Genomic DNA, 60,948 nt, shown 5'->3' with positions numbered 1-60,948 from the left:
GTGCCCCCAACAATTCCACTGTACTCTCCAAAAGCTATGGACTATTGACTTAAAAAAAGATATATATGGCCAGATGTTTTCTCTTCATGGTATTTTTTAACCCCAAAATCATGCTGTATACACCATTCTGGAACTTCCTGTCTTTCCCTTTAATGATCTCTTTCAGCTGCCTCTAGGTTATCAAGGGTATCCAGTACACGTGGATCCACCTCCTATTTAATACCTGCACATTTAAGTTGTTTTCTATTTTTACTACCAGAAACCTTGCTTCAAGAACATCATTGAACATACCTTTGTGTATACTTATGCGAGTATATCTGATGAATAAATTCCTCTGAGTGGAATGTTGTCTTTAAAATGATCATAGATGCTGCTGAATTGTCCTCCGAGAGGCTGTCCTGGCCACTGTCAGTAGATCTGAGTGCCTGTTTCTGTGTCCTTGCTGGCACTTGGTACTATCAGACTTTTCATCTTGGCCAAGCTCTAGGTGCAAAATGGTTCCCCAGCTGAATTTGTATTTCTTTAATTATGATGGAGGTTGTGCATCTTTTCAAATACTATTGGCCATTTGTATGTGTGTGTTGTCTCTGACCTGTTTGCTCTCTTTCTCTATAGAAATGATTGTTCACCTCTATATTGATTGATTTAAATATTTTAATTGTGCAAAATTTCAAACATACAACAGCAGAGAGGACCATACAGTGAGTCCACGAGCCCACCTCAATGTTGACCAGTCTGGTTTCCTTCATAGCCCCACCTACTACTCCCTATATCCACTCACTTGTTTATTTTGAAGCAAATCCTTGACGTCATGTCATTTCATTCATGACTATTTCTGTATGTGTCTCCAAAAGATAAGGACTCAACAAGAATAACAATACCATTATCACACCTAAAGAACCAATTATTCCAAATATATATTTTATATATTATATATTCCAAATAGGTTATTTCAAATATCGTTAGTGTTGAGTTTTCCCCGATTACAGTATGTTAGTTTGAACTAGGATCCAAATGAGGTCCATTCATTGCAAATGATTGAAAAGTCACTTGTCATTCTTTTTAAATAGCTTTATTAAGATACAATTCACATATCAGACAGTTCACCCATTTAAGGTATACAGTTAAAAAAATATATACAATTAAACTTTTTTATCATTGTCACAGGATTGTGCAACCATCGCTACAATCTAATTTTAGAACATTTTTGTCCCTTCTGAAAGGAACCCCGTACCCATTAGTCACTTCCCATTCCCCTCCAACCATCCCTCCACCCTCAGGCCCTTGTAACCACTAATCTACTTTTGGTCCATATTCTGGACATTTCATACAAATGGAATCCTATTCTGGACATTTCATACAAATGGAATCATACAATATGTGGTGTTTTTTTACTGCCTTCTTTTACTTGGCGTGCATTTTTAAAATTTATCCCTGTGGTAGCATGCATCAGTACTTCATTTCTTTTTACTGCTGAGTAATAGTCCATTGTATGGATATACCATATTTTATTTATCTGTTTATCACTTTATGAAACTTGCGTTGTTTCTACTTTGGGGCTATTATGAATAATGCTGCCATAAGTATTTGTGTATACATCCTAAGTCTCTTTTAACCTATAGGATTCTCTCTCTTTTTTTATTTTTTCTTTGTAATTTATTCAGTTAGGAAGCTGGTTTATTTGTTACAGAGTTTCCACAGTGTGGATGTCTCTGATCTTATCCCTGTTGTGTCATTTAACATTTTTCTGTGCCCTTCTATTTCTTCTGAATTAACATTTAGATCTAAAGTCTCAATCAGGTGCAGGTTTAAATTTTGTTGGTGGGAATACTTGGTGGAGTGTTGTGTGCTTTTACTAGGAGGATGATAATGTGTGGGGTGTCTTTTTTGTGATGGTAGCAGACATTAATATCATTGTTTAGCTCTATTAATTCAATAGCGGTTTGGAACTTGGTGCCTATTTTTCAAGAAATTAATAGATTTTTTTTTCATTACAGTTTCAAATTCATTTTTGCTGGTATATCGGAAAGTGATTTCTGTATGTATATGTGTGATGTGTGTGTGTGTATTATATTTCAACTAGATACCTTATTAAATTTTCTTATAAGCCTTTTTGGTTTTAGAACTCTCTAGCCTGATTATGCATGCCATGTGCCAGTTCCACAGTACTTTTGACAGACCCCCACTCTTGCTTTCTCCTTGCCACAGTGCATTGGCTAGGACTTCAGAACACTGAGCAGTGGCAGCAGCGTAAGATGCCCCCTGCCCTTGCTCTTGGTCTCATTACAGGAATCCTTCCAGAGATGTGCATACTTGCCCAGACATAGATGTGCACTTAACTTCTCTCTGGTTTTATAATTGAGGGGCAGAAAGCAATGGAGAAGATCCATACCTCCCTTTGGTTGTGATGCCATGGGCTCTGCATTCAGCACCCACAGAAGAGCCCTTAGCTATGCAGAACTCCAGCCAGACTAAACTTAAAAGAACGTGACTAGTTGGTCTTTTCCAAATAAAGTGCTGGCTAAGCTAAAGTTGGGTGTGGAAGCTGCAAGCCAAGGATGCAGGGTGACCTGACCAGAGGCCCCAAGATGCTACCAGCATCACTGTCAGAGCATTTGTTTGCCTAAAGCTTACAGCAGTTGGAGCCGTTGGCACAGAGCCCAGGGCTGAGTTTATTTCCTCCAAAGGCATGTACTAGCATCTGGGGCTCACTCTGGGTGATGAAGATACCCAGGCTCTGCCCTGGAAGAGTGGGGCTGGTTGGTATGAACATTTTAAGGATGTAATTTTTTAAAGATGAGGAAGAGGGCTTTCCCCCTCCCTCTGTGAAGCAGAACAACAGGGCAGTTCCCAGTAGTAGAAATCAGCCTCCACAGAGAGGTCATGTGGGTTGGCAGCAGGACTGAGAAATGGTAGGTAGGGTGGCTTTCTCCTTGGGCTGTGTTCCCCCAGTTCTAAGCTGCTGCTTTTTTTCCCAGAAAGGGACCAGGAGGGATCCTCAATTTCAGAACACTGAAATCCAGAACCCCTGAGGAGTTAGGGGAGAATAACAAAAGCCCTCCCAAAGGTAGTTAGCTGCAGTCACTGGTAGGCACAAGCTGCCCCTATTGGAGTCAATGTCCTTTTTCCTGTTTGCTAAGCACCACATTTGTGGATGGACCCACAGGTCAGCCCACCCTGCCTGCAGGTTCTTAACAGAAGTGGTGGGAGAATTTTTTCAAATGTCTTCTGCCCTTTTTGGTCTATCAAAAAAGGAAGCCAGAGAAGAACTGTACAGTAATACTATCGATAGTCTCAAAGTATCTCCCAACAAGCTCCCTGGGTTAAGGTGGTATCTATGTTTCTCCATTATAAAGTTACAGTTTTTCCCTTTGCAACATCTGCTCAGCCTCGGTTCCTCACAGCATTAGGAAAGCTTACCCAAGCACCTTCCAGCACCCAGTTCACTTGCCTCTGTTGAGTGAGCACTATGAGCAGGCAATCAGGCAGATTGGCATGTGGCATGTGGGCATCAGGGTACTTAGGATCTTCAAGGGCAGTGCCCTCTGCTCCCACTTCATGGGATTGCCACCAATAGGGTGAACAAAAGAGCCCCATAGCAGCAGCAAATCCCATTGTAAGAACATGGCATGCAATTCTCTGGGAGGAGGGAGAGGTGGGACAGGCTGGGCTACTGGAGGAATTCCCATGGGTCTCCCCATCCCCCACACCAGCCTGAGCTGAGTAAATTGCAAGCCAGGAGCATTTGGATATCTGGAGAGACCTAGAGGGATAGTCAGCGGGGCACACAAATTAAACAATGAGAGGCAGGCATGGAGTTAGGATGAACGTGCAACCAAAAATATAGCCAGTCCAGCTGGAAGCATGACAGGTGGGCTACAGCCTCAGCCATTCTGTTCATAAGCCATAAGATTTTGAACCAGATAGAAAGATCCCCAAATAGGCAGACACACAGACCCCTGGCTAGACAGACTTCTGGATGGACAAAATCCCAGGGAGACAAATAAGACTCCAGAGGGACAGACAGCCAGATAAATGGACAGATTCTTGAACAAATGGGAAGATACCCAGCCAGACATCCAGAAAGACCTGTGGTCAGACACATGGACACCTTCCTGGCATCAGCCAATTAGGTGATCCCAGGCAACCAAAAGACAAAATCCCTCAAGGACAGACAGACATTACCCCAGCAAAGAGATACCCCACCTACCCAGTCAATTAGCCAGGCAGACCTCAGCTTGACAGGCTTAGCTCCTGCCACAGACCCCAGCCTATGAGAAAGCCAAGCCCTTAGCAAGATAAACATCAACCCGAAAAGCCAGGTGGACAGATAGGTACATCCCCCCACTGGACAAACAGACCCTCAGTCACTGGTCAGAAGATCCCCAGCTAGCCAGACCCCAGCTTCTGGGTCAGCCTTCCTGCCTCCCAGTCACCACCATAGATGACATGGATGGCCCAATGACCCTTCAGTGTTGCATCTGCTCCCCAGGTACCACCAGTTTCCAGTGACCTTTGACCTCCAATGACATCCACTAACACCAGGGTCCACAAAGACATTTCATGATCCCACAGTGACTCTTCCTCATTTACTCTGGTATCCACTAGTCCCTAATGACTGCCATTAGTATCCATGAGTACTCAGACTAAAGAGTGTCCATGACTCCTCCATTGAACATCCATATCTTCTCAAAGTTCCCTGAGACTTCTGTATCCCACCTCCCCAAGTCTCCAAAAACCCATGACCATCCACAAAATCTCAGTGATTTCATTGACATACACTATAGTGCACCGAGCAGGAGCCCTCAATGACCTTCCTTCTTTTGATCCCTCAGTTACTTAAACTACCACTCCAAATCCCAATAGCCCTTCAGCTACTTTCACAGTCTCTCACTGACCTCCAATGGCTGCCAATAACATCTGATGACAGTTGCCCATGAACATCCAAAGAACTCTCACTGACCTCCAATGAATTAACTATAAATGTCCATCCTCAGTGATCACTACTGACCATCTTTGAACTCTTAGAGATGAAACTAATAAACACTGAGTCCACGGTGACCCCACCCAACCCCTCAATAAACAAAACCAGTGATCATCCACTTTGACTTCTGTCACTTAAACCTGGGTCAGTAAACCAGGTTACACAGCCTCAGGCCACACACACAGAAATGTTTTGTGACATGAAAATTACATGAAATTAAAATTTCAATGTCCACAAATAGTTTTATTGGAATATAGCCACACTCATTTCTTTACATGTGGCCTATGGCTGCTTTCACACTGCCATGGTGGAGCTGAGTAGCTGGGACAGACACCAGAGACAGCAAAGCCAAAAACCAAAGTCTTTTGAAAAAAAAAAAAAAAAAAAGAGTTTGCCCATCCCTAACTCAAAAAACAACACTCTAATAATCCATAATTAATTAAATCCACAACCTGAACCAATGACCTTTTTGACCCCTCACTTAAAGTACACCTCACCCCATTGGTTAACCTTTTACACCTCAACGACCTCAAACTGGACTCCACAGACACCCCCTCCAGTGACACCCCCAGAAATTCCTCCCATGACTCCTGGAGCCCTGCTGGGTGAGGGGTGGGCTGGCCCATCTACCCAGGCAGGACCCCTAGGCTCCTCTCCGCTTTCTCCAGCCTCCCCTTGGTGACCCGGGGAACTGGGTCACCAAGTGGTTCTCTTGGCCTTTTCCTGCGCATTTTCTGAAGTTGAGGGTGTGGAGACAGCAAAAAGAGAAGCTCTTTGAAAGCCTTGAGAACATCTTTCCCCCTGGAACCCACTTTGACGGCCTCAGTTCTGTTTCCCTGCAGGTTTATGAGGGTTGAGATCCTTAAATTCAGAAAGGATCCTGGCGCCCCCAGCTCCTCCTAGCCCGACCCAGAAAAAGGAACCTCAGGAAATACAGAGATACAGAAACAGACGCTTCCATTCGGTCTTTCTCACAACGGGGGTGCCCGGGTGTCAGTGCCCCACCCCGCACCCCCCCGCGGCAACCTCAGCAACCTCCCGTGACCTCCCTCGGGCCCCGCCGCCGGAGCTCACAGTGAGGGACGCCCCCAACCCAGGCTCCTCGAGGCAGGACTTGCAGCTGGATCTCCGCGACCATCTCCACTCACAGCTGCCGCGCCGCCTCTCTGGCTCGGATCCCAGTCTATCTCTCAGGGAGACTGGACCTGGGAGGCCAGGCGAGAATGCAAGGCCATCTACCAACGCGGGCCCTTGGAGGAAGGGGCGCGGATCCTGGGAACAAGCAGGAGAAAGCATCCAGCGGATTGTGCGGACTCAGTCAACATGCCCGACGCGCATAAAAAGGGAAGCACCTGCGCTGGACTCAGTTCCCAGGCCCAGCGGGAGAGGACGTAGGGCTCCCGAGGCTGCCTGGGTCCCGGAGCCTGTGGGCGGTACCGGGGCGAGCTCCGAATGTCATTGGCCGAGGGGCGAGCCCTGCCGCCTGTTGCGCGCTTCCATTGGGTTGCAAGATAGGAGGCGGGGCCTCTGCAGCCCGCCTCCGCCTCCAGCTTTCTTGCTACTAGCTGAGCGGAGCGCAGCAGCTGGACTGGACCTCTCTGGCCCACGGCGTCATGAGCCACAACTTGGACGCTGCGCGGAGCTTCTTGGAGCAGTTGAAGGCGCGAGGCGGCCGGGAGAGGGCGATCCTTGCCGGCGAGTTCAGCGTGAGTGGGCGAGAGTGGACGGCCAAACCGCGCGCTCAGTCTCCTGGTCCTGGGCTGTCCGATGTCTGTCCTGTGCGCCCTGCCGCACTTTGCGCCCCCCACCCCCTTTCTCTATGCGTCCAAGGGTGTCTCCTCGCTTCAAGGTCTATTTTTCTCCCCCCCCCCCCCCCGGCACCTCTCTGTCGCTCTCTCCTCTGTCTCTGTCCTCATCCTCTGCCCACAGAACCCCAGAGGGCGAAGTCCACGGCCGGGTTGGGCGGTGCCGCACACGCCCTTGTGTCCCTGTGCCCTCATCCAGCTCCCGGAATAATCCTGCTACTGGGTGGGGCTGGAGACGCCGGCGCAGCAAGGGAAGGCAGGCGCGCACTTGCGCTTGACACCGGTCACCCGGGCCTCTCCAGGCACCCTGGTGATCACTTCTGTGATCATGTGGAAGAAGGGGCTAGGGGAAGAGGAACCAAGAAGCCCCACTTCGGGTGGGGGGGAAGTGGGGTGGTGGTGTGGATGTCGGACTCTAATAGGCGCTGTGACCTAGGGTATTTTACCCGGGTCCTCTGGCGTCAGTTTCTCCTTGGGTAAAACGCGACCTCTAATGACCTGAGGAACTGGTGTGGGTAAAAAAGCGCCTAGCACATCTTGAGTGCTCAGTTTGTAGGATCCTTTGTCACTAGTTATAAATATTCTAAACATTACAATGCCGTGATGCAAGCCATGCGTTAGGAATGCTAATGCAGCGTCGTAGGCATTGGTAGGTGTTACTTATTATCGTCTGATTTTGAATAGCTGATAATGATGGTCATACACTTCACGAATTATAATAATCTAATAGTAACAAAGTATCTGTAATATTTTGTTACATAAGTAATGTTATACATTATAATTCATATACATTGTATATTGTCACATATACATCATCATGTTTGTTATATTAAATACATATTCCATTACAATTATTGTTTACAATACAATGTAACACAGTTTGAGCGTTTAGGGGTAGATGCTGAGAGGTTTGAGTGCAACCCTCACTGTTCCAGTTCCTGGGTGGGACTTTTGGCAAGTCACTCAACCATGTGGTGCGTCAGCTTTCTTACCTACACCATGGGGACATTAATAATAGTACTAACTTTGGGGTGACCTTGTAATGATTCAGTGTCATTAGCACAGAGCCTGGCATAGACAAGGTGCTCTGAGTTGCTATTACTATTGTATCACTACAATTACCCAGGCACCATGCTATCTAAGAGTCTGCATTCACCTCTCACAGGCCATGTACCTTGTATCCCTACAAGTGCCTCTGTGCCCCAGAACTCTGACCTTGCTCCTCTCTTCCTCTCTCCTCCCTTTCCCGGGTCTGCTAATGGTGCCTTCCGCCAGGACATCCAGGCCCGCTCAGCCGCATGGAAGACTGACTGTATGTGCTCCACTGAGGCTGGCAGTCTGCCAGGGAATGTGAGGAAGAACCGCTACAAAGATGTGCTGCCCTGTAAGTCGGGGTCTTCCAGAGGGAGTCAGTGAGGCTCTGCACACATTCTCCATCCCATGGCAGTCCAGTCCATCCCCACTGTGCTCCCAGTGCACTCCCTCTCAGATCCTTGCAATGGCTGCATTTCTCCTGAGCAGCTCACAAGTGCACCCAGGTGGGATCCCTGCTGGGTGTGCAGTAAACCTGCTGGCTTTCATCCAGGAAGCCATCAGGGCTTTGATGCTCCTATCACCCCAAAGCACTTTTCTCACCTCTCCCACTGGCAGATGATCAGACACGAGTGATCCTCTCCCTGCTCCAGGAGGAGGGACATGGCGACTACATCAATGGCAACTTCATCCGGGTCAGGCTGGGAGTCAGGGAAGGGGTGGACTTGGAGGGGGTGACAGCAAGATCTCGGTGATGAACTTAGCCTTTACCAGGGCACAGACGGAAGCCAGGCCTACATCGCCACACAAGGACCCCTGCCTCACACCTTGCTAGACTTCTGGTGCCTGGTCTGGGAGTTTGGGGTCAAGGTCAGCCTTAGAGGACCATGAGGTGGGGCTAACATTCTGAGTCCTCCCTTGGCCTTGTTTCTCCAATTCCCTAACCCAAATCACTCCCCTCTTCCCTTACCCTTCTTGTGTAGGTGATCCTGATGGCATGTCGAGAAATGGAGAATGGGCAGGTAGGTGTCCTCAGCCCTCTAGAATACATTTCCTTGAGCAGGAAGGAGGCAGGAGAAATCTTGCTAGCACCTCCCTAATCCCAGGTCTGAAAGGCCCAATTCTTGAAGTGACTCCACTATTGCTCTAATTTTTTGTTGATCTTTTTCCTTTTATTCATGGTGCTCATCCCTGCAGTGTTCACAAACCCTTTACTGCAGGTCTTCCCAACCCAAGTCTGCATCATAGACTGTAAGGCCCTACACTGAGCTGTCCCTGGTACAGCTCTGATCTCTGTGTTTTTCTGTCTCTCTTTTATTCACTCCACTCTAGCCATTTTGGCCTTTGCTGTTCCTCAGATGTGCCAGGGATGGCACTGTCTCAGGGCCTGTGCCTTGGCTGTTTCCTTTGCCCGGAACATTCTTCTTGGCTTGCTCTACTACCACCTTCAGATCTTTGTTCAAATGCTACTTTCTCCATGACACCTTCCTGGATCTTACACCATTTAAAACTCCCAAGCACTCCCACTCTCCTTCCTGTGTCCTATTTTCCTTCACAGTTCTTACCATTTCTAGCATACAAGGTAATCTACACATTGTTTATTCTCCATCTCCTTGATTAGAAGATAAGTCCAGGAGTGCAGGGATCTCTGTTTTGCCTGTTAGCATAAATTAGTTACTCAAAAAATGCATGTCAGCTTTGAAGGCACATGGTTTCTACATTCTGGCCTATTCAATAGACAGGGTTGGGAAGTGGGGTAAGTACTGCCCAGGGATGAATGGCTGATCATGGAATCTGTACAACCTGTAGTGATGCCCCTTTTTCATTCCTGATTTTGGTAATTTGTGGTCTATCTCTCCCATGTCAGTCTGGCTAGAGTAAAGATGAGCAAACTTTACCTATTGTACTAGGTCTGTCTTGCTGCCTTTTCTTGTAAATAAAATGTTTTAAAATACAGCCACACTCATATGTTTAGATATTGTATATACCCACTTTCATGCTACAATGGCAGAATTCAGTAGTTGCAAGTTGGGTGGATTGAATGGCTCACAAAGTGTAAAATACTTATTATCTGGCCCTATTTTATAGAAAATGTTAGCCATCTCTGGGCTAGAGGTTTGTCAATTGTTGTTGTTGCTGTTGCTGTTGTTGTTGTTTTTTAAAGAACCAGCTTTGCGTTTTATTTTTCTCTATTTTTTCTCTTATATTTCTGTATTTTTTTTCATTTCTTATTTCATTAATAACTTTTCATCTTTTTCATTTCCTTCCTAATGTTATTTAGGTTTAACACTCCTATTTTTCTAGCTTCTGAAACTTAGTTCATTGATTTGAGATTTTTCTTTTTTCATATATAAGCATTTAATGTTATTCATTTTTCTCTAAGCACTGCTTTAGCTACATCTCACAAACTTGATAAATTGTATCTTCTTTTTCAATTAGTTCAAAATACTTTCTAATTACCCTTGTGATTTCTTCTTTGACTCATGGTATTTGACCATGGTTGTACTTAGTTTGCAAATATTTGAGGACTTTCCCATATATCTTCCTGTTATTAATTTTTAGTTAATTCCACTATGGTCAGAGAACAACTTTGTATGATTTTAATCCTTTTACATATACTGAGACTTGTTTTATGGCTATGAATATGGCCAATCTTGGTAAATAGTCTATGTACACTTGAAAAGAATGTGTATTCTGCTTTTGTTGAGTAGAGTGTTCTATAAATATCAGTCAAATTGTGTCTTTTTTGAAAGACACTTTAATATTTTTGTATCTTTACTGTATTTTATAAATCTTTACTAACTTATTTTCTCTAAATGTTCTATCAATTGCTGAGAGGAGTGATGAAATCTCCAAGTATTCTATAACTGCCAATTAGGACAAATATTATTCAAATCTTATTGTTCGTATGACTTTTTAGGGGGTCTACTTGCCCTATTATTTGCTGAAATAATGTTGAAATCTCTAATTTTAAAATTATCTGTCTTTTCAGTTCTGTCAGTTTCTGCTTCAGCTATTTTGAAACTCTGTAATTGAGTGCATATACAGTTAGGATTATGTCTTCCTGATTAATCAATCCCTTTTCCAATATGTAAGGTTCCTTTCTATCTCTGGTAATATTCCTTCTCTGAAGTGAACTGTGATATTAATATAGCCATTTAAATTGTGCTAGAGTGTACATATCTTTTTCCATTCTTTTACTTTTTATCTATGTTCATCTTTATTTTTAAAGTGTCTTGTAGGTGGCATATTGTAGGGGCTTACTTTTTAATTTAGTTTGACAATCTCTGCCTTTAATTGGAGTAAATCTACCATCTTTGTTTTCTGTTTGTTCCATCTGTTCTTTGCCCCTTTATTCTTTTCTGTCTTCTTCCAGATTGAGATTGATTGATTGATTGATTGATTGATTTAAGGGAGAGAGAGAGAGCACGAGTGGGGGAGAGAGGCAGAGGGAAAGGGAGAAGCAGACTCCCCACTGAGCAGGGGCCTGATGTGGGACTTGATCCCAGGACCCCAAGACCATGACCTGAGCCAAAGGCAGATGCTTAACTGACTGAGCCACCCAGGTGCCCCCAGATTGAGAATTTTTATGAATCCATTTCATAGTCATTATTTACTTATTAGTTATACCTCTTTGTATTATGTGCTTAGTGTGGCTTTAGGGTTTATCAGTTATATCTTTAATTTGTCACAGTCTACACTCAAATAATATTATACCATTTCATTTAAAATATAAGAACTATACTAGCATATTTCTAATTTCCCATTCCATGCTTTATGTTATTGTTGTCATAGATTTTAATTCTAAATATGAAATATACTCCACAATGCACTGTTATAATATTTTTGCTTTAGATTGTCTTTTTCTTATTTTTTAAAATTTTTAAGTCCAGTATAGTTAACATACAGTGTTCTATTAGTTTCAGTGTACAATATAGTAATTCAACAATTCTAAATATTACTCATTGACCATCATGATAAGTGTACTCTTAATCCCCTTCACCTATTTCACCCATTCCCCACCCCCACCTTCCCTCTGGTAGCCACCTATTTACTCCCTATAGTTAATAGTCTGTTTTTTGGTTTCTCTCTCTTTTTTTTCTTCATTTGTTTGTCTTGTTTCTTAAGTTCCACATATGAGTGAAATCATATGGTACTTGTCTTTATCTGACTGATTTATTTCACTTAGTATTATACCCTCTAGATCCATCCATGTTGTTGCAAATGGCAAGATTTCATTCTATATTCCATTGTGTGTATATATATATATACATATATGTTGCTATTGTATTCCTATTGATGGACACTTGGGCTGCTTCCATAATTTGGCTATTGTAAATAATTCAGCAATAAACACAGGGGTGCATATATCCTTCTGAATTAGTGTTTGAGTATTCTTTGGATAAATACCAAGTAGTGCAATTACTGGATCATAGGGTAGTTCCATTTTTAATTTTTTGAGGAACCTCCATACTGTTTTCCAGAGTGGCTGCACCAGTTTGCATTCCCACCAACAGTGCACAATCGTTCTTTTTTCTCCACAACCTTGCCAACCCTTGATGTTTCTTGTATTTTTGATTTTAGCCATTCTGACAGGTGTGAGGTGATATCTCATTGTGTTTTGATTTGCATTTCCCTGATGATGAGTGATGTTGAGTAAGTATCCTTTCATGTGTCTGTTGGCCATTTGGATGTCTTCTTTGGAGAAATGTCTGTTCATGTCTTTTGTCCTTTTTTTTTTAAAAGATTTTATTTATTTATTTGACAGAGAGAGACACAGCAAGAGGGGGAACACAAGCAGGGGGAGTGGGAGAGGGAGAAGCAGGCTTCCCACTGAGCAGGGAGCCCGATGTGGGACTCGATCCTAGGACCCTGGGATCATGACTTGAGCCAAAGGCAGACGCTTAACAGCTGAGCCACCCAGGCGCCCTCTTTTGTCCATTTTTTAATTGGATTATTTGGTGTTTGGCTGTTGAGTTGAATCAGTTCTTTATATATTTTGTATACTAACCCTTTATCAGATATGTCATTTGCAAACATCTCCCATTCAGTAGGTCGTTTTTTTTTTTTAGTTTTATTGTTTGTTTCCTTTGTATGCAAAAGCTTTGTATTTTGCCACAGCAATCAGATAAGAAAAAATACCATCCAGGGCGCCTGGGTGGCTCAGTCGTTAAGCGTCTGCCTTCAGCTCAGGTCATGATCTCAGGGTCCTGGGATCGAGTCCCGCATCAGGCTCCCTGCTCAGCGGGAAGCCTGCTTATCCCTCTCCCACTCCCCCTGCTTGTGTTCCCTCTCTCGCTGTGTCTCTCTCTGTCAAATAAATAAATAAAATCTTAAAAAAAAAAAAAAAAGAAAATACCATCCAGTGGTATTTTTTTTTCCCACAGCAATCAGATAGGAAAAGGAAATTGGTAAACAAGAAGTAAAACTTTCACTATTTGCAGATGACATGATGGTATATATAGAAAACCCTAAAGACTACCCCCCAAAATTATTAAAACTGATAAATGAATTAAATAAGGTCACAGTATACAAAATCAATGTACAGAAATCTGTTGCATTTCTATACACTAATAATGAAGCAGCAGAAAGAGAATTTAAGGAAACAATCCAATTTACAATTGCACCAAAGATAATAAAATACCTAGGAATAAACTTAACCAAGGAAGTGAAAAACCTATACACTGAAAACTATAAAACACTGATGAAAAAAATTGAAGATGACACAAATAAATGGAAAGCTATTCCATGCTCATGGATTGGAAGAAGAAATATTGTTAAAATGTCCATACTATCCAAAGCAATCTACAGATTTAATGCAATCCCTAAAATACCAACAGCATTTTTCACAGAACTAGAACAAACAATCCTAAAATTTGTATGGAACCACAAAAGATCCTGAATAGCCAAAACATTCTTGAAAAAGAAATATAAAGCTGGAGATATCACAATTCCAGATTTTAAGTTATACTACAAAGCTGGCACAGTATGATACTGGCACAAAAATAGACACATAGATCAATGGAATAGGATAGAAATCCCAGAAATAAACCCATTATTATATGGTCAGTTAATCTATTAATCTTCAACAAAAGAGGCAAAAATATGCCATGGGAAAAAGAGTCACTTCAATAAATAGTGCCTGGAAAACTGGATATCTACATGCAAAAAAAGAAAGAAAGAAAGAAAAGAAACTGGACCACTTTCTTACACCACACACAAAAATAAACTCATAATGCATTGAAGACCTAAATGTGAGACCCAAAACCATAAAAATCCTAGAAGAGAGTATAGGCAGTAATTTCTCTGGCATTGGTCATAGCAGCATCCTTCTTGATATGTCTCCTGAGGCAAAGGAAACAAAAGCAAAAATAAACTATTGGGACAGAATCAAAATAAACAATCTCTTTTAAAAAACAGCTTTATCAAGATGCAATTTATCCATTTAAAGTGTGCAATTCAATTGTTTTTAGTATATTCCAAAATTTAGTATATATTTAGTATATTTAGTTATGCAACCATCCCTGCAATAAATTTTACAACATTTTCATTACCCCACAAAGAAATCCTGTATCCATTGGCAGTCACTCCCCATTTCTCCATCCTAGGTAATCCCTACTCTATTTTTGGTCTCTTTAGGTTTGACTACTCTGGACTTTTCATGTAAACTGATTCATATGATATGTTGTCTTTGTGACTGGGTCCTTTCACTTAGCATGTTTTTAAAATTTATGCATATTATAGCATGTGTCAGTACTTAACTCCTTTTTATTGTTGAACAGTATTCCATTGAATGGATCTACCGCATTTATTTATTCATTTATCGGTTTATAGAATGTGAGTTGCTTCCACTTTTTGGCTATTATGAATAATGCTGCTATGAACATTTGTGTGCAAGTTTTTGTGTAGAAGTATGTTTTCAATTCTCTTGGGTACATACCTAGAAGTGGAATTGCTACATCATATGGTAACTCCATTCTTAATATTTTGAGGAACTGTCAAACTCTTCCACAGCTACATCATTTTACCTTCCAATCAGCAATGTATGAGGATTTGAATCCTTCACATCCTCACCAACACTTGTTGTTGTCTTTTTTTTCAACACTTGTTTTTTTTCAGCACTTGTTATTTGTCTGTCTTTTCCCCATTGAATAGTCTTGTTATCCTTGTTGAAAATCAATTGACTATAAATGTAAGGGTTTATTTCTGGACTCTCAATTCTATTCCATTGATTGGTAGGTCTATCTTTGTACCAGTACTATACATTTTTTATTATTGTAACTTTATAGTAAGTTTTGAAATCAGGAAATGTGAGTCCACCAAATTTCTTCTTTTTTTCAAGTTTGTTTCGACTTTTCTGGGTCACTTGCTGTGCAGAAAAGAGTAATATAGCAGGCTTATGATTAAAAAAAAAAAGACCTTCCTACTAGGTTGGATCTTGCCTGGAAATTGGATTTCTAATAAAAGTGGCTCACTATGCTTGAACTGTTTATATAAACAGTATGGTTTATTTGAACACCTGCCTTCCTTCTGGGAGTCTGAAGTTGTGGTACATACTAGTCAGAGGGTGCCCGTATAACACATGGAGTGCCCCAGTGAATTCCCTGGGCACTGACTGCCTAATGAGCTTTACTGTGGACATTTCACACATGCTGTCTCAAATCATTTCTGGGGAAATTAAGCACATTGTGTGCGACTTCACTTGGAGAAGACCCTTGGAAGCAGGACTCTTGTTTCCTTCATTTTGCCCTGTGCATCTTTTCCCTTTGATTTTTTTTCTGTATCATTTTATTGTAATAAATCATAGCCATGAGTACAACTGTATGCTGAGTCCTGTGAGTCCCCCTAGTGAATCATCAAACCTGAGGGTAGTCTTCAGTATCTATGACACACTCATTAATATTAACATATTAATGTTAAGATCACCTTGCCAATATCTTCAAAAAGCCTTCTGGGATTTTGATAAGGAATGCATTGAATCTATCAATTTGGGAGCTATTTCCATCTTAACCATATTGTCTTCCATTCCATGAACATGGATGTTTTTCCATTTATCTAGGTCTTCTTTAATTTCTCTTAGCAATGTTTTATAGTGTTTAATTTAGTCTTGCACTTTTGTTAAATTTATTCCTAGTTTATACTTCTTGATGTTATTGTAAATGGAGTGATTTTCTTAATTTCATTTTCAGTTTCCTTATTGCAAACCAAATAGTTTTCACTATATAGAAATACAATTGATTTTTGTTTGATATTATGTCCTGCAACCTTGCTGAACTCATTTATTAGCTTTAATAGTGTGGGGGGGGTGTGTGATTATGTGGAAAACTTAGGGTTTTCCATATATAATATGATGTCATCTGCAAATTGAGATAATTTTGCTGCTTCTTTTCTAATCCAATATTCCTCCTTCTGTCCCTCCCTATTTTCCTTTCTCCCTTCCTCCCTCCCTTTCTTCCATTTCTTTTTTCCTAACTGCACTGACTAGACCTTTCTGTACAAAGTTGAACAGAAGTGGCAAGTGCAACCTGATTTTAAGGGCAAAACATTCAGTCTTTCACCATAAGTCTAAGGACTGGTTGTGGGGTTTTTTTTGTAGATGTGTGTGTGTTGTTGTTGTTTTAATCAGGCTAAGGAGTTTCCTTCCATTTCTAGTTTCCCTTGTATTTTTATCATGAAAGGGTGTTGGATTTTATCCAAAAATTTTTTTCTGCATCTATTCAGATGATCATGTGTTTTTGTTTTATTTTCTATTAATATGGTATATGACATTGATTTTTTATATATATACAACCAATCTTGCATTCCTGAGATTAATCCAACTTGGTCATGGTGTATAACCCTTTGCTGGTATTTTGTTGAGGATTTTAATGTCTGTATTAATGAAACATTGGTTAATAGTGTTCTTTTCTTGTGATATATATGTTTAGTTTTCGTATCAGATTAATATTGGCTTCATACAGTATGTTGGGAAATGGTCCTTCAATTTAAAAAAAAATTGTGAAGGATTGCTATTAATTCTTCCTTGTTTGTTTGATAAAATTCACTAGACTGTCTTTTTTAAATGTTAAAAATGAGAAATATTTTTTATATTTAGCTACATATTTGCTTTTTCTTTACTCTTCATTCTTTTGTGTAGATCCATATTTCATCTAGTATCATGTTCCTTTTGTATGAACAGCTTACTTTAATATTTCTCACAGTATGGGTTTGTGATAAATTCTCCCAGCTTTTGTTTGTCCGAAAGTGTTTTTTTTAAATTTCAGCCTTTTTAGAATGTCACAACTTTGACTTCTGACTTGCAGTTTCTGACAAAATTCTGTCATTCTTATCTTTGTTCCTTAATATGTAATGTGTCTTTTTGTGTGTGATGTTTTTAAGTTTCCTCTCTCTCTCCCTCTCTCTCTCTCTCTGGCAATTTGATCATGATCTGCCTTTGTTTGGCTTTATGTTTACTCTCCTCATAGTTGACTTTCTTGGACTTGTGGGTTTGCGGTTTTATCAAATTTGGAAAATTTTCCAGCGATTATTTTTTCAAATATAGTTTCTGTTCTCCCCTCTCTCCTCTCCTTCTTCTGGACTCCAGATACACATACATTAGACCATTTGGTATATTTCTACAAATAACGGATTCTTTGTTCATTTTTTCCCCAGTAATTTTTGAGTTTTTTTTCATTTTAAATAGATTCTATTGCTATGTCTTCATGTTCACTGATCTTTTCTTCTGTGTCTAATCTGCTATTAGACAGTGACTTTTTAAATTTCACGTATTTTATTTTTCCTCTCTATAAGTTCCATTTTGGTATTTTCTCTATCTTTTGTTTCACTTTCATTATGTTCATGTTTTCTTTTTCATCTTCAAGTATATTTAAAATATTTAAAAAAAAACTGTTTAAAGGTCTACTTCTTTCTTCATCCTTATTGGATCTTCTATTCACTTATTTTTCTCCTGGTTATGGGTCATGTTTTCTTGTTTCTTTGTATGTCTAGTAAATTTTTATTGGATGCTTGACATTTTTAATTTTGCAGGTAACTGTTAGATTTTATTGTCTTCCTTTAAAGAGTGTTGGACTTTTTCTGGAAGGCAGTTAAGTTACTTTTGGATGTTTGATCATTTTAAGGTTTGTTTTAAAGCTTTTGTAGGGCAGGTCTAGAGTAGCCTTTATTCTAGAACTAATTTCATTCTACTTTTAACATGTGGTCCTTCTTCGTTCCCTATTGAATGCCCTTATAGTCAGTTGGGTCTCTCCACTCTGGCTGGAGGAATGTAAATTATTTCTATCCCATTATGAACATTATAGGAAATATTCATCTTATAGGTCCTTAGCTATTATTCTTTCGTAGGAAGTTATTCTTGCCTGGCTTCACAGAGTTTCATGATCCTCAGATTATTATTCAGCTAATAATACTCAAAGGAACCATATGCAGACTTCTGAAATTTTTAACTCTTTTTTGCATAGCTCTGTTCTTTCCAGGACTCCAGCTAATAATACTCAAGGGGACCATTTGCAGACTTCTGAAATTTTTAACTCTTGTTTGCATAGCTCTATTCTTTCCACGACTCTGCCCTTCAAATTCTAGCTGCTTTGGCCTCCCTGAGCCATGATCTCTGGCTCCTCAACTCAGTGGGATCATTGGACTCTCCATGTCCTGCAGTAAGCTGGGGCAGTCATAAGATTTGGTCCATGTTTCCCTTCGTTCAGTGATCACAATCCTGCAATACCTGTTGTCCAATGTCTGAAAATAGTGGCTCATATGTTCTGTCCAATTTTTTAGTTGCTTACAGTATGAGAATATTCTGGCCTGTCTTCCTCCTGCATGGTCAGAAGCACAAGTCTCCACTGTGTCTGTGTGTTTAATCTGATAAGGTTCTGACAGCTGGCCTGCATGATAGCTACAGCTATCTGTGCTTCCACCAGCAATGCCTGAGGTATTCTGTGGGGGTGTGGATGTATTGAGCTGGAACTCTAAAGCAGACTACTGCTCTTCACTCCCTGCCCTTTCTCCCTTGCCTTTTGCAGAAAAAATGTGAGCGTTACTGGGCCCAAGAACAGGAACCACTACAGATTGGACTTTTCTGCATCACCCTGGTGAGCTGGGGCAGAGGTGGGAATTGTGTTTTATGAAGTCTTGGATGTTGTGGGAGGTTTCATAGAAGATTCTCAGGGAAGCTTTCGGGCTGGGCCTGAAAGGATGAATAGTTTTCCCACAGTCCCCTCACACTGCAGGGAACCCTCTAGTATTAGCGTGCAATAGCCAGAACTCAATATATACATTGCTGTTGCATTTTAACTATGATCATGGTTATCTCTGTTATATAAATGTGCCTGGTTAGGTTCTTAAAATCCCTATTTCCCTTACCATTTCATAACTCAGGAAAATCTCTTACCTCAAGTCAAATATAGTTGGAACATAATAAGTACAATAAAACTCTTGTAGAATGAAAGAAATATTTTTTCTTTTTTCACTATAAATGAGCTTGTTGGGGTTTTTAATCATAGTTCTTTCTCCCCTCTATCAAATGTTTCCTTCAGGAAAGCCATGGGGGATATTTGAGCTGAATGAATTTTTAAAAATATGTTGACTTTGATTTTTAATCAGAAATGCTTTGTTTTCTGCAAATGTCTTTTGGCACCTGTGGTCTTTGCTCTCCTCTCTCTTCCCACCTGCCCCACATCCTCAGACAAGGGAGACATGGCTGAATGCAGACATCATGCTCAGGACCCTCCAGGTTACTTTTCAGAAGGTACTTAAAGGGAGGAAGAGGCTCCCATATGGGGAGAACTATTTTCTGTCTCTGTTTTCTCATTTGTAAAATGTGCATTAGCAATAGTACCTATCTCCTCAGTTATTATCTGTTGGATTTAAATGGAAGATGTTTAGAACTGGGCCTGACAAGCAGTAGGTGCTCAATAAATGCTTTTTTATTATTTGCCACTCGTTTCCTGTGTTTCAGGAATGTCGTTCTGTGTACCAGCTGCAATATATGTCCTGGCCAGACAGAGGAGTCCCCAGCAATCCTGAACATGTGCTCACCATGGTGGAGGAAGCCCGTCGCCTCCAGGGATCTGGCCCCAGCCCCCTCTGTGTCCACTGCAGGTTTAAGAAATGGGTTTTATGGCGGTCTGGTGAGACAGAGATGACTGGTGGGGGAGTGCAGAAGGCAGGGAGGGCCAGTGCAGGCCTTGAAGCCAGTGTCACAGTTTGAGTGCCTCTTTTGAAAAACCTGAAGCCACACTAGCTCATGCTGTATCAACTGAAATTTAGCATTTATTGAGTGCAGAGTGCCTGCTGGAAGAGTAGTAAACACAGAGTTGATACTCAACAAATGTAAGCAATTAAAAAGTTTTTTCTTCTAATTGTAATCTGGGGATTCTGAGAATCAAAAGGTGCTGCAGGGGATCCTCCATCAGGACCTTCACTCCCAAACCCAAACGCCCCACATAAAAGGGGTTGTGGGCAGGTCCTGACCAAGCTTATGCTTATTCTTGCTTGTCAGCGCAGGTTGTGGGCGAACAGGTGTCCTGTGCACTGTGGATTATGTGAGACAGTTGCTCCTGACCCAGGTATGAATAGGGCATATGTGTGCTTATGTGCAGTGCAGGTCCCATGCCCACCAGGTCCTGTTCATATGCCCTCTCTGCCCCAGATGATCCCACCTAACTCTTCAACGTGGTCCTGGAGATAAGAAAGCAGCGGCCTGCAGCTGTGCAGACAGAGGTGAGAGCCTCAGTCTCCTCAATCCAAGGACACATCCCTCCTCCTCTTGTTCTCCCTTTCTGAGGATTCCTCTTCCCCCACCAGGAGCAGTACAGGTTCCTATACCACACAGTGGCTCAGATGTTCTTCTCAGCACTCCAAAACACCAGCCCCGTTTACCAGAATTTCAAGGAGGTACCAACGCCCCCTTCCTACTCTCTTCCTGCCCACCATCAACACCCTCAGAGACCAGGACCCAGAGCAGAAGTCTTTGGCCACCATCACTGCAGCATCTAGCCCATGGACTCCTTCTGGGAGCAGAGACTGGCTATGATACCCACTTTTGTCCTCCTTGCTACCTTATCAGACTGTTCATCTTAAGCTTCCCCACTCCAGCCCTGGCAGAGTCCATGGTCACCTCCATCAGGAGTCTGGCCAGTTTCCTCCAAGTCTCATACCCTTTCCCTCCTGTCTTTCCCCAGAACTGTGCCCCAATCTACGACGATGCCCTCTCCTTCCAGACTTCCCAGACCCTTCCCACCACACCGCACCCACCTGGCGAGGTCCTCAGGTACCCAGCTCCATCTCCTCGTTCTTCCCTTTCCAATTTCTCATGCTCAGAGGCTAACCCTTTCCTCGCCCTTGAAACACCAGCCCTTCCTTGCTGTTCAGTTTACCAAATATTCACTGGCTCTTTGAACTGAGTCGGGGAATCTGCCCCAAGATGACACTTTGATCCCAGAGATCCCATTGCCTCTGCCTCTAAGGCTAGCCCCTATGTTATCCCTTTCTTTGCTTCCCTAGACATTAATTTAGCAAATATTTCTTGAGGCCGCCCACTTGTCAGGCCTCATGTCAGGTGCTGGGGACACAGAGTCAACCTTCCTTTGCAGCAGATTTCACCCCCACGGCCTTTAGACTAGCTCTCCATTTTGAGGCTATCCCTCCCTCTCCTTTAGATGCCACTTCCTCATTCTTTTATTCGGACATGTACACAGAAATGACCACCCCTCAGTACCAATATCCTGCCCCATTCACCTGCCAGGCTGTCCCCTTCCCTTCACCCACCTAACTTGCCAGGCATTCGAGACACAGAACCGAGATCCAGAGACCCCTCCCTCTCTCCCCTGAGACCTGCCCGCCCGCTTTCTCCGACCGGCGACCGGCGAGCAGCCTCTGGCGGGAAGGAAGCCGGCGGTTGACGAGCTAAGCGCACTCCCCACCCCCTCCCTCCCTTGGCTCAGTCGCTTCACTTCCTCCCCCGCCCGCCCCACCCGCAGAAGCATCTCGGTGCCGGGGCCCCCGGCCCTCACCATGGCCGACACGTACGCGGTGGTGCAGAAGCGCGGGGCGCCCACGGGCACCGGGGCGGGGGCGCGGGGGCGCGGCGCGGAGGAGGCGCCGCTCTACAGCCAAGTGATGTCGCGCGCCCTGCGGCCGCAGGCGCACGCGGAGGACGCGCGTGGGTTGCTGCCCGGCCGCGGTAAGTCCGGGCCGGGCGGGGGCGGGGCGGGCCTGGGCGCGAAGCGGGAGGGCCGGCACCCACCTGAGCCTTCTCCAGACCCAGTCTTGCTGGGGTCGGGAAGGCCCTGGAGGCCTCAAGGACCCCCCCCCATCTTCCCCCCCACAACTCCGCCCCCAAGTCCGGCCTGGTCAGGGCCTAAGCTGACGTACGTACGTGCTCTCCCGGCCACGCCTCTGGGACTGTTGCCCAACTCCGGTCACGGCCGGAAAAGGGTGCCAGGCCTATCCTTGAGCCCAAGGCTGGGTCCGTTTCTCTGGCGACGCTAGCTAGTCCAGGCGGATCCGTCCGTTTCCGCTACGCCCCCTCCCGCTGCCCTCACCGCCCTGGCCCCCAGCCTGCCAGCTCAGGCCCCGGGAGCCTGGAGGATGCACTTCTGCCCCGGGTGGGTTCCGGAGCTCCGTGGGGCTGCCTGAGTCAATCCTTGGGGGGTGGTTTTCTGCCCGCAGTTCCTGCTGACCAAAGCCCTGCAGGGCCTGACGCCTATGAGGATGTGGTGGATGGAGCTCAGAATGGTGGGCTAGGTGAGTCAAAGCCTGGGTTGCTGGGCCTCCGCAGCTTTGACCAGGATTTGGGGGTTTAGGGATGGTGGCATGGGGCTCACACACTCCGAGTCCTGCGGATGTGGCTGCAGTAAACAACCAGGGCCTGGAGGCTTGAGGATGACCTTCCACACATCTCTGCGCCTCAGCTTCTCCACGAAACACATGGTGCCCTTCTTCCAGGCTTCAACCTGCGCATTGGAAGGCCTAAAGGGCCCCGGGACCCCCCTGCTGAGTGGACCCACGTGTGAATCCTGCACCCTGCCTGCCTGTTGCCTCACATGGGCGCCTGGACTGCTGACGGCCATTCTCTGCTATGTGAAGTGTTGGAAATGGGAATGCTGGTCCTGGATCAAAATAAAAGTTTCTCAGGGTGGAAATGTAGGGGCTTTGCCCCAGTGATTATAGTATTCAAGGCTTGAGGCTGGGGGAGATAGTTGAGAGATAATGGCTGGTGAGACTGCAGTGAACAGATACAAGAATAAACATCAGGAATGGGCCCAACCCCAGGGGACTAGGCAGGTTCTCCCAGGTGTGAAGAAGAGGATGGGCAGATGGGCTTCTGGAGACTGCCGCCATCACCACATAATGGACTAGTTCATCTCAATATCTGAGCCTCCCTCACTTAGACACTCAGCTGGACACAGAAATGGGTAGGCCCTGAAAAAGACTGATAGACACTCCACCACCCCCCAACCACCATTCAGACAGATCCAAGCCAGGTAAACAACCCAGCAAACTGATTTCAAACAGGTAAAAAAGATCCCCACATGGGTACACAGACAGATGGGCCCCCAACCAGGACAAGTAGATAGCCATACACCTAGACAGCCAGACCTTCAGAGGGACGGTCCACAGCTGGATGGATGGACCTCCCATCAGATAAATCAACTAACAGCCTGACAGACCACCCCCCGCAAGAGAGACCATCAAAAAGACCCCTCTCCCAGCTAGGCAGCCAGCCAGACACCAGCCAGATGGACCCCTAGGTGGACGGACTCCCAGACAGACATAAACAAATCCCTAGCTGAACAGATACAGACATCCTCTGCTAGACAGACCCAGCCCCAAGTGGGTGGGCAGACTGACAGACCTAGTCAGACTCCTAACTAACTAGCCAGATGGACTCCCAGCCAGACAGAAAGACCCTTGATTGTACAGACACCTTCCCAGCAAGGCAGATAGGTGGGTAGTCCCCACCAGCTCACCAATTCCAAAGACCCACATTTTAGCGGACAAATTGATGCACCACCTGCTGGGAAGACTGCCAGGTGGATCCCCAGGAAGTCAGCAGGCCAGATAAGTAGACAAACCCTCAGGTAGATAAGCATCCTAAGCCAGACAGATCTCCCACTGTCCAAACCATCTACCAGCTTGGCATACCTTGCAAATCAGCAGATCCTTCAAACAGGCTAGATCCCTGCTCACCAGATCGACCCTCCAATCTCTCAGATAGGGCCTCGGAGGATGAACCCCTAGTCAGACACATGACAGATGACCCCAGCCAGACAGTGAGGCATTATGCTCAGAGATAAAAGAACTCCAAGCCAACTGGCCAACTAGATTCTGAGCTGGACAGACAGAATCCAAACCAGATGAACAGGTGGACCCCCATCTGGAGAGATGAATGGACCCCCAACAAGTCAGACCCTATTTAGACAGATCCCCAACTAGATAGACCCAAATCTGACAGGAAGACCCCCAACCAGACTAACTGAGCTGTTCACGTAGACCCCTGGCCAGACAAACCTTCAGTCTGAGCTGACAGCAGATGCACACAGATTGCTAGTTTGGCAGATAGATCTGCAGCTGGTAAGACAGACATCTAGCCTCACAGACAGACGGACTGACCTCAGACTGACAGATCAGTCTGTAGCCACACGGGCTGATAAATCTCCAAGTAGATAGCTGGAAAAGTGAACTCCAGACAGACTGAATGCCAGCTTGGTAAGACCCTCAGAAAGACCTCTGGCTAGACAGATGTGCAGACCCCCAGCCAGAAGGACTGCAGCCAGACAGATCCCCAACTAGACAGGCGCTCCATGAGCCAGACAAATCTCCAGCTAGACAGACAGAAAAGTGGACCACCCAGCCAGAAAACAAACAGTCCTCCATCAAGATGGATCTTCAAACCAGACAACCCCAAGTGGACAGTAATACAAGAGTAGATTTACTCTTGATCCTCCAAAACCCTGATCCTGCTCTGTGATCTTCTCTCCTGATGTGATTTCCTGACAATGTCTAGTTCATTCAGGTTCCTATCCATAACACAGAAAGCTGTCCTGTGTGATGAGCATGGACCAATGAGGCCTTCACCTGCCACCTGCCCAGCCAGGCCCACATCCCTCATATAGTTACTGTGAGAATTCAGTGAAAGAGAATATAAGATTTAGTTCAGGAGCTTATGCTTGGTAATTGTTAGACCATAATCAGGTCTGAGACAAGTCATTTGCTCTGTTTGTAAAAGGAAGGTGAAACTTGCCTTCCTTGACCAAACAGTGCTTGCTGGCATTGGACTTAATTTGTCAAGTGCTGTTAGGTCTGCACAAGAAGCAATTCAACCAGCCAAAACCTGGAATTGCAGAGAAACCTAGGGATTCTCCAGCTTAATGGGGAACAGGAGGCCAGCATTACCTGGAGTCCAAACTCTTAGGCAAAAGTGAGAGCGGACCTTGGTGGAAAGAGGCAGGAAGGCAGGAAGGCTCCAAGGCTGCTGGTAACAGAGGAGAGTCAAGGTGTCATTTAGAGTGTAAACTGATCTCATAGCCAGAAATATTAAGTTCATTTGGCTCCAGAGACCAGAAAGGGAAAAGCAGTAGTATCTTGGAGGAGAGGCATCCCATGGCAGAAGGAAGAAGCATATTTCCCTCCTCAGGGGAGGGAAACTAAGGTCAATTAGAGCATTGGTCTCTGGGGTCTGTCCTGAAGCCAGCACCCACTCAACCCAACTTCCTACCAGAAACCGTAACTGTGGGGTACTATAGACCCATTTAGGTAAGATTTTTTAACAGTTAGGTCTAAGGCTGAACTGTTTGCAATTCTTAGCTGCCCATTCCAGACTGAAGAGTTGTTCTGCTGAAAGTGAGAACAGCACCCTTGTGACTATCTGAGCAGGTAGATGCCCAGCACCATAGAAAAACCTGTAGGCTTGCAAGGTAGAGCATTCAGAAGAATGCTGGACTGGGCTCTTCACATATTTTATCTCATTTAATCTGGAAAGCAATATTTGTAAGTAAGCAATAATTGAAAGTAACAAAGTCTCCTTTGTAAGTAACCTTGCAAAGGAGACTCAGAGAGATAGTTGTTAGAGATTCACACCCAGATTTAGGTCTCAGTGTTTAGTGTTACAGAAATATATGGCTCTGAGCAAAAGAAGCCCTAAATCTTTAAATGAATATAAATAGCTAGCACTGACTAGGTCCTTGGTATGCACATGGACTGAATGATTAATCTTCAGAGCAACCCACACATAGAGGTAAGTTTGTTACCCCACTTTACAGATGCCAGGAATAACTGCAATGAACACAGCATCTTTTAATATTTCTTTAAACTAAGCAGGCCTGTATCATAGTGATTAATAGCTTGGACTCAGCCACTTACTAGTGGTGTGATCTTGAGCAAGTTTTCAGTTTCTCTCGGGTTCGGTTAGTTTCCTAGTCTATAAATTGAGGACAATAAAGTTACTTTTATCATAGGGCTACCACATGAATGATTGTTCAGAGCAAGAGTGAATCTGGATTTTTACAGCACACATAGAAAAGAAGATTTCTTATTTTTTCAGGGATTATTTCCAGAATAAAACGATTTATATAGTTGTAGTCTTGGTTAACAGTTAACATTTTAAGTCAGTGGGCAAAAAAAAAAAAAATGGTTTATTCAACATATGGTATTGAGATAATTAAGTAGTCATTTAGGAAAAAAGAAGTTTGAGCCATACATCATACCCTACAGCAGGACAAATCCTAAATGTATCAGAAATTTAAATATAAAATAATAAACCATAGAAGCATTAGAAGAAATTATGGAAACTTTTCTTTATATTCTTGGGCTGCAACATGCTTGCTAAATATGGAAAGACATCAGAAGCCCAAAAGAAATATAAATTTTAATGCATAAATATATTTCAACCTCACAAAAATCACCATAAGCACAGTCAGAGAATTAATGACAAACTTGAAAAAAATTTACAACTGAGATCAAACTGAAAGCTAATTTTCTGAGATATAAAAAGCTCTTAAGTATAAGTAAAGGCCAAAAACTCAAAATAAAAATGTGCAAAGATGCCCTATCTTACATGTAATAAAAACCATGAAAATCAAAATTTTATACTGAGATAGCTGATTCCACTTATGTTAGCAAAGATCAAAAAGTTTAATAACACAGTATGGTGTCTAAGATATAAGAAAACGTTCTCATATAGAGCCAGTGGGTGTTTAAATGCATACAACCTCTATGGAAAGCACTTTAACAACATCTATTTAAAAATGCACATACTCTTTGAGGCAGAAATTTCATTTGTAGGCATTTATGTTCTGTGGGTACTCACAGAACTCTAAAATGACTGTTACACTGAGTTATTCACTGTAACACTGTCTATAGTATCAAAAGACTGGAAATAAATGTTCTCGGTGGGGTTCTGGTTAAACAAATGCTATGATGGAATACTCTGCAGTGGAAAAAAGGGGAATGAGACCGCCTCTGTGCACTGATGTGAACAAATTTCTAAATCACATTGTAAAATGAAAAAAAAAAAGTATATTAACTTACCTTATAAAAAGAAAATATTTTATATGAACATATATAAATATGTTTTTCCTTATATACACATAAAGACTATTTGAAAAAAATCACAAGAAATTGGGCAAAGGCCTGCACGTGCGGGGCGCTATCCTGCAGCCGCATGCACCGGGCTGCAGCCACCCGCCTTCTTTTCAGCTCCTCAAATCTTCCATGCTCAGGCATTTGTGTTGGTGGTCCTGTCTCCCCAGAGCCTCAGGTGACCATCTCTGACTCTTGTGCACACTGAGGTCCCTGCCAGTACTGCTATGGTGCCCTGGGGATCCACATCCAGCTCTGTCCAACCCACATAAAAAGATATCAGGACTTTTACCCACAAAGAGCAGCTAGTGTTCATTATGCTTCTGATGTGGTAGGTACTATTCAAAGTGTGTTAAATGTATTAATCCATTTAATACTCCCAAAGAGATTAGTACTATCTGTATCCCTATTTCATAGATAGAAAAAACTTAGATGGAGACGTTAAGCAATCCAAGGTTCCACAGTTAGAAAATAGCAGAGATGTATTTCTAATCTAGACATTCTGGTCCCCCACACCAAAAAAAGTGTAGTCATGCCTAAAACCCTAAAGTTGAACTTTCTCCACCCTGACCTTCCTTAAATAAGTCAGTGTCTCCATGAGAACGTGAGATCAGAAGTTCTACAGCTACCAGGAAATGTTTCAAATTTACAGTCCTGTATACAATGGATGCTTTTAAATCAACATAAAAAATATCAATAGTGTGATACTGTGATTTATAATAAATACATGTTTTGGCCTTCATCTACCAGTTCCTAGCTTCCAGCTCCTAAAACCCTTGGAATTTCCTAAGCATTGAGAGCATCCTTTGTAATAATATCAGGCCTTTTGTCCTCTATTCCAGAAATTGTTTCAGAGCCATAAAGGTGAAATGGGTGTAATGTTATTCATAATAAGGCCCTTTCTACCATACTTGAGTTTATGTTAATGAAGTGACTTTTGAAAAGCCTCTAAATAACTAAGGTTAGAAGCTGTTTGCCAGGGAAACCAACCATATGATTAAAGGGTTGGAACACTCAGCCCCACCTGTGACCTGCGTGAGGGGGGTGGTACCTGGAGGTTAAATTCAATCACCAATGGCCAGTGATTTAATCAACCATGCCTACATAATGAAGCCTCCATAAAAATCCCTGACTACCAGTTTGGACAGCTTCCAGGTTGGTGAACCAGCATGCATCCACATTCTGGGAGAGTGACACACCCTAAACTCCATAGGGACATAAGTACCTGTGTTTAAGATTATTCCTGACCTCACTCTATGTATCTCTTCATTTGGCTTTTCAATCATGTACTTTAATATCCTTTGTAATAAATCAATAATCTAGTAAGTAAGTTGTTATTCCTGAGTTCTAGTAAATTAATCAAACACAAGGAGGGGATTGTGGGAACCTCCAATTTATAGCCAGTCAGTCAGTAGCACAGGCAACAACCTGGACTTGCAGTTGGCCTCTGAAGTGGGGTCAGTCTATCTCTAGGTAGACATCAGAATTGAGTTAAATTTGTGGGAATTGGAGAATTGCTTGGTGGTGGTGGGTGGGAACCACCAGAAATAATTACTTTGAATATTTTAGTGGGCTCATTTCTCACTTTGGGTTTCTTCTGGAGGGTGGGGGAATGTCCATGATCAGTACATCCCAGCTTAGAGGAGAACACTTAGCCATATTTCTGCTTTCCTGAAATATGACAAATGTATTTAAGAAAAGGGAAACCAACATGGGGGATATGCTGGGGAAACCTGTATAGTGTCCGTGGGACAGAGGGAGGAGAGGAGACAAAAGACAAGGAAACACTTTCTCCAGCTGGTATGAAAAGTACAATAAACAGTGCAGGGAAGCATGGGTGGGTGTCTCTTAGTCCAGCAAGAAGTGAGGAAGGAGAGCAATGGGTCAGGAAGGGTCTTCGAGAGGAAATGACACCTGGCTGAGCTGTATTTACTGAGTTCAGTTACTCGTGGGCTAATTTAACTGCTAGTGAAAGTTAACTTTATTTTTATGTATACTCCCGGTCAGCTCATTGATAGGGAACCACAGAGACCCCATAACATGTGAATTGGTGCCTTTCTATGTTGGCAGTGGGAAAATGTATTGGGGTAACTGTTTTGAAGAATTATTTGGCAATGTCTACCTTTTAACAAACCAGTTCACTAGGAATCTACTCTCTGCATATATTCTCAGATTTCACTTTAAAAATGGTTGGCTAGGAAACTGTGGAAAGAGCCAAGATGTCCATCGACAGATGAATGGATAAAGAAGATGTGGTATATATATACAATGGAATATTATGCAGCCATCAAAAGGAATGAGATCTTGCCATTTGCAATGACATGGATGGAACTGGAGGGTATTATGTTGAGTGAAATAAGTCAAACAGAGAAAGACATGTATCATATGATCTCACTGATATGAGGAATTCTTAATTGTAGGAAACAAACTGAGGGTTGCTGGAGTGGGGGGTGGGGTGGGAGGGATGGGGTGACTGGGTGATAGACACTGGGGAGGGTATGTGCTCTGGTAAGCGCTGTGAATTGTGCAAGACTGTTGAATCTCAGATCTGTACCTCTGAAACAAATAATGCAATATATGTTAAGAAAAAAAAAAAAGAAGAAGAAGAAGGTAGCGGGAGGGGAAGAGTGAAGCGGGGGAAATCGGAGGGGTAGACGAACCATGAGAGACGATGGACTCTGAAAAACAAACAGGGTTCTGGAGGGGAGGGTGGTGGGAGGATGGGTTAGCCTGGTGGTGGGTATTGAGGAGGGCACATTCTGCATGGAGCACTGGGTGTTATGCACAAACAATGAATCATGGAACACTTCATCTAAAACTAATGATGTAATGTATGGGGATTAACATAAGAATAAAAAAAAAATGGTTGGCTAGGGGCGCCTGGGTGGCTCAGTCGTTAAGCGTCTGCCTTCGGCTGGGGTCATGATCCCAGAGTGCTGGGATCGAGCCCCGCATCAGGCTCCCTGCTCCGTGGGAAGCCTGCTTCTCCCTCTCCTGCTCCCCCTGCTTGTGTTCCCTCTCTCGCTGTCTCTCTCTGTAAAACATATAAATAAAAAAAAAAATCTTAAAAAAAAAAAAGTTTAAAAATGGTTGGCTAATTTAACATAATAATAAAAAATGTTTTATATTGATTATATGTTGAAATTATATTTGACATAAATAAAATATTAAAACTAAATAAAATGTTTAATATATGTAATTTAATTAATGTATTAATTAATGTATTTAATTTAATTTAAAAATGGTTTTCTCTGGAGCTGGGAAGTAGTCTGAGAATGAAGGGCTGTCACCCTCTGGGACAGTGCTGTGTGATTGTTAAATGCAGCTGAATAAAACACTCCCTCAGAAGAATCATGAAAAGGCAGATGTGTTCTGTGCAATTTGGTGGCATAGTGGAGGAGAATTAAATGTGTACACTTAATTAACCATCTCTCCATGCCCCCCTTTTCCTCTCATATTTCAGAGGAGAAGGTAAAATGTAAGGAGGGGCTCCTGCCTAGGGTTCTTCTATGACTGTGCCCTATGTTAGTAGGCAAAGTTGTGAACATGAAAGGGCACCAAGTGGGCAGGCAAGAAGGACAAGGAAAGGGTCATTTGAAACATGGTTATATTCTCTTATTTATGTACACTATCTGCTTTTCCATTCAGAAGCCATGAAGCTGTTTCCTGGGACACATGACTTCCCCAAAAATGTGCCCACTGTACATGCAGCATCCCCAGGGCTGACATTTGGAAAACGAGGGCATCTCATGTGTTCCTCCCTGACCCCGGGACACGTATTTGGTAGCTTTCTCACCGAGGCTGAGCAGAGCCCACTCCGTCCTTGCAATATAGAAATGCAGACTGTGGTGCTGAGTGTGCAGTGACAGAGAAGCCTGGGTGAGAAAAGTAAGCCTCTGGCTACTATTTGTTCAGAGGCCTTTGTTCGTGTGTGTGTGTGTTTTGCAAATGTGGTCTTAATCACATAAGCACACTCATTCCATCAAATCAATGTGCCTTACATACTCATGAACACATTAGGCACAGAATAAAATACCTAAGTCTCTAAGTGACTCTGAATTTTCCTGCTTCTCAGATGGTTTGATGATTGATGATTTGTGGGGACCTGATCAAGAGCATTTTGAGTTGAGGGTGATTTTGACTGCACTAATATAAACACTTCCTGAAATTTAGAATTAACACCAAGTGCACAGCTCTCATTAGCATCTGTCTTCCCATACAAGATTATCATTGAATTATATTTGTCTTTCTTGCCTTGGGAAGACAAGTTAAATGTCTAGGGAATTTCATGTCTGAAAAGTGCTTAATTTGAGGGTGCATTACAAAGAAATTTCGATTCCCTAGGACTAAGTGTCCTCTTGGAGAATAACGAATACATTTCTAGAGGCTTTACTGTTTGTTAGAAGAGAAAATATGCTTCACAGCCATTCCTTACAGGTTTTTGACTCCTTTCCTCCCATGTTCCCACACACGCATACACATGCACACACAATTTTTCCAACATCAGCTCTTTCTGCGTTTTTCCAAATCCTGTTTCTTGATACTTTCAGTTTTTCGAAGAGACCCTCATTAAGCAATTGAGTTCTGTGGTTCTAAGATGAGTAGGTATTTTTAGTTCTAATGTGGAATGGAGGATGCGGGGTTTGGGTGAGGGACAGAGAAAAAAATCATGGCCTGTTGGAACTAGAAAGCACCATATCTTTGGAAGAGGGGAAAGGGCGAGAAGGAGGCAGAGAGAGGTGACATTTAGGAGCCAGGCATATGTGGATGTGAATGAGGATGAAGGCAAGAGAAATGGAGGTGCAAGTGCAGAAGTGAAAAAAGACATGGATGACTTGCTCAGGAACAATTGCTTGTTGGCAACAGGTTAAAGAGTTGAGTCCTTGGCAGCTGACACTATGCAGATGGAATGTATTCGTTGCAGAGTATCTTTGTTCCTCAGGGTAGCAAAAGTCGGAGGCACTGCAAAGTGGACCTAGGACTCTAGCAGGACCGGCTGATCCCTTATGTCTTATTCATACCCTGCAATTCCTGTGAGTTCTGAGGATGATCAGGAAAAATGTAAGTGCCCATGAGAAGAAGGTAAGTGCACATCTTGTGTGGCCTCTTGCCAAATCCTCAGTCGGGTTGCACCCGGGCCCTAGCTGAGGGAGCCAGAGCCATAGGGAGAGCAAAGCAGGGGCAGGGAGGCTTTGAGTGTTAGAGTCACCAGCCTTGTTTCTGATTCCAGAGAGTATGCTTCAGGGCCTTTGGCTACCCTAGGCCTCATTCCCATACTCACACCCACAGGGGCGATGCTTCAAATGCATGAAAGGAAGAGCAAGAGGCACCAGGGGATGGTGCATGGCGATGAGGGGCCGTCAGCCCCTTGGAACTGCAAGAGTCGGGCACTGTGCTCAGCTGCTGCCCCCAGTCTAGTCTCTGGTCTATAAAACAGGGTTGTTGGCATTAAAAGATATAAGGTATCAAGCACTAGGCACACTCCAGGAGCAAGGTGCTCTAGTGTCCTAGGGAGGTGTGGGAGGAGGGGGACACTGAGCAGGGCACTGGAGTGGAGGCCACACTTCAGCCCACTCCCACTGACCCCACTGGACAGATTGTGGCTAGGGCACTAACCTGCCATCTGTATGGCCAGATCAGATTAAGTTGGGTGGCCCGGTCAGAAGTTATTTGAATACCCAGACTTTAAAAACTAGCTGTGAAACTCCTGTGCTTATGTGTCTAGGTCCTCCTGGAAATAAGCATGCAAAATATAAACTATTCATTGTAGATGATGCATGGACACAGACCCAGGGTTGTGCTGCAACCTGAGCCACCTTGAGCCACTTTGCCCTGGAGAACCCAGCAAAACTATACCTAGATTCTTGACTTGGGGAAATTGAAGTAAGAAGTGTTATTGTCTAAGCTTTTAAGTTTGGGGATAATTTTTTTACACAGTAGAAATGAAATACAAAATGCTTTACCTGAAATGACACGCCTGTTTGGGCCCCCCCAAAGTGGATCAATTGGGAGCTCATCCAGGGGCTTGGTCTTTCTCCCACTGAGGCCTGGGTAGCTCTCCTCTAAGATACTCCTGACCTGACTCCAGCTCCAGGTTCAGCCAGGTCTCTTTCAAGGCTGCATTAGGTGTTTTGGGACCAGAAAGTTCCTGAGGTATCACTAAGGTCTCTTCTCACTGGAAAAATCTGCTCCCACTGGCATTAAAGAAAGTGGGATTATAAAGTACACAAGCCATCTTGGTAATTATTGACTTATGAGTTTATTGTCATTATTTGGTCCTTAGAAGCCTGATCAATTTTGAGTATCTGGGGGAAAAAATCCAGTTTCTGTACCTGGGCAGCTGGTGGTAACCTTGTGAAGCCTGGTCCAGGAGCTTAGCCAAGCTCTCTCTAAGGGCAGTGTATGCCATCTTCCTTTAACATGACCATGAGTCACAGAAAAAATAGGGAGCAGGAGTGGGTTCCTCCCCTAGCGAGTCAGTTCTCAAAAAGTATTTATTAAACGAATAAATAATTTCCTTTTACATCATTGATATGCTATATATATTTATATATTTATACTTAAAGTTTTGTGCCTTGTTTCTCTTTTTGACATTATCTTTGAAATGTCCCCAGGCCATTGAAGTCTTTGTAGACATCACTATGAGGGCAGCATCACGCTTCATCCGATGGTGGCCACTCATGGCTGAGCACTACAATCCTTATCTGCACTCTGCCCTGCTCGGCATGGCTCATGCATGGATTTGCTTTATAGAACTTCTTTACCATGCCTGTGTTTAGGGGGTATTTTCTCTGTTAATAATAATGCTGAGATGTATATATATTTTCACTTGCATGTGTGTCTTTGCCCATGATTGATCCCCGAAAGTGCTCCTTAGGTTAAAAGGCAGCAAGAAAGACCACAGCAGCCAGGACGTGCAGGAGCTGGCCTGGCATCACAGCCAGGCCCTTCTGTCCTCCTGTGGGACAGTAGCGATGTCACAGAAAATAACTTTCAGTCAAGGCTACTCTGGGACCATGATTGAGCAAGACAAGAACAAGTCCCCTCCAAGTTCGTGACTGGGCACAGACCGAGCACACACGTTGTCCAGGTTACAAAGACCAAACAGCCCTGTGCTGGCTACTCTGAGCAACCCCTGCGGCTTTGCCAGTCACAGCTTTAGCCTTAATTCTTTCCCCCTGCCTTCTGGATAAAGATGTCCGATCACAATGTCCCCAATTCCTGACAGCATCCAGAGCAAGGCCTTGGGCCCTTCATCCAACATAAGTCATCCAACAGAAGTCCTAATCCTATCTTAAGTTCTTTTTAATACTTTCTTACTGAGTGAAATGAATGTGTTCTGGTGATCTCTGGAGGAACATGATTAAGACTACATGTTGTACAAAACTGCTTTCCCAAAAGGTTGTACCAGTTTGCATTCCCACCAGCATTTGAATCTGCTTTGTCTTCCTTCTAGAATTGGTGAGATCAAATGAAATGAAATGATGTGTTGCTGACCAAGAAAGGTCTTTCTCCATGTGGAGAAAGTTGTTGCTCCACAATAGAGAACACCTTCTGAGGGTCTCCCACATGGAGGAGGTCAGCCCTAACTACCAAGAATGGCATTCAAACGTGGCGGCAAATTTCACATCCCAGACACCATCACTTCAAATTCATTCATTCATTCTACAAATATTGAGGTGCCTTGGGGATGGAGCAGAGAATAACAAAAATGAAGTCTCTGCTCTTTTTAACTAAGTTTTCATTACAGCAAGAGGAGACAGATAATAATAAATCAAAAAATATACATAAATAGTGTCCACATATTATTTGGTGTGAATAAGTTCTATAAAGAAAACTTGAGATGAGGCGGAGGAAGGCTCCTGGAATGAGCAGACAGAATGTGCTCTGTGAGGAGTGTTTTCTCTGCCAGTGACTTGTGATGTGTTACCCTCAGAGGGAGGCCACGTGGAAACGGTGGTTGGTATGGGCAGACAGGAGGAAAGATTCATAAAGGGTAACTTCTAACTTCCTACTATAATGTTTTTTTTTTTTTTTTTTTTAGGCTTAAAAAATACTACATAACCAAGTTTAAAATTAAACTTGACAAACCGATTCTATTCATCTAGGAGAGGAAAAGTACAATGATAGCTAAAAAGAATTGAAAGCTAAAGAGAGAGCTAAAAAGAGAATTGAGAACTATAGCAATTAAAATGGCAGAGATAGACGGAACAATGGACAAAAAACCTTAGATCCAGAAAAAGCCCATGTACGGTTCATATGGTAAATGTTGAAGGAAATGTCTTAAATGGGTGGGAAAAAGAAGAATAGAGAGCTGTGTAGAGAACTTATTACAAATGCATAAAAAATAATTTGGCAGCTCTCTTTTCCACCGTTAACAAATATAAATTTCACAGGGATTAAAACACTGAACATTTAAAAACTATGAAGGTACATTAGAAAATATAGAAGAATATGATATACCCATGAGATAGAAAATGCCTATCTCAATATCTGTTTTATGACTATATTTGTAAGTTACACATGTGGCCAAATGAAACAAATGAAAAAAGAATGGATGATTTTTTTAAAGGTTAAAAAAGTATGCAAACCGAAATTGGCTTACAATTCTAACTCTCCAATAAAGTGGAAAAGGTAAATCTCAAATGGGGTCCATAGATGAATTCTCAGGTGTTTGCAAGAGTACTTGCCTTGAAAAGGGTCCCATTCATTGCTCATTTGGGGCACTACTGAGGCATTCCACAGATGGTACAGGAACCCCAGAGAGAAGAGCTGACTGGCAGCATGAGTCATTCCTCTACCACCCCGATCATTGTTATTACAAACATCCCAACTTGACAATACACTGGATCATGGAGAAATTAACTCATGCTCCATTTTGTAAAAATTCATTCCACGCACATCCAGATTTATAAGCCATCATTCAGCAGGTGATGACCCTTTTTACCAAACTATCCAATAACGTTTTCAGTTGCATATCTAAGTGCCAGAGAGTGTTGAATAGGCTGATCAGTTGCAAAGAAGAGAAATGCACTCCAGTTCTTACAGGTACTGATGGTCATGCTGAGAGGCAACAAAGATCCTTTTTGATGGCTGCGCAGCCTGACTTCCTGCAGGTCTTGGGCACTGACCATGACCATTCAGATACAGCCGCAAACCCTGGAGGCCCTGTCATTTTGCCATACTTCAAAAACAGGCACCTTCTCATTCCTCTTTTCTGTTTCTCCTATTTCTTTGTTTTCTGTTCTTCCTTCTTGTATTGCACACAAAGTTCCCCGAGAAGTAATTAACTTGGTCCAGCGAGCTGCAATCCTACATGGTATGCTCAGATTTGTCAGAGTTCTCAAAGCAGACTGCACTAAGTTTTCTACTTCTAGAGCCTCACCTGTCCAATATAGTAGCCATTAATTATGTGTGGCTATTTGAAGTTGTGTTTATTAAAAGTCGGTAAAATTAAAAATCCAGTCCCTCTGTTGCACCAGTCACATTTCAAGTGCTCAATAAGCACCCATGGTTTGTGGCAGCCTGTTAAACACAGATCCAGAACCTTCCCAATTCCACCATGGCAGGAAGTGCTACTGGCCAGCCAGTGCTGCTCTGGAGGTCATAGGTGTAGCAGTGGGTCCCAGGATCCGAGGCGCAGCCATGTTTGCAGCTAACCTTTGTGGACTTGCATCTAATCTCTTAGACAGTGGCCAGAGCTATGTGGCTAGTGTGCAGGTCGAGTTGGGCTCAGAGCATGAGTCCTGTTTTCCTGCAGCAGAGAGAAAAGGGTGGAGGAGCCCTGGGCCCAGCAATGGCCTGCGTTCTCCTGACTTCATCCACTGCGCCCTCCAGCAGCCATTTGTACTCTTTGTGCTTCCATTTTTCTCATGCATAAATGATAAGATTTTTTATTTCCCATCCAACTCCGAGCACAGCATGGAGAAGCCAAGTGACTTATTCACTGAAAGCAGCAAAATGATAATTTTCTAATACCTAAACCAACATTTTGATCACTAGAGAACTCACTGGGAGAAAAAGAACATGCTCACTGGCAAGTTTTGATGAGAAAGAAAATACTGTGGCCCCTTCATCAATAATTTTCTGAGTGGCTTTTTCTGAATACACTTTAAAAATATATGTGTTAATGTTTTATATTCCAAAAGAAACATGTTCTTTTGTACAAAATTCAGATAGTATAAAGGATATTAAGTGAACGATCATAGCTGTGTCCCAGTGTTGACACAAATGGATTCAACCATGCTCACATTAAGAGCCAGCTGCTCACCCCGGGTGCCGGAGTCAACAGACTTCCTCCCCCACCAGCCCCCATCAGCAGTAGTACTCCAACATAAATGTATCATCATCTGTTCTACCAGGTCTCTCGTGGGCGGAGACTTAAAATCTTTCCAGTTCTCACTATTAAAAACTTCATGGATGTGAATACAATTTATCTTGTATACTGTGTAAGTAAGTCTGCAAGATCTAGTCTTAGAAGGAGCATGGCTGGGGCAGCAGGCATATACATTTAAAATTTGGCAGCGATTGCCAAATTATCCTCTTCTAAAACCTTGTCAATCGATGTGTCTGCAAAGATAAAATGAAAGTGGCTTTTCCCCTCAACCTTACCTCTGGGGAGTGTTATCAAACTTCTCAGATTTTGCTTATAAGATAGGTATCTTTTTTTGCTTGAATTTATAAATTTTTAATTGTCACTGAGGTTGAACATTTATCACATGCTTATGGCCATGTGTATTTTTCTCTGAGATAACATTCATATCCTTTGTCATTTTGCCACTGGGTTTTTCATGCATTTCTCTGAAAAAGTTCTTTGCATATTAAGAAAAAAGGCAACCATTATTTTTTTATGGGCTAAAAGGCCTCAAGCTTAGTGGCTGTGCACAGATAAGAAGTGATGAAAATTTATATGCTTTGACCCATTTATCCCACTCATATGAATTTATTGGAGAATAAATTCAAATAACTAAAAGTTCAATAGAAGACAAGATCTATGTATCCAAAGGTATTCATTTTTTAAAAAATGGAAACAACCAACCCTTAAAAATGAAAATGATATGCAACATGGAAAATGCTTCTGATATAATACTGAATGAAGTAAAGCAAATGGAAAAATATGCATGCAAATGACCTCATGCAAACAGCCTCTTCCTGGTCAGAGAAAGATAACTGCAGGCTGACTCTTCTAATGATAAACATTAAACAAATCAGGAGATAAAGTGTAGAAAGCTAGAGAGGGGTAGAAGCAGAGGTGCACCTGTTCATTGTGTGTTGTCCGATCTACTGGCCTGTGCAAATGTTGCAAAGGACCTCCCTCCACCCAGCCACACTTCCCAGCATCGGTTACTGGTGTACAACTTCATGATATTTGTCATGGCTAGCTATTTTTTATTCTGTTTTTCTTAATAATTTTCTCAGAATTGGCTTTAAATCTAATCATTCTTTTTACTTGGTTGCATCTGTTCTTTAACGATTTATTTATTTATTTTAGAGAAAGAGAGAGAGAGAATGGGTGGGGGGAGGGACAAAAGGAGAGAGAGAGAAAGAATCTCAAGCAGACTCCATGTCCAGCACAGAGCCCGACACAGGGCTCAATCCCACGATCCTGAGATCATGACCTGAGCAGAAATCAAGTCAGCCACTTAACCAACTGAGCCACCCAGGCACTCCTTACTTGGTTGCATCTTAAATAATAGTAATATTTTGCTAGTTATATTTTAATGCATATTAAAATTAATATAGAACTATTAAAATAAAAAACTTTTCATCAGTGTCTCTGTAATCAACTCATCACCCTCATGAACAGACACACCATAGTAGGGAATACAAGCGACTAGAAGAGCTACATCTTTGCTTGAAACATTTATACTGTTTAATAAACTAAGTTTAGATGGCACTCATATCAGCAGAGGTACTTCCAGGACACAGCCTCTTCGTGGCTTTGCCGCTCATCCCAGAGCTGAGTCAGCAAGGCTGCAAGTGGCTAGGAGCCGCACTGAGCAGGTGCTGGCCCTCCGGCTCCCACGGGGCTCTCAGCAACTGACACTAGCCAGGAATAGCAGGGGTTAGAGACTAGAGGCTAGCAAAACTTAGGCACAGAAATGAAAGATTTTTTTTTCCCTTAAGAAGTCACTTAGGCAAAATGAAATAGTGGGTAGGAGATAAATATTCTTAGGAATTAATCTCCTGGATCAAAACAGCAGTCCTGAGATAATTTAGCAAATGGTCTAAGTGCTGATGACAATCACAAGATCCAAGCTTGGTTGCAGCTGCCCCAGAATCCAGAGCACATCTGCTTTATACCTAAGAGAAATTAAGAAATAATTACTGGAGGAGGAGTTTAGATGGCAGATGGCAGAGGAGTAGGGGACCCTACGTTTGTCTGGGCCCTCAAATCCAGCTAGTTCTCAAATCATTCTGAACACCTGAGAAATCAACTGGAGATCTGAGAAAAGAAATGCAATTCTACAAGTAGAAAAGTGACACTTTTTGAAAGAGTTCTCAAAGCAGACTTCATCAGGAACAGACACACCAGATAGGAGATACACATCCGGGGTGACGTATCTGAGGCTATAGCACAGGGGAAGGAGCTTGCTTAAGGAGGCGACTGCAAAATATTATAGGCGGTGGAGTGCAAATCAGAACTTTTAGAAGCCTGCTACAGTGGGATATGTCCCTAGCTTAAAGGTGCTCCGGTGGCGAAGTGCGGTGGAATCCCTGGAGTGACAGCATGGTCAGATCCTCGGGGTTGCAAGAAGAATGGATGGTGTCTGAGTATGACAGAATTCCCAGGCATAGGTGAAGCAGGGAAATCAGCTGAGAACTGGAGGGGATTCTGCTAAGTGAAATAAGTCAAGAAGAGAAAGTCAATTATCATATGCTTTCACTTATTTGTGGAACATAAGGAACAGCATGGAGGACATTAGGAGAAGGAAGGGAAAAATGGGGGGGGGGAATTGGAGGGAGAGATGAACCATGAGAGACTATGGACTCTGAGAAACAAACTGAGGGTTCTAGAGGGGAGGGGGGTGGGGGGATGGGTTAGCCTGGTGATGGGTATTAAGGAGGGCACGTATTGAATGGAGCACTGGGTGTTATATGCAAACAATGAATCGTGGATCACTACATCAAAAACTAATGATGTAGGGACGCCTGGGTGGCTCAGTCGGTTGGGTGTCTGCCTTCGGCTCGGGTCATGATCCCAGGGTCCTGGGATCGAGCCCCGCAGTGGGGTCCCTGCTCCGTGGGAAGCCTGCTTCTCCCTCTCCCTCTGCCTGCCGCTCTGCCTATCTGTGCTCGCTCTCTAGGTCTCTGTCAAATAAATAAATAAAATCTTAAAAAAAAAAAAAAAAAACTAATGATGTAGTGTATTGGTGACTAACATAACATAATAAAATAAAATTAAATTAAATTTTAAAAAAAACAGTAAGTCTAGGTGCCAGCTAACTGCTCTATGTTGCCATAAACTGTGAACTGCTGCTCAGTTGTGTGACCACTTTCCTGGGAGGGGTCCAGCAAAAGCCAAAGCATAAGTGACCACCGTCCCTCCCATGGGAGGAACAGCCCAGGTCCCAGACTCGGGAATGTATAAAATTTGGAGTTTTGAAACTCAGCTCTGCGCCTGAAATAAAAATGCTCGGTCACAGTCCAGGTGAACGCAGAGTTCTGAAACCGAGGAGACAAGAGTGATTGACTGCTTTTCTGTAAGGGCTCACTGAAGAGTTGCGGGGAGCTAACTTTCAGCTGCGGAGAGCAGAGGGCCACCATATTCATCCCACCCATCCCCACTAAAAGCCTTCAGGAAGCAAAACAGTGCCACTTAGTGGAATCAGGAGCTACTTACACTGAGCCCTGCCTCTGCGGAAGGGAGGCGCATTTGCAAAAGCGCAAGTACACCTGAGAATCAGGGGAGGGAGGCCCCTCCCCCAGGAGACCCATGCAAACAACTGGTTACCATCAAGTTTACTTATCATAGAGGACAGCAGAGTTCAGCTCTTGGGGAAAACGATATATTGCATTCATTGTCTTTTTATTCTTTAGTCTTTCAGTATTATTTCTTTCAACTATTTTCTTATTTTCTCAATTTTTAAAAATTCTTTTTTTGTTTTGAGAATTTTATTTATTTCTTTTATAAAGAGGGCGAGAGAGAGAGAGAGAGAGAGACAGCATGAGCAGGGGGGACGGGCAGAGGGAGAGGGAGAAGCAGACTCACGGCTGAGCAGGGAGCCAGATGCGGGGCTCGATCCCAGGACCCTGGGATCATGACCTGAGCTGAAGGCAGACACTTAACCGACTGAGCCACCCAGGCGCCCCCAAAATTCATATATATATATATTTTATTTCTGATTTGGGGATCTAGTTTCTTTTAACAAGCAGACCGAAACACACCCAGGATCTAGTATTTTCTTCTGTTTTCTTTTTTGTTGTTGTTGATTTTGTTTTGTTGTGTTTTGCTTGTTTCTTTGTGTGTTTTTTTAGCTTTTTTAAAATTAAATTCAATTAGCCAAAGGATAGTATAGTACATCATTACTTTTTGATATAATGTTCAATTATTCATTAGTTGAGTGTATCACCAAGTATTCATTGTATCACGTGCCTCTTAAATTCCTGTCACCCAATTACCCCATCCCCCCCACCCACTTTCCTTTCTGCAACCCTCAGTTTGTTTCCCGGAGTCAAGAGTCTCATGTGGTTTGTCTCTCTCTCTCTGATTTCTTCCCATTCAATCCCCCCCACACACCTATTGTCCTCTGCACTATTCCTTATGTTCCACATATGAGTGAAACCATATAATAATTGTGTTTCTCTGATTGACTTATTTCACTTAGCATATTACCCTCTAGTTCCATCCATGTCGATGCTAATGGTAGGTATTCATCCTTTCTGATGGCTGAGAAATATTCCATTGCATATATATACCATATCTTCTTTATCCATTCATCTGTCAATGGAAATCTTGTCCTTTCCACAGTTTGGCTATTGTGGACATTGCTGCTATAAACACTGGGATGCAGGTGCCCCTTTGGATCCCTACATTTGTATTTTTGGAGTAAATACCTGGTAGTGAAATTGCTGGGTCATAGTGTAGATCCAGTTTTAACATTTTGAGGAACCTCCATACTGTTTTCCAGAGTGGCTATACCAGCTTGCATTCCCACCAGCAGTTAAGAGGTTCCCCTTTCTCCACATCCTTGCCCACATTTTTTTAAAATTATTTATTTGAGAGAGAGAGAGAGAGAGAGAGAGAAAGATAGTAGAGAGAGCACTGAGCTGGGAGGAGAGGGAGAAGCAGAGAGAGAGAGTATAAGCAGGAGGAGTGGCAGGCAGAGGGAGAAGCAGGTTCCTGGTTGAGCAGGGAGCCTGACGCAGGACTCGATCCCAGGACCCTGGGACCATGACCGGAACTGAAGACAGAAGCCCAACTGACCAAGCCACCCAGGTGCCCCCTTGCCCACATTTTTTGTTCCTGACTTGTCAATGTTAGCCATTCTGACTGGTGTGAAGTGGTATCTCACTTCGTATTTTCCTGATGGCAAGTGATGTGGAGCATTTTTTCATCATGTTTCTGTTGGTCATTTTTATGTCCTTAGAGAAATATCTGTTCATGTCTTCTGCCCATTTCCTGACTGGATTATTTGTTTTTTGGGTGTTGAGTTTGAGAAGTTCTTTATAGATCTTGAATACTACCCCTTTTTCTGATAAGACATTTGCAAATATCTTCTCCCATATGTAGGCTGCCTTTTAGTTTTCTTTCCTTTGCTGTGCAGAAGATTTTTATCTTGATGAAGTCCCAATAGTTCGTTTTGCTTTTGTTTCCCTTGTCTTTGGAGATGTGTCTAGCAAGAAGTTCTTGCAGCTGAGGTTTAAGAGGTTGCTGCCTGTGTTCTTCTCTGGGATTTCGATGGATTCCTCTCTCACATTTAGGTCTTTAATCCATTTTAAGTTTATTTTTGTGTAGGGTGTAAGAGAATGGTCCATGCCTCTGCATGTGGCTGTCCAATTTTCCCAACACCATTTGCTGAAGAGACTGTCTTTTTTCCCTTGGATATTCTTTCCTGCTTTGTCAAAGATTAGTTGACCTTAGAGTTGAAGGTCCATTTCTGGGCTCTCTATTCTGTTCCATTGACCTAAGTGTCAGTTTTTGTGCCAGTACCATGCTATCTTGATGATCATGGCTTTGTGATATAGCTTGAAGCCAGGCAATGTGATGCCACCAGGTTTGGTTTTCTTTTTCAACATTCCCCTGGTGATTCAGGGTCTTTTTTTGTTCCATACAAATTTTAGGATTGTTTGTTCCAGCTCTGTGAAAAATGTCAATGGTATTTTGATAGGGATTGCATTGAATTTGTAGATTCCTCTGGGCAGCATAGACATTTTAACAATGTTTATTTTTCCAATCCATGACCATGGAATGTTTTTCCATCTCTTTGTGTCTTCCTCAATTACTTCATCAGGGTTCTGTAGTTTTTGGAGTATAGGTCCTTGTGCAGTACTGTATTGTCTTGATGATTACAGCATTGTAATATACTTGAAGTCCAGCATTGTGATGCCACCAGCTTTGGTTTTCTTTTTCAACATTCCTCTGACTATTCCAGGTCTTTTCTGGTTCTGTACAAATTTTAGGATTATTTGTATCAGTTCTGTGAAAAATGTTGATGGTATTTTGATAGGGATTGCACTGAATGTGTAGATTCCTCTAGGCAGCATAGACATTTTAACAATGTTTGTTTTTCCAATCCATGACCATGGATTATTTTTCCATTTCTTTGTGTCTTCCTCAATTTCTTTCATAAGTGTTATGTAGTTTTTAGAGTATAGATCATTTACCTCTTTGGTTAGGTTTATTCCTAGGTATCTTATGGTTTTTGCTGTAATTATAAATGAGATCAATTCCCTAATTTCTCTTTCTTCTGTCTCAGTGTTAGTGTATAGAAATGCAACTGGTTTCTGTGCATTGATTTTATAACCTGACACGTTGCTGAGTTCCTATATGAGTTCTAGCAATTTTGAGGTGGAGTCTTTTGGGTTTTCCACATGGAGTATCATATCATCTGTGAAGAGGAAGAGTTTGACTTCTTCCTTACCAATTTGGTTGCCTTTATTTCTTTTCGTTGTCTGATTGCTGAGGCTAGAACTTCTAGTACTATATTGAACAACAGTAGTGAGAGTGGGCATTCCTGTCATGTTCCTGACCTTAGGAACTGAGAGCTTTTCCCCATTGAGAATGATATTCGCTGTGGGCCTTTCATAGATCGCTTTTATGATACTGAGGTATGTTCCCTCTATCCCTACACTGTGGAGAGTTTTTTTTTTTAATTTTATTTTATTATGTTATGTTAATCACCATACATTACATCATTAGTTTTTGATGTAGTGTTCCATGATTCATTGTTTGCATATAACACCCAGTGCTCCATTCAATACATGCCCTCCTTAATACCCATCACCAGGCTAACCCATCCCCCCACCTCCCTCCTCTCTAGAACCCTCAGTTTGTTTCTCAGAGTCCATAGTCTCTCATGGTTCGTCTGCCCTTCTGATTCCCCCCCTTCATTTTTCCCTTCCTGCTATCTTTTTTTTTTTTTTAACATATAATGTATTATTTGTTTCAGAGGCACAGGTCTGTGATTCATCAGTCTTACACAATTCACAGCGCTCACCATAGCACATACCCTCCCCAATGTCTATCACCCAGCCACCCCGTGCCTCCCCCCCACCACTCCAGCAACCCTCAGTTTGTTTCCTGAGATTAAGAATTCCTCATATCAGTGAGATCATATGATACATGTCTTTCTCTGACTTATTTCGCTTAGCATAATACCCTCTAGTTCCATCCACGTTGTTGCAAATGGCAAGATTTCAGTTTTTTGGATGGCTGCATAATATTCCCTTATATATATATACCACTTCTTCTTTATCCATTCACTGTTGGTGGACATCTTGGCTCTTTCCATAGTTTGGCTATAGTGGACATCGCTGCTATAAACATTGGGGTGCACATGCCCCTTCTTTTCACTACATCTGTATCTTTGGGGTAAATACCCAGTAATGCAATTGCTGGGTCATAAGGTAGCTCTATTTTCAACTTTTGGAGGAACCGCCATACTGTTTTCCAGAGTGGCTGCACCAGCTTGCATTCCCACCAACAGTGGAGGAGGGTTCCCCTTTTTCTGCATTCTCACCAACATCTGTTGTTTCCTGACTTGTTAATTTTAGCCATACTGACTGGTGTGAGCTTTATCTCATTGAGGTTTTGATTTGGATTTCCCGGATGCTGAGCGATGTTGAGCACTTTCTCATGTGTCTGTTGGCCATTTGGATGTCTTCTTTGGAAAAACGTCTGTTCATGTCTTCTGCCCATTTCTTGATTGGATTATTTGTTCTTTGGGTGTTGAGTTTGGTAAGTTCTTTATAGATTTTGGATACAAGCCCTTTATCTGATATGTCATTTGCAAATATTTTCTCCCATTCTGTCAGGTGTCTTTTGGTTTTGTTGACTGTTTCCTTTGCTGTGCAAAAGCTTTTTATCTTGATGAAGTCCCAATAGTTCATTTTTGCCCTTGCTTCCCTTGCCTGTGGCGATGTTTCTAGGAAGAAGTTGCTGCGGCTGAGGTCGAAGAGCTTGCTGCCTGTGTTCTCCTCTAGGATTTTGATGGACTCCTGTCTCACATTTAGGTCTTTGGTCCATTTTAAGTTTATTTTTGTATGTGGTGTAAAGAAATGGTCCAGTTTCATTCTTCTGCATGTGGCTGTCCAATTTTCCCAACACCATTTGTTGAAGAGACTGTCTTTTCTCCATTGGACATTCTTTCCTGCTTTGTTGAAGATGAATTGACCATAGAGTTGAGGGTCCATTTCTGTCTTTCTATTCTGTTCCATTGATATATGTGTCTGTTTTTGGGCCAGTACCATACTGTCTTGTTGATTCCAGCTTTGTAATAGAGCTTGAAGTCCAGAATTGTGATGCCACCAGCTTTGCTTTTCTTTTTCAACATTCCTCTGGCTACTCGGGGTCTTTTCTGGTTCCATACAAATTTTAGGATTATTTGTTCCATTTCTTTGAAAAAAGTTGATGGTATTTTGATAGGGATTGCATTAAATGTGTAGATTGCTCTAGGTAGCATTGACATCTTCACAATATTTGTTCTTCTTTGTGTCTTCCTCAATTTCTTTCATGAGTATTTTATAGTTTTCTGAGTACAGATTCTTTGCCTCTTTGGTTAGATTTAGTCCTAGATATCTCATGGTTTTGGGTGCAATTATAAATGGGATTGACTCCTTAATTTCTCTTTCTTCTGTCTTGTTGGTGTATAGGAATGCAACTGATTTCTGTGCATTGATTTTATACCCTGCCACTTGACTGAATTCTTGTATGAGTTCTAGCAGTTTTAGGGTAGAGTCTTTTGGGTTTTCCACATGAAGTATCATGTCATCTGCAAAGAGTGAGAGTTTGACTTCTTCTTTGCCAATTAGGATGCCTTTTATTTCTTTTTGTTGTCTGATTGCTGTGGCTAGGACTTCTAATACTATGTTGAATAGCAGTGGTGATAGTGGACATCCCTGCTGTGTTCCTGACCTTAGGGGGAAAGCTTTCAGTTTTTCTCCATTGAGAATGATATTCACTGTGGGTTTTTCATAGATGGCTTTTATGATATTGAGATATGTACCCTCTATCCCTATACTCTGAAGAGTTTTAATCAAGAAAGGATGCTGTACTTTGTCAAATGCTTTTTCTGCATCTATTGAGAGGATCATATGGTTCTTGTTCTTTCTTTTATCGATGTATTGTATCCATTGATTGATTTGTGGATGTTGAACCAACCTTGCAGCCCAGGAATAAATCCCACTTGGTCATGGTGAATAATCCTTTTAATGTACTGTTGGATCCTATTGGCTAGTATTTTGGTGAGAATTTTTGCATCCATGTTCATCAGGGATATTGGTCTGTAATTCTCCTTTTTGATGGAGTCTTTGGTTTTGGGATCAAGGTAATGATGGCCTCATAAAACGAGTTTGGAAGTTTTCCTTCCATTTCTATTTTTTTGGAACAGTTTCAGAAGAATAGATATTAATTCTTTAAATGTTTGGTAGAATTCCCCTGGGAAGCCATCTGGCCCTGGGCTCTTGTTTGTTGGGAGATTTTTGATTACTGCTTCAATTTCCTTAGTGGGTATAGGTTTGTTCAGGTTTTCTATTTCTTCCTGGTTCAGTTTTGGTAGTTGATACATCTCTAGGAATGCATCCATTTCTTCCAGGTTATCTAATTTGCTGGCATAGAGTTGTTCATAATATGTTCTTATAATTGTTTGTATTTCTTTGGTGTTGGTTGTGATCTCTCCTCTTTCATTCATGATTTTGTTGATTTGGGTCATTTCTCTTTTCTTTTTGATAAGTCTGGCCAGGGGTTTATCAATCTTGTTAATTCTTTCAAAGAACTAGCTCCTAGTTTCGTTGATCTGTTCTACTGTTCTTTTAGTTTCTATTTCATTGATTTCTGCTCTGATCTTTATTATTTCTCTTCTCCTGCTGGGTTTAGGCCTTATTTGCTGTTCTTTCTCCAGTTCCTTTAGGTGTAGGGTTAGGTTGTGTATTTGAGACCATTCTTGTTTCTTGAGAAAGGCTTGTGTTGCTATATACTTTCCTCTTAGGACTGCCTTTGCTGCATCCCAAAGATTCTGAACAGTTGTGTTTTCATTTTCATTTGTTTCCATGAATTTTTTAAATTCTTCTTTAATTTCCTGGTTGACCCATTCATTCTTTAGTAGGATGCTCTTTAGCCTCCATGTATTTGAGTTCTTTCTGACTTTCCTCTTGTGATTGAGTTCTAGTTTCAAAGCATTGTGGTCTGAAAATAGGCAGGGAATGATCCCAATCTTTTGGTACCAGTTGAGACTTGATTTGTGACCTAGGATGTGATCTATTCTGGAGAATGTTCCATGGGCACTAGAGAAGAATGTGTATTCTGTTGCTTTGGGATGGAATGTTCTGAATATGTCTGTGAAGTCCATTTGGTCCAGTGTGTCATTTAAAGTCTTTATTTCCTTGTTGATCTTTTGTTTAGACGATCTGTCCATTTCCGTGAGGGGGTGTGTTGAAGTCCCCTACTATTGTATTGTTGTCGATGTGTTTCTTTGCTTTTGTTATGAATTGCCTTATATAATTGGCTGCTCCCACGTTAGGGGCATAGATATTTACAATTGTTAGATCTTCTTGTTGGATAGACCCTTTAAGTAGGAAATAGTGTTTCCTCATCTCTTATTACAGTCTTTGGTTTAAAATCTAATTTGTCTGGTATAAGGATTGCCACCCAGCTTTCTTTTGGTGTCCATTAGCATGGTAAATGGTTTTCCACCCCCTCACTTTCAATCTGGGGGTGTCTTTGGGTCTAAAATGAGTCTCTTGCAGACAACATATCGATGGGTCTTGTTTTTTAATCCAGTCTGATAGCCTGTGTCTTTTGATTGGGGCATTTAGCCCATTTACATTCAGGATAACTATTGAAAGATATGAATTTAGTGCCATTGTATTGCCTGTAAGGTGACTGTTACTGCATATTGTCTGTGTTCCTTTCTGGTCTATGTTGTTTTTAGGCTCTCTGTTTGCTTAGAGGACCCCTTTCAAGATTTCCTGTAGGGCTGGTTTTGTGTTTGCAAATTCCTTTAGTTTTTGTTTGTCCTGGAAGCTTTTTATCTCTCCTTCAATTTTCAATGACAGCCTAGCTGGATAGAGTATTCTTGGCTGCATATTTTTCTCGTTTAGTGCTCTGAATATATCCTGCCAGTCCTTTCTGGCCTGCCAGTCTCTGTGGATAGGTCTGTTACCAATCTAATGTTTCTACCATTGTAGGTTACAGACCTCTTGTCCTGAGCTGCTTTCAGGATTTTCTCTTTGTCTCTGAGACTTGTAAGTTTTACTATTAGATGTTGGGGTATTGACCTATTTTTATTGATTTTGAGAGGGGTTCTCTGTGCCTCCTGGATTTTGATGCCTGTTTACTTCCCCAAATTAGGGAAGTTCTCTGCTATAATTTGCTCCAATATACCTTCTGCCCCTCTCTCTCTTTCTTCTTCTTCTGGGATCCCAATTATTCTAATATTGTTTCGTCTTATGGTATCACTTATCTCTCGAATTCTGCCCTCATGATCCAGTAGTTGTTTATCTCTCTTTTTCTGAGCTTCTTTATTTTCCATCATTTGGTCCTCTATATCACTAATTCTCTCTTCTGCCTCATTTATCCTAGCAGTTAGAGCCTCATTAATAGCCTTTTTGATTTCGACTTGGTTATATTTTAGTTCTTTTATTTCTTCAGAGAGCGTTTCTCTAGTATCTTCCATGCTTTTTTCAAGCCCAGCTAATATCTTTATAATCGTCATTCTGAACTCTAGTTCCAACATCTTACTAATGTCTGTATTGATTAGGTCCCTGGCAGCCGGTACTGCCTCCTGTTCTATTTTTTGAGGTGAGCTTTTCCATCCTGTCATTTTGTCCAGAGGAGAACAGATGAATGAGAGAACAAAATGCTAACAGGGTAACAATGACCCCAGAAAAATATACACTAAGCAAATCAGAAGAGACCTGAAACTGGAGGAAAAGAAAGGGAAAGAAAGAAAAAAGAAAAAAAAAAAAAGAATATGATCAAATATGATCAGACTGGTGCATAGATCAGTGCCACACACTAGATTTTGGGCATATTTTGGTCTGTTAGAAGAAAGTGCCTCCCAAAATTTTAAAGAAAGAAAAACTTATATATGTACAAAAATAAGGGTAAATACAATGAAGGGATAGAATATGACTGTAAAGTGAATATTATAAAAGATTTTATAAAAAAAATTGATAAGATAAGAAGTTGGTTGAAAAAGGAAAAAAGAGAAATAAAAAAAAAAAGGAGAGAATGTGATCAGGCAAGAGACTAGAACAAAGCCATGCAGTAGAGATTTAGGGTATATTTTGGTCTGTTAGAAGAATCTGTATCCCAAAATTTTAAAGAGAGAACAACTTATATATATACCAAAAATAAGGCTAACTACAATGAAGTGATAGAATATGACTCTAAAAATGAAAAATAAAAAAGATTTTTAAAAAAGGGATTGATAAGATGTTGGTTAAGGGAAAAAGAAAAATTAAAAAAATATATAAAAAGAAAAAAAGAAAATTAAAAAAATTAACTTTGAAAGACTAAAGAATCATAGGAAAAAAGCCATGAATTCTATGTGCAGTATTCCCCTAGCGCTGGAGTTCTGCCATTCTCATTGATCAGTAAACTTGGTCTTGGCTGGCTGTTCTTGCTGATCTTCTGGGGGAGCGGCCTGTTGCCATGGTTCCCAAATGTCTTTGCTGGAGGCAGAATTTCCCTGCCCTTGCCTGGTCCAGGCTAAGTAATCTGCTCGGGTTTGCTCTTGGGAGCTTTTGTTCCCTGTGAGCTTTCTGTACAGCTTTGGAGGACGAGAGTGAAAATGGTGGCCTTCCAATCTCCGCCCTGGAGGAGCTGAGAACTCGGGGCCCCACTCCCCAGTGAGCCCCAGAGAAAAGCAGTCAGTCACTCCCATCTCCCTGGTCTCTGGCCACACTCCGTGCTCACCTGGCCTGTGACCGACCATTTCTATCTCTGGCACCTGACCCCGGGTGGAGTCTCCAAGCCCAGCAGATCCCTGTGGTGCGCTCCCGTGCAAAGCTCCTCCCGGGGGTGGAAGGTGAGTCTCCCCGGATCTGCCACTTGTTGGGTCCCTGCTGGAGGAGCAGTGGCCTGACTGTGCTGCGGATCACGGTTTATGGCAACCCTGAGCTGAGAGCCTGCTAGGATCTTGGTGAGAATTTTGGCATCCATGTTCATTGGAGATATTGGTCTGTAAGTCTCCTTTATGGCGGTGGTCTGTTGGTTTTGGGATCGAGGTACTGCAGGCCTCATAAAATGAGTCTGAAGTTTTCCTTCCATTTCTATGTTTTGAAACAGTTTCAGAAGAATAGGTATTAATTTTTCTTTAAATGTTTGGTAGAATTCCCCTGGGAAGCCATCTGGCCCTGTACTCTTGTTTCTTGGGAGATTTTTAATTGCTGCTTCAATTTCCTTGCTGGTTACGTGTCTGTTCAGGTTTTCTCTTTCTTCCTGTTTCAGTTTTGATAGTTTACAAGTTTCTAGGATGGCATCCATTCCTTCCAGATTGCCTAATTTGTTGGCATATAGTTGCTCATAATATGTTCTTAAAATTGTTTTTATTTCCTTAGTTTTGGTCGTGATCTCTCCTCTTTCATTTGTGATTTTATGTATTTGGGTCCTTTCTCTTTTTCATAGGTCTGGCTAGGGGTTTCTCAATCTTATTAATGCTTTCAAAGAACAGCTCCCCATTTTGTTGATCAGTTCTAGCATTCTTTTGGTTTCTATTAAATTGATTTCTTCTCTAAACTTTATTATTTCTCTTCTCTGGCTGGGTTTAGGCTTTATATGCTGTTCTTTTTCCAGCTCCTTTAGGTGTATGGTTAGCTTGTATATTTGAGACTTTTCTAGTTTCTTTAGAAAGGTCTTACCCAAAGATAAACTCAAAATGGGTGAAAGACCTAAATGTGAGACAGGAAACCATCAAAATCCTAGAGAACACAGGCAGTAACCTCTTCGACATTGGCCACAGCGACTTCTTGCAAGACACATCTCCAAAGGGACTTCATCAAGATAAAAAGCTTCTGCATGGCAAAGGAAACTGTCAACAAAACTAAAAGGCAACCCATGGAATGGGAGAAGGTATTTGCAAGTGACATTACAGATAAAAGGCTGGTATCCAAGATCTATAATGAACTTACCAAACTCAACACCCAAAAAACAAATAATCCAGTTAAGATGGCAGAAGAAATGAACAGACACTTCTCCAAACAAGACATACAAATGGCCAACAGACACATAAAAAACGCTCCACATCACTTGCCATCAGGGAAGTGAAAATCAAAACCACAGAGATACCACCTTACACTAGTCAAAATGGCTAAAATTAACAAGACAGGAAACAACAAATGTTGGTGAGGATGTGGACAAAGGGGAACCCTCTTACACTGTTGGTGGGAATGCAAGCTGGTACAGCCACTCTGGAAGATAGTATGGAGATTCCTCAGGATGTCAAAAATGGAGCTACCCTATGACCCAGCAATTGCACTACCGGTTATTTACCCCAAAGATACAGATGTAGTGAAAAGAAGGGCAACTGCACCCCAATGTTCATAGCAGCAATGTCCACAATAGCCAAACTGTGGAAGGAACCAAGATGTCCTTCAATGGATGAATGGATAAAGAAGATGTTGTTTATATATACAATGGAATATTTCTCAGCCATCAGAAAGGATGAATACCTACCATTAGCATCAACATGGGTGGAACTGGAGAGTATTATGCAATGTGAAATAAGTCAAGCAGAGAAAGACAACTATCATATGGTTTCACTCATATATGGAATATAAGACAGTGCAGAGGATCATAAAGAAAGGGGAAAAAACTGAATGGGAAGTCATCAGAGAGGGAGAAAAACCATGAGAAACTCTTAACTATAGGAAACAAACTGAGGGTTGATGTAGGGGAAGTGGGGGGAAGATGTGGTAATTGAGTGATGGGCATTAAGGAGGGCACGTGATGTGATGAACACTGGGTGTTATATGCAACTGATGAATTATTGAACTCTATATTTGAAACTAGTGATGTATTATATGTTGGCTATCTGAATTTAAATAAAAAATAAAGTCCTCAAATCACAAGGGAAGAAAGTAAAAGGAAAAAGAACAGAGAAGAACTACACAAAAAACAAAAAAACAATTAAAAGGGCAATAAATACATAACTATCAATAATTACTTTAAATATATATGGACTAAATGCTCCAATAAAAAAAAGTGTAGGGTAACTGAATGAATAAAAAAGCAAAACCTATCTCTATGCTACCTACAAAAGACTCACTTCAGAAATAAAGACATACAGACTAAAAGTGAGGGGATGGAAAAAGATATTCCATGCTAATGGAAGTGAAAAAGAAAGCTCGGGTAGCAATACTTATATCAGACAAAATAGAGTTTAACACAAAAACTGTAACAAGAGATAAAGAAAAGCATTATGTAATGATAAAGGGATCAATCCAACAAGAGGATACAACCTTAGGATCCTTAGTACCTCCTTAGTAGAAGGAGGAAATAATACCTTAGGCTTTGTTAATTCTTATCTTTTTAGTTCCTTTAGGTGCAAAGTTAGATTGTTTATTTTGTATTTTTCTTGTTTCCTGAGACAGGCCAGTAGCTCTATAAACTTCCCTTTTAGGACTGCTTTTGTTGGGGAAAATCAGAGGGGGAGATGAACCATGAGAGACTGTGGACTCTGAGAAACAAACTGAGGGTTCTAGAGGGGAAGGGGGTGGGGGGATGGGTTAGCCTGGTGATGGGTATTAAAGAGGGCACATACTGAATGGAACACTGGGTGTTATAATCACCATACATTACATCATTAGTTTTTGATGTAGTGATCCATGCTGTAATGTATGGTGATTAACATATAATAAACAAAAAAAGAATAAAAAAATAAAAATAAAATAAAATAGAGACTTAAAAAACAGTAGAAAAGATCAATGAAACTAAGAATTGGTTCTTCAAAGAGATAAAATTAATAAACCTTTAGCCAGAATCATCAAGAAAAAAAGAGAGTGGACTCAAATAAAATAAAAAATGAAAGAGAAGTTATAACCAACATAAATACAAAGGATTATACAAGACTACTACAAAAATTATATGCCAACAAATAGACAACCTAGAAGAAATTCCTAGAAAACATAGAATCTTCTAGGACAGAATCAGGAAGAAATATAAAATCTGAACAGACTACTAGCATTGAAACTGAATCAGTAATCAAAAAACCTCAACAAACAAAAGTCCAGGACCAGATGGATCCACAGATGAATTCTACTTATTCTTACTTATGCTTCTCGAACTATCTCAAAAAACTGAAAAGAAAGCTTCCAAATTTATTCTGCAAGGCCTGCATTACCCTGATACAAAAACCAGACAAAAAGAGTAAAAGGAAGAAAGGGAGAGAGAGAGAAAGAAAGAAAAAAGAAAGAACAGAGGAGAAAAGAAAGAAAGGAAGAAATTTCAGGCCAATATTCTTCATGCACATAGATCCAAAAATCCTCCACAAAATATTAGCAAATCAAATTCAACAATACATTAAAAAGATCCTCCACCATGATCAAATGTGTTTATTCCAGGGATGCAAGAATGATTCCATATCCACAAATCAATCAATGTGATATACCACATTAACAGAATGAAGGTCACAAACTATATGATCATCTCAATAGATTCAGAAAAAAAGCATTTGGCAAAATTCAACATCCATTTAAGATTTAAAAAAAAGCTTCAACAAAGTGGGTGTAGAGGGAACATGCCTCAATATAATAAAGGCCATATATGACAAACCAAGAGCTAACATCATACTCAAAGATGAGAATCTGAAAGCTTTTCCTCTAAGATCAGGAACAAGACAAGGATTTCCACCCTCACCACTTTCATTCAACATAGTACTGGGAATCCTAGAGTTGCAATCATAGAAGAAACAGAAATAAAAGGCATTGGTTAAAGAAAAAGTAAAACAGTCACTATTTGCAGATGGCATGATGCTACATATATAAAACCATAAAGACTCCACCAAAAAACTATTAGAGCTGATAAATAAATTAAGTAAAGTTGCAGGATACAAAATTAATATACAGGAATCTGTTTTATTTCTATTCACAAGAAATTAAGTAAACAATCCCATTTTACAATTGCACAAAAAAGAATACAATACCTAGGAATAAATTTAACCAAGGAGGCGAAAGACCTATACTCTGAAAACTATGACATTGATAAAAGAAATTTAAGGTGACACAAATAAATGGAAAGTTATACCATGTTCATGGATTAGAAGAATTAATGTTGTTAAAATATCTATACTACCCAAAGTAATCTATAGATTCAATGCAATTCCTATAAAAATACTAACAGTATTTTTCACAGAACTAGAAAAAATAATTCTAAAATTTCTGTGGATCCACAAAAGATGTCTAATAGCCAAACAGTCTTGAGAAAGAACAAAGCTGGAGATATTGCAATCCCAGATTTCAAGATATAAAACAAAGCTGTAGTAATCAAAACAGTATGGTACTGGCACAAAAATAGACACAAAAGTCAGTAGAATGGAATAAAAATCCCAAAAATAAACACACACTTATATGGCTCATTAATCTACAACAGAAGAGACAGGAATATACAATAGGGAAAAGACAGTCTCTTCAATAAATGGTGCTGGGAAAACTAAACACAAAAGAATAAAACTGGGCCACTTTCTTTCACCATATACAACTATAAACTCAGAATGGATTAAAGACCTAAATGTGAGACCTGAAACCATAAAACTTTTTTAAAAGGTCCAGGGTGACTCCAAGGTTTGGGTGTTTTCAAAGTGCTGCTCAGTGAGGAGATGGTTGGTACACAGTTCATAGAAGCTACATACAACCACCACCTTTTCACATGTCTGCCACCAAATCTCCCCTACTCTTCTGATTAATACAAAATGCTTAACAGAAAATAGGCTTGCCATAACTAACTCAACAAGTTAGTAAACTGGAAGTCAATGTTTTGGCAATTTTACTTTAAATGTGATGCCATTAACCCTGTTACTTTTTGTACTCAGTTGCTCAGTTGATGTGTTATCCTTTATTCCTAACCAAGAAAACAAAAAGTTTTAACTACACAGTTTTCTCCAGCTTTCATTAGAACAGTGAAAAAGAATAGAACTCTGTTTTAATGCCTACCTCACTGAGATAAATTTTCTCTGAAAATGGGAATAAGCACTCTAAATAAGAGTATCCAAGTTGAAGCGGCTAAAACAATAAGACATAACATATGTTACTTCTTGTGACCTGTTTCGGCCAATGGGGCATCAGCAAGCATAATATAAGCAGATACTTGAGAAGTGTTTGTGCAGAGGAATGCACCTGCTTGATACTCTTGGGAAACTTGGAACCACCCCCATGTGAATAATCTTGAGATAGTCTGCTAAAACATGGGACCCACTCACTCTCAGTCCCTAGGTGACAGCTAGTACTAACCTACAGACAGCACCAAATGCCAGACATGTGCACAAGGCCATCCCAGCCTAACCAGATACCATCTCTGTGAGTTCTTTGAGGCCACATGAATAGATTAGCAATAGAACTATTTAGCTAAGGCCACCCCAAAATGCTGACACACAGAATCATGAGTAAATAAATGATTGCTATTTTAAGTCAGTAATCTTTGGAGTTGTTTGTTACACGGGGATAGCTGATCAATACAGTAACCAAGCATGTATTAGAGCTATTTTATCTGAAATATTATTAAGAGAAGAAGAAATGGTATACAGGGAAAAAAAAGTATAGTCTCTTCAATAAATGGGAAGAAACCAGAGAGGGAAACAAACCAAATGAGACTCTTGACTCTGGGAAACAAACTGAGGGTTGTGGAAAGGGAGGTGGGTGGGAAGATGGGGTAATTTGGTGATGGGCAATAAGAAGATATAAAAAATTGAAAAACATTATGAATCACTCTTCTGTTCTGTAACCAGACACAAAAGGCCATATTGTAGGATTCCAGGCACAGGAAAATCCCAGAACAGGTAAATATCAGAGACAGGGAGAAGAGCAGTGTTCTCTGTGATGGGAATGTTCTAGAAGTGAATGGTTGAGCAACACTCTGAGTGTACCTCATGGCACCTGGATATACAATTGAAAAGGATCAGAGGGGCGCCTGGGTGGCTCCAGTCCTTAAGTTTCTGCCTTAGGCTCAGGTCATGATCCCAGGATCCTGGGACTGAGCCCGCATCAGGCTCCCTGCTCAGCGGGAAGCCTGCTTCTCCTGCTCCCTCTGCCCCTGCTTGTGTTCCCTCTCTCGCTGTGTCTCTCCCTGTCAAATAAATAAAAACTTTATAAAAAAAAAAAAAAAAGAAAGAAAGAAAGAAAGAAAAGAAAAGGATCAGAGTAGGGGCGCCTGGGTGGCTCAGTTTTAAGCTTCTGCCTTCGGCTCAGGTCATGATCCCAGGGTCCTGGGATCCAGCCCCACATCAGGCTGCCTGCTCAGCGGGAAGCCTGCTTCTCCTCTCCCACTCCCCCTGCTTGTGTTCCTGCTGTCGCACACTCTCTCTCTCTGTCAAATCAGTAAATAAAATCTCTATTAAAAAAAAAAGGAAAAGAAAAGGATCAGAGTAAAATGTTATGTAAACTCAGATTCTACTTTATTTAACGAACAAAGTACAGGAAGCCATTATACAGGTGCATACAGACCACAAACACTACAAAGAATGCAATGACAGGGGAGGGGAAGCCGTCCTTCAGGGCTGTAGCCAGCACGAGCTGCTGCTCGGGGGCCGGGGCTGGTTGCTCCACTGGGGCAGGGGGCTGCTCGGGCCCGGCGGCGACCCCAGGACCAGGGCCTGGACCCTGCTCCACCTCCGGGTCGGGCATCGGTGCGGGTGGCTCTTCCAGCGGAGGAGCGTGAACGAGCGCTCTGACTAGCACCTGCGCCGGCGCCCACGGGGCAGGGGGCGCCCCTGCTCTCCCTAGTGGCTGAGCCCCCGCAGCAGGAACAGGCTCGGCCCGTGGGGGCTCTGAGGCGACAGCAGGGGCCACAGCGGGAGCTGGGCCCAGTTCTTGCGCTCCTTCCGGATCTCGCTCCGGGGCTGGTGCTGTAGCTCCAGGAAGAGAAAGTATCGTCGGCCTGATGGGCTTCCCACGTCCCTCCTAAGTGAAGGAAACTTTTCCCCCCCGCTCAGTGCTGTCTGAGTCCAGGATCCGATCCCTGGGAGGTCTCCCCGGATGGCAGGCCATGGGGACCGGGATCTGGGACTACGCACTGCTCCTGGCCCAACCGCACTCTATGGAGGCTTGCTCTGCGTGGCCCGACCGGTCCCCTCCACGGGCCCTCGCCAGGCACCCCCGGCCCTCCTCACCCCCAGCCTCTGGCTCCGGGGGCTCCAGGCTTTGCAGCTGTGACAGCAGACGCTGGACACGGCGTTCCAGGTCCGAGCCTGGCATATGGAGGCCCATGTACTTGAGCAGCACGTTCAGGCAGGGAAAGTCTGGGGGCTGGAAAAAATCCTGGCGATATTGGTCCAGCCATGTGCCCAGGATGGAGGAGATGGCCCTGGGGACAGACAGGTAGGCAGGGAGTCAGAGGACAAGGCACCCTCCCACACAGATGTCCCAGGGAACCCCTGAATGTCAGAGACCGGGCCTACTCCTTGTCCACCTGTGATCTGGAAGGACTGCCTGACACAGGCCTGGTCACAGAGGACAGGCTGCCAAAAGCCTTTGTGAGGGGGAGCCCTTGATCAATGGTGTGGCCATTTCTGTCCTTGTTGGGGGAGTCCGGGCACACTCGTCAGTCTGTGTCCTTGCCCACTTGCCACTTGGATTCAACTGCATGTGGCCAGGGAGGGGCGGTGTCGGGCCTGTTCATTGCCCTCACTGCACACATCACTGCTCTGTGAATATCCAGCCAAGGAGGGAGCAAAGGGACTCTGTCTCGTGCCAGGCCTTCCCAGGACCCTCCCAATACCTCCAGCTTTACCTCCGGTGCCTAATGCTGCCTCATTCACTAGGTGCCATGAGTGGGTCTCTTTCCACTCACACTCATCTCCCACAGGGTGGGGGACGTCTGTCCCTGAGCTCTCACTGGGTCTCCTGAGCACCTGCTGAGCACCCAGTGTCCAGGTTCCACCAGATCGCTGAGGGTGATGGCCCCACACTCCTTGTTGTGGGTCCCGGGAGTGGGGTAGAGACAGGGCTGGGAGGGGGCAGGGATGGGCAATGACTCTCTTAGGGGCTGAAGCTGTCCTCCAGCCCCCTCTGCTCTCCCACAGTGCCCACAGCCCACCCACAGCTCCCCTTTTTCCCAGATTCCTAAAACAGGAGTCGCAGATGTGTGGGATGAGGGCCCAGCAGCCCCCCATCTCACAGTCCCCTCGCTGCCCTCCTGGGGAGGGAATTCCCTCCTGCAGTAGCCGAAGCTCACTCACATGTTCCGCTGCTCCAGGCCTCCGCCGAGCTCATCCGAAGTAGAGGGAATGCCCCCATATCTACAGGAGGCCAGAGGGGCACCACATGAAATGTCCTGTGGACGCGACTTCTCATCATGTCTAGTGTCACTGTCTGACCCCCGACTAGTCTGGAGCCCTGGGGTGCTGTCTGCTCTGTGCAGGGGTCAGTCAGCTCCTAGGGAAGCGCCTGCACTGAGTGGGGCTTCCTGAATGCTTGATGAATGGAAGGGCCCCAACCACCCCATCTCAGATATCTGAGTGGGCCTGGGCCCCCTGCTCAGCCCCAGGCATCCCTGCTCTGGTTTCACCCAGGACACGGACCCCAGAGGGAGTCTCAAATCTCCCTTTCAAATGGCAAAACAGCCCAGCTCGAGACCATAGTGACAGTGAGGGATGAGGCAGAGGATTCCTCGTGAGGAGCAGGACAATGATAAATGAGCACAACCACAGCCCCTCTAGCAGGCCTTTCTGCAGGCCCAGGCCCCCAGGTGTACTTTCCCTAAAGGACACCACCGAGTCCCTATAATAAGTCTGCCCCAGTCAGAGGAGCAAAGCGAGGCTCGAGGAAGTTTGGTGACATTCCCAAGACTCACAACCAGGCGGTGGCCAGATCTCACTGGGCTGTGGAGGGGCAGGGTGCTCACGTTGTAAAGAAGAGGTCCAGCACCTCGGGGTGGTGGCAAAAGCTATGTACGTGCCTAGGAATGTGGAGATGTGGCTGAGGTCTCTGCCTATGAAGGCGGGCACCAGGTGGTATTGGCATCTCCAGCAGGTCAGCCTGGTTGGTCCAGAGCACGCGGGTCTCATTCCTCTCTGTGGCTGAGCCGTTTTTATCCTGAGGTGAAACGGAGGAGACATGCACTCAGCTCTGTAGCCACCAGGAGGGTTGGGGGTGGGAGCGCAGACCAAATCCCCAAGATCTCAATGACTTATGGCAACAGGTGGGACAAGAGGGCCCATAGTAGAAAAAACAATGAGGTGCCTGGGTGGTTCATTGGGTTAATCCTAAGACTCTTGGTTTTGGCTCAGTCACGATCTCAATGTCTTGAGATCGAGCTCCTCGTAGGGCTCCGTACTTAGGGGCAGAGTCTGCTTGAGGATTCTGTCTCTCCTCTGCTTCTCCCCACTCTCCCACTGCCTCTCCCTCAAATCAATCAATCAATCGACCAATCAGTAAGTCTTTCAGGAAAAAGAAAAAAGGTCCTTGGCATCCATACAAGGAATTGAAGTCGATGATGTCGGAACATGTTTTATGTCAGGTCAGCTTGTTAGCTGAGTATGGACACCACCTCCCCGCATGAACGGCACCGATCCCGTGATCTCTGACAACGTACCCCATTCTTGACATGAGAGCACAGACACGTTTTCTTAGGTGAGAGGGCTCATGATAGTAGGGCATGTAGGATGTTTAGTGCAGCACTGTGAGTTGGCCACAGAGGGGAATCCCATCAAAGCCCTGCATCAGTCAAGGCCTCAGTGG

General features: G+C 42.7%; 1 protein-coding gene across 1 annotated transcript; it reads left to right on the top strand.

Moving 5' to 3' along the window:
* The first annotated feature begins 6,550 nt into the window (after window positions 1-6,550).
* Window positions 6,551-27,372, top strand: PTPN18 (protein tyrosine phosphatase non-receptor type 18). The gene is given in 16 exon segments (XM_045869114.2): window positions 6,551-6,690; window positions 8,065-8,173; window positions 8,440-8,516; window positions 8,596-8,691; window positions 8,805-8,843; window positions 18,840-18,908; window positions 19,502-19,564; window positions 19,775-19,917; window positions 20,318-20,384; window positions 20,468-20,477; window positions 20,480-20,538; window positions 20,623-20,712; window positions 21,000-21,088; window positions 21,798-22,000; window positions 22,489-22,563; window positions 22,765-27,372. Coding segments are annotated over 16 exon segments (1,350 nt in total). The 5' UTR covers window positions 6,551-6,597; the 3' UTR covers window positions 22,833-27,372.
* The last annotated feature ends 33,576 nt before the right edge of the window (window positions 27,373-60,948 follow it).

Source organism: Mirounga angustirostris, unplaced genomic scaffold (genome assembly GCF_029215605.1).
Source record: "Mirounga angustirostris isolate CCGP_5_RB_7025 unplaced genomic scaffold, mMirAng1.0.hap1 SCAF_3, whole genome shotgun sequence".
In the NCBI taxonomy this organism is placed as follows: Eukaryota; Metazoa; Chordata; class Mammalia; order Carnivora; family Phocidae; genus Mirounga; species Mirounga angustirostris.
This window is presented reverse-complemented; position numbering and strand designations above follow the sequence as displayed.